The following is a 72,089-nucleotide window of genomic DNA, read 5'->3' as shown; positions in this document are numbered from 1 at the left end:
TTCATACTGATTCTCTATTACACATGTAAATATTTCTACGATAATTCATTGCACTTCAATACATTTCATGATTTTGTTTACTGTGTTTAACGCATTCGGCTTCAGAGTGTCAGTACTAGTGTTAATTCGGATACACCTTAATAATTAATAGTTTTTCTGTCGGAGTTACGGCGATGAAATGAATTCAGTATCAGTTTACATATCCAACTCAGACCCTTAACTTCTTGTTGTGAATAAAAATATCAATTTCTGTTATTTTCCTTTGCAAATCAAACTATACATGCCCTTCCTTGTGCACCCGTACTATCCTAAAATTGTCTGCACATCTGAAATCTACCAAATCACGAGTCAAGCTCTTTCATTCCCTTGAATTGTCGCTTGAGTGCAGAGAAACTAAATTTGCATTTATTAAGAACTGACATACCCCTTAAAATCAAAATGCTAACAATTACAATAAAATGATAGAGAATAATCATACACTGTAGGTATGAAGCGCCTTTTGGTGAAAATAAAATCGCAAAACATTATGCCCCCCCCCCCTTAATTTCATAATTTGCTAAAGGACAAGTTTCTTTGAGTAAATATACAGTCATTAATATATTCTGCCATTATCCTGTTTCAAGATGTCCAACAATTCAGATTTCTAGAATTAGGCAGTAATTGATTTTTCTCGTGTAAATTTCGACCTGTATACTGTACTCATGGTCATTAAGCGTGGGATCATTTTCGTGCACATTTCGACCCTGCACTCTGCACTCATGGCCATTGAGCAGTGATGGATCTTTCTCGTGAATCCTCTCTTACATTTAATAAAGTTAAACTCTATACTCCACAGATAAGAGGTCTTCCCACATTTATTTCAAAGTTTGTGAAAAGGGGGGGGGGGGGTTATTATGGCGTCTACGTAATATATTCGAAGTTGTTTTTCCGCTAGTCGGAAAGGCCCGAGAAGTTGCGATTGATCCATTTCATGTTGTAATAGCTTGAATAAAATTGTTATGTTTAAAACACAGTGGAATTACTTAAAAGAAACTCTGAAACACTGAGGAAAACAACATCGATCGCTTAAGTTAAGATTGAGTAATGTACAACAGTAATAAGTGAACTTCGGTGTTCATTTCAACGATTTTTTTTTTATATACCCCATGCAACTAGTTGAGGGGGGTATAATGTTTCTGACCCTTCCGTCAGTCAGTCAATCAGTCAGTCCTGTTTTTTTGTCAGCGCAACTCCTCCTAAACCGCTGCACAGAATTTCGTCAAACTTTGCAGATATTTAAGACACAATGTGTAGATGTGCATATTACCAGGAAATTCCGATTCCTTCATTTTTCTGGGAATTTCGGCACTTTTCAATTTAGATTTTTGGCCATATCTGGAATATAGAGATGAACAGTTTGTCAGCGCAACTCCTCCTAAACCGCCGAACAGAATTTCGTCAAACTTTGCAGATATTTAGGACACAATGTGTAGATGTGCATATTACCAGGAAATTCCGATTCCTTCATTTTTCTGGGAATTTTGGCACTTTTCAACTTAGATTTTTGGCCATATCTGGAATATAGAGATGAATAGTTTGTCAGCGCAACTCCTTTTAAACCGCTGCACAGAATTTCGTCAACTTTTGCAGATAGTTAGGACACAATGTGTAGATGTGCATATTACCAGGAAATTCTGATTCCTTTATTTTTCTGGGAATTTCGGGACTTTTCAACTTAGATTTTTGGCCATATCTTCAATACAGAGATGAACAATTTGTCAGCACAAATCCTTTTAAACCGCTGCACAGAATTTCGTCAAACTTTGCCGATATTTAGGACACAGTGTGTAGATGTGCATATTACCAGGGAATTCCAATTCCATTATTTTTGCCCTATGAGTTTTGCCTATTATTGAAGAAATTTTCCAGCTAGGTAATAAGGAAATCCACACTGGAATCAGCCTTTGTAATGACATTTTATGTGAAATATTTTATGACTTTAAAAGACCCCTATTGATTTTGAGATCAAAATATTAATGATTTAACACACACACACAAAATCTTGAATCTTGGATAGTTCTCAACCCCCCCCCCTCCCCCCTTCCCTCAAATTGGTGCTTTGCCTTAAATAATTTCATAAGTACAGGAAATAAACAAATTCATATGACTACATCATAATTTTGTTTCCATCAATTATTTAAATGTGTAAGTTATCATGTGTTGGACATGGACTTAATTAACAGTTTGTCAGCATAACTCCTGCACTGAATTTCCTGAAACTTTGTAGGTATTTCAGACATAATGTATAGATTTGTATATTACCAAGAAATTTTTATTCCATTATTTATCTAGAAACTTCAGCCCAATTAAATTTGTAACATACAACGATTTGAATGTCCTTATATGCAAGAAGTTTTGATGTGATGATTTCTTGCAAGTAATGCCCCTTTTTGAATTATACCGTGTATTTAAAATGCACTGTGCTATTCAGTACATGTTGCATTGTCGAGTTTTGGGGCAGCGTGGGGTATGTGAGTTTGCTCACTTTTTCTTTCATTTTTGTTGAATTCGGCAATCAACAAGATTTATGATATATTAAATTTAATTGATAGAGAATTTGTGAAACTACCATTAACTCAGTTTTGCTCTGAGCATGCAGAGTGGTCAGTCAGTTTGTATATTTATTTTACTCCTTACACCAGTGGTCAAGCTAAGACATAGAACAATAGGCAATGAGGGCCTATTGTTAAACTGACCACTGCAAAGAACGAATCTTGGTCCTGCCTCACCGCTTTAGCATGTGTAAGGAAAACGAATAAAAAAGAAGGCGCCGGATGAATCAGCGATTTTCATTATTTCATAAGATAATTTTGGAAAATATGGTTTCATTGCGTAAATTAAAAGCAGTTTAAGAATCCTCTGAAATATGAGATCGACACAATATAGTTTGCCTTTGTTTCAAAACACTGGAAAAGAAAGAAAACAAGCGTTGCATTGACACGATTCCTTGAACGTCTTAAAATTACGAGGAGAGAGAAATAATTAATATGCGTGCTGCCTATCACTGTATTTAACTCATTACATGAATAAATTATACTGTTCAATATTATTTGAATACGACTTAAATAAATATATAATAATAATTTAAATTAATTGAATACGACTGAGAATTCAAATTTTATCGAACATCTATTCACGTTTTTTATACCATCAGTCTTTCTGCACTCTAGTTCATTAGCCACCGCAATTTCCATCATAGACATAATTTTTAACAATTTCTATCGGCAATTGTTACCTTCCTTGAAGAGGAACTCCTTTTTTTCAACAAGTTCAAAAAAAGTCTGAAAATATACTTGCCTGTTTCTTGATTTAAAAAAATTACAAACATGTATTTCCGATCGATGTAAACTGGGAATCAATACGTTAAAATTCATTAAAAAAGGGCATATTTAGCATCCGCCTGCGATGGTATGAATTATCGAAAACCAATTCGTTCATTAATCAATTTATTTATTTTAGATTTAACATGGATAAAAATAAAGTACAATTATTCCACACAATAATTATTTAAACTTGATTGACGCATAATTAGTTGTGCATCGTATTCGTAATGAATTGTTTTACAGATATCAATTAAAAAAATTGTTAGTTTAAACATTTTAACTGTCTTGGAACTCGCACTTTATTTCAGAATATTATTGAGATTAAATTAAGACTGTTTCTAAATTGAAAATATAATACACACAAACATTTCCACACCACTGCAGCCTCCCCGAGAGCGAGAACAATAGGGACAGTAATTATCAGTAAATGTCAGCACTTGTCTAAGTTTTTCAGCAGGGACAGTAAACGGGTCAGTTATTGTCTAAGTTTATCAGCACCGACTAAGATTGTCAGCACTTTTCTAAGTTTATGAGCACCAGCAGTAAAAAGGTCAGTAATTGTCTAAGTTTTGCAGTAAAGACAGCACATGGTCAGTAATTTTCTAAGTTTATCAGTAAAAAATGGGAATGTCAGTACGTTTCTGATTTAGTAGTGGTACCTTTCAGTGGACCTACTCCGAGGACTCATGACGCATCAACTGACAAATTTTATTCATTCTAAACTTATAAGTTCCAGAAAATATTTAAATATAGTCATAAAATATCAAAAGTAGGTCAAGATGAAATACTTTTCAGTTGACGATATCCGAGGACCCAAGATACATCAACTGCCAAAGTTTGATGAATCTAAGCCAGTTAGTACCTGAAATATTTAAATATAGCCATAAAATATCAAAAATAGGTCAAGGTGACCTACCTTTCAGTTCATGTTCTCTGAGGACCTAAAATGCATCAACTGATATAGTTTGATGACTTTTTGCCAATTAGTACCTGAAATATTTAAATATAGCCATAAAATATCAAAAGAAGGTCAAGGTAACCTACTTTTCAGTTCATGTTCTCCAAGGACTCAAGATGCATCAACTGAATAGGTTTTGCCAATTAGTACCTGAAATATAAAGCCATAAGATTTCAAAAGTACGTCACGGTACATACTTTTCAGTTGATGTTCTTCGAGGACCCCCGGTGTGGCGCAGTAGTTAGAGCGTTCGCTCTAGAGTCGTGGGGTAAGGAGTTGATCCTTACGTCGCGGGTTCGAATCCCACTGTGCGACGTGATGACAGGTCCTTCGGATGAGACCGTATAAACCGAGGTCCCATGTCGCAGTAGGTGCTGTCACGAAAAAGATTCCTCATTGCTCAATGGCCATGAGTGCCAAGCATAGGTCAAAATTTGCAGCTGTCCACCGGCAAGTGTTGGCGTCTCCATATGAGTGAAAAATTCTCGAGAGGGACGTTAAACAATATACAAAAAAAAAATCTTCCAGTACCCAAGATGTATCAACTGACAAAGTATGATTCTAATTAAAGGAAGTTACAGTACTTGTACCTGAATATCTAAATATTGCCATAAAATATCAAAAGGTAGGTCACGGTGACCTACTTTTCAGTTTACGTTCTCTGAGAACCCAAGATGCATCAACTAACAAAGTGTGATGATTCTAACCCAATTAGGTACTGAAATATTTAAATATAGCCATAAAATTTCAAAAGTAGGTCACAACCTTCCTTTTTTATGACTTCTTTTCAGTTTACGTTCTCCGAGGACATATAATGCATCAACTGAAAAAGTTTGATGATCATAGGCCCTTATTAAGGCCCCTAGATGCATCAACTTACAAGGTTTGATGATTCTAAATTTCACTGTATCTAAAATAATGACCTTAATTGTTTTGGAAAACATTAGCCATTAAATTCAAAAAGTAGGTCATGGTGACGTACTTTTCAACTGACGTACTTCGAGGAACCCAAGATGTATCAACTGACAAAGTTTGATGATCATAGGTCTTAAGGTTCAATGATACTCTGATAAGAAAGATAACTCTTAATGACATAGATGTCTTTTATTCCTTTATAAATTTGTCAAGTTGAAACGTTTTTTTGGGGGGGCCAATTTTGCCCCGCAAGCTATGCTTTAATTGTTTGTATCTTACTTCTAAAATACATTTCTTTTGGAAAATCATTAGAGTTTAAGCATCATTTTATTCGAGTGAGCAGAAGGTTTATGAACCTTAAAGTGTCCAAAGTGGCTCTTTATCAATTTTCCAACAAAAGCCTGCAAAATTCAAAAAGGTGGGTCACCGTGACCAACATTTAAGTCAACATATGAGGTCCTAAGATGCATCAACTGACAAAATCTGATTATCTAAGTCCTTATAGTGAGCAAAAATCAAAGTTTTAACAAAACATAATTTTTGGTAAGCTTTAAAGTGACCTCGAGACCACGCCCTTTGTCCTAGACGGATGCCTTGAACAATTTCAATTTACAACATATCTTCATCCTTGTGTGTAAGTTTGGTGTTAATGTGCGCAGTGGTTGTTGGGAAGATTTAGTAACCAGTACTTTTGTTTTTATTTTCCTATTATCTCCCCTGGTTTAAGGGTCACGTCCATTGTTTTAGTGTAAATGAGAGACCTTGGGCCAAGGATACTCTGACAAATTTGACAAAAATTGGCAAAGGGGTTCTTGAGATATGGCCCATATTCTAAAAAGTTTATGCACACTTCACAAATGGCCATAGCATTAGCTCTTTGAGCCTTTGGCTCAGAAGAGCTTAAAACTTGGTAAAGGTCACAAATAATTCATCTTGAACTCTATCACTTGAAAAGGCGAATTCTACTTCACTGGTCATTCGACGATGAGTTATCTCCCTTCTCACTTTTTTCTTGTGTGCAAGTATTTGTACGGTTCATAGGAAAAACAGTAAGATTAAACAAAAATTGGTATCTTTTTTCAGGGTTTTTTTCCGAACAAATGTGTATGTATTTGGTGCCGAAACTTTCACTTTTTTACCTGTATCCACAGAACTACCTATTCCAGTTGTTCGAGTTTTGGTTGAAGGCGATTTAAAAAGCATCGAAGAGATTGTAGAGTCTGTGAAAAATAATATACCTGTGGTAATTGTGAAGGGATCTGGAAAGGCCGCAAATCTTCTCCTTCATTATATGGAGAGGTATGTTAGATATTTTTGTAACTTTAATACAAAAATTCAAAATACTTAATGATATAAGCTCCTCACCCAGGAAGTATTACTCTTAATTTTATAATTAAATTTAAAAAAAGTTTTTGAATGAAGCCTGAAATTGATTTTTTTTTTGTGCGACAATTTTCATGTCATACATCTCAATGTGATTCAAATTTCTTTGATGTCTTAGAAACGATCTTTTCAAAAGTTTACATTTGTACTTCATAAAAGAAAAAATAAATTCATTTTGGCTCATCCGAGTTCAAGTGATATTTTCTGTTTACCCAAAGACCGTAGTCCGTCTATCTGTCTGTCCGTCTGTAAACGTTTTACATTTTCAACTTTTTCTAAAGAACCACTAGGCCATTTTAATCAAAATTGGTACAAAGGATCCTAGGGTAAAGGAGATTCAATTTTTTTTAAATTTAGGGTCAAGCCCCCATCTAAGGGGAGATGATCAAGAAAAGGCAAAAATAGGGTGGGGTCATTTAAAAATCTTCTCAAGAACCACTGGACAAAAAAGATGAAACCTATGTGAAAGCTTCATGGGGTAAGGTAGATTCAAAATTGTTAAAATCATGGTCCATGGGGGAAGGGTCAGGCCAGAATAAGGGATCAAATTTTTACATGGGGATATGTAGGAAAGGTCTTTTTTAAATTTCTACAAATATTGCCCCAAGAAGTAGGGCAATGCCACAATAACTAGGTCTCCTGCCCCCCTCCCCCCGCCCGAATTATTTTTGTCTGTGGTGCTATGATTGTTCAATTTTTTTCTATTTTAGTATGAGATTTTACATATTTATTTATTAGTTTATAAAATTTTATTGAATAAACCCTTTATGTTCTTTTTACACGAGTATGTTAATTTTTTTCGGAATTCTGATCAGATCTTTTCAAGATCGGGCTATGTATTCCAAATCTGAAAACGAGGGTATTTTTTCCGTTACAGCCATTTTGGACGACAGTTAATAGAATTCCAGTCGGAGAAGAAAAAGTTCTTTCAAAGATCTTTTTTTTTTATATTCCTAGTTTTTTGAATGTGAAAAGGTAATTTAAACATGCATAAATCATCGATGATATAATTTTAACATGCATTAAACATCGATGATATCAAATGAAGGAAACACGAAATTTGGTGTATACATGTAAACTTTTCTTTTTGCTTGAAATTCATTATTCGATCACTCGTAAATAGTCATTTCGTTCGTTACATTTTCCGAATCTTGTACAGTCTCTACATTTAGCCACGTAGCTTGGATTACCTTTATTTGGTGTAGCTTTATTTGGCTGCTTAATTATACTTTTTTTCTTAAACGAGCCAGGGATGTATTTACCAATGGGATAGGCAAGTCCTCCATAAATAAAGTACTTAATGGATTAGTGAAAGACGTATAATTAGTGATCTTGACAAATTGACCGACTTGTGATAACAAGTGGGCGATGCTGACTTCTTAGAGTTTACTTGCACCATCTAATCAGTAAGTCCAGTGATGTACATCTGGTAGGGCTTTGGTTGACTTTGTCATCTTTTAAGTTCAAAACTAGGTAATACAGATTTAATCAAATATTCTTTGAAATTGTAAGTTTATTTTATATACCATTTATCACCTGCAGATTAAAGGGAAGAGCATATTAAGTGTACTTCCATCCCTACTAAACTGAAGCAGGGTACTCGCAAATAAGTTAATATAAGTGTATTACAATTTCAGATCTTGTTAAGGGCAGACAACACGTTCCTCAATAATATATATATATTTTTTTTCCAAGATTGTATCATTAAAGTATTGCTACTTTAACATGTTTACTCACAAAAAAATTGAGGTACCTTACAAGTATCTGTTCAAGATACCAGAGAGTAGTTTTTCTTATATATGTTTGTTTGTATGTTGTTTAACGTCCCTCTCGAGAATTTTTCACTCATATGGAGACGCCTTTTTTTTCTTATATAATCCTTTGGGGAAAAAAATCTGATTTTTACCAATATCAATTTTTGTCGTTTTTGGACTATTTAAAGACATTTAAAAAGTGGTTTAGAAATCAAAATGTAGTTAAAATTTTGAATATTTTTTATAAATTACAAAGATATACAAAACAGATATTTGAGGAACGTATCGTGTGACCTTTATCGCATCATTAATCCGAATAACTCCTCCTACAGTTTTCAAGATGGGAAGTTTTTATTTTGCAGATCACCTATACCTATTATTATATGAGAGATGTGCAGAAGACCTGGAGTTTGATTTTTGATAAATAATGAGAAAAATACTAACTTTTTGGGGGATGTCACCTCCTATAGTTTTCAGAATAGAAAGTTGTCATAATGTATGTGAGAAATACCAGTGACTTTCATACAATGGAACACCTGGTTTGCTTTCACAACAGCTTTGGTCTTGTTTTACATGTTTATTGTGAAGGGCATACTTCCTTAACATCACCATTCATATTTAGAGTTGTCTTCTTTAGATGCCTAGAAGGAGTAATTTGCGGATGAGTGGTGCCAGGAAAGTTACAGACTGACATGACTTAGGAGACTGGCTTTTCTAAAAACAGTAAAACAATTTCTGACCTGGACTTGACCGAGGAGACTAGCCTCTCTAAAAATAGTCTAACAATTTCGGACAGTAGAATGATTGAGGAGTCTTCTCCTCGTTAAAAACAGTAAAAGTAATGTTGACCCTGAGGAGCCTGTCCTCATTTAAAAAAAAAAAAAACAGGAAAACAAAGAAGTTTATGAAACAAAATTCCTTAATGTAATTATGAAATAAATCTGCGTTACATATCTGATGAAATTAAGGTGCAAATTGCGAAACAAAGAATGTTTCGCTGAAACTTTGCTACAAAATGGTGGTGTTAGAGTGAAAAAAAATACTCAGATATGAAGACAACCACGTATGCAATTCTTAATTAGTTTTGTAATCTGTACTAGTGCTGAACAGGAGTATTAATGATTTGGTGTCTTATTTGTAGTATGTACAGCAGCATGCATATTGATTTTGCAATGCAGTTTGAAATTTTAACAATTTCAATTAGAACTTTGCATCATAATTTTCCAGAAAAAGACCCTTTGCAGAAAAGATTTTACGAAATGAACGAACACTTGTCATCAATAGCAAATTCATAAGATGAAAGCCAATGCAGAAAATACATGAGAAAAAGAGAGAATATACAATTCAAGGAAGCTGAAATACACAAAGATACATATGCTTAAATGTGCAAAAGATAAAATAACGACACCAGAACCAAAGAAACTCAAATGGCAACAATTGCTAGAAAGTTAAAAGGATAAAATGCCGAAATAAAAGAGAGAAAATGAAAGAGAAACAACTGCAGGAAAAGTAAAAAGACAAGATGTTTAAATTAAAGAGAAGGAAAGGGAAATGGATAAATGTGTGAAAAAGGTATACGTCAAAATTACGATAGTGGGAAAAAAAAATAAAATTCGATGTCTGCAAGAACGTTTAAACGCCAAAATGTTTAAATTAAAGAGAAAAAAAGGAAATGAATACATCTGCAAGAAAGGTAAAACGACAAAATGTTGAAAATAAAGAGAAAGAGAGGGAAAGGGATACATGTAAATGTGCCAGAAAGTTATCAAAGGATATCAAAGGAAAACACTGGGAAATGAACAAGTCTGCAAGAAAGTTAAAACGGCAAAATGTTGAAATTAAATCGAAAGAAAAAGAGTTGGATAAAAATGCAAGAAAATTAAAACGACTAAAAGGTTGAAGTGCAAGAAAAAGAAAGAAGTAGAATTACAAAAAGAAAATTCAGAGAAAACCCGATTGCTCCTGAAAAAGAACGTTTAAAATACAAGTAAGACGAACTGACATTTTGAGAGATTGCTGAATAGGGAACAGAAACAAAAGAGGATGAACAGAGAATATTGTAAAGTAAATGAGCAACATAGACGGCGAAGGTTTAGAGCCCATGTAGAAGACTGCATCCTATATTTTCATGAACAGATAAGACATAGTCCGGTTTTTGTATGTTCATGTTGTCAACAAACCTGGTTCAAAGAAGTGTTTCTAAAGTGAAATCACAAAAATAGAGAATAAATGTAAATGCAAGTTTATCACTAGTACCGTGTCTTATGAAAATACAAATTGGATTTCAATACTTATTATGCACCAATAAGAGAAAACAAATTCCTAAATTGTCTGTCTTGAATGGTATGATGTGGCCACTTAACCCAATGAAATTAGATGTGTTTCCTTTAGAAGAAAGGCTTTTATCTCTAAGAATACCTTTTATGCAAATTTTCTTTAAACAGTTAAGAAATTTGCCTGCATATCTCGAGACTCGAAAAGAGGATACATTTGCTATGATCAGACAGCTTGGTTTACCAACATGGTTTATGTCTTTGTCAGCTTCAGATACAAGATGGACTGATCTCAACAGAACACTTGTGGTTTTTAATGATGGAAAATAGTACACAGATGAACAAATTGACGATGCGACATGGTTTCAAAAATCAAAATTGGTACAGAGGGATCCAATTACACGCACAAGGTACTTTGACCAAAGACTTCGAATGTTTATGAATTTAGTGTTGAAGAGTGACAATCATCCAAATGGCATTGTCAATGACTCTTTATAGAATTGAATTTCAACAGAGAGGGACACCCCATGTTCATATCATCATTTGGATTCAAAGTGCACCAAAATACCAAGAAAATGATGAAAAGAAGATAGAAGACTATGTAAATCAATACTTGAGGTGTGAAAAGTATGAAGATGATGATTTTACTGGCTTACAAGTGCACAAAAGACTTTGATTTTGGAGCCTCCAGAGTATGATATTGCCAAATATAAGAAAATGTATGATGATATCCACACACAGTTGATTGAAATGAAAAACAGGTGTGATTTATACCAGGAACTTTTGCAGTCAGTTTTAAAAATATCAGAAGAAGATTACATCAATTCCATTAGAGGTCCAAAGATTTTTTTTTAAAGAAATCCATGTGACTTGAGTGTAAACTCGTACAACAGTGTTGTTCTAAATGCGTGGAAATCTAACATTGAAATTCAGTATATTTTGAATCCATCTGCATTTGCGATGTATATTGTTTCATTTATAATTAAATTTCAAAGAGGCATGAGCTATTTACTGGGCAGAGCTGCAAAGGAAGCCAGAGAAGGAAATCTTGACATAAAAAGACAGGTATGCTACATTGGAAACCATTTTCTCAACAGTGTAGAAGTTGGAGCACAGGAAGCAGCATATTTAGTGTTACAAATACCAATGACAAAAGCATCAAGAGATGTTGTTTTGTCAACACAAGTCCATCAGACGATCGAGTAATTCTCATCAAAACAGATGTTAAATTGGAAAAGTAATAAAGTAAATAAAGGTACTTACCCCAAAATTTCAGTACTTAGTAATGCATCAGTTGACTGCCAGAACAGTTCGGACTTACTTTGGTAAGGATTGATACAAAGATTATATGTACGTTGGAGTTAGAAAAGTCCATACTTCTAAAACATTGTCAATTAGGTCCTGTATAGTTTTTATTTGAGAAATCCGTTTTTGAAGTTTTATTTTCACAGTTCTCCAAACATTTTCGATAATGTTAATATATGGAGATTGTGGGGGCCAATTCGTGGAGTTGATACCATTTTCAGTTTCTCTCTAGATTTATGGACTGTGTATTATCTTCCTGAAAGATGTACGGTCTGTTCTGTTCATATTTGGCAATAACTGGCCAAAGATTTGCATCAAGAATTTCAATGTACTTCCAATAGTTAATATTCCCCTCTATAGGTTTTAATGTGCCAACAGCACCATAGGTGAGGCACCCCCAAAACATAACACTTAGCTGTAGAGTCTGTTGGTCACTGTAAATTCCAAGACAGCGTGGTTTCCATTTTTCCTCATTTTTATCCAAACAAAAACTTTTCTTTTTATACCCCCGCTCCGAAGGAGAGGGGGGTATACTGTTTTACCCTTGTGTGTCTGTCTGTCTGTCTGTCTGTCCGTAACAAACTTTGGTCGCAGTTTTCTCAGCAACTACTCATCACAGGTGCTTGAAATTTTAACACACTCTTTGTTTAGGCATGCCATATGGTGGGATTCATTTTTGTACGAATTCGATGTCAACTTCCTGTTTATCCGTGCGTTTGTCCGTACCATACATAAAAAAATTTGGTCGTAGTTTTCTCAGCAACTACTCATCGCAGATGCTTGAATTTTTAGCACAATCTTTGTTTAGGCATGCCATATGGTGGGATTCATTTTTGTATGAATCCGATGTCAACTTCCTGTTTATCCGTGCGTCTGTCCGTATCACACATAACAAACTTTGGTCGCAGTTTTCTCAGCAACTACTCATTGCAGATGCTTGAAATTTTAGCACAATCTTTGTTTAGGCATGCCATATAATAGGATTCATTTTTGGAACAAATCCGATGTCAACTTCCTGTTTATCCGTGAATCTGTCCGTACCATACATAATAAATTTTGGTCGTAGTTTTCTCAGCAACTACTCATCGCAGATGCTTGAAATTTTTTCTTTGTTTAGGCATGCCATATGTTGGGATTCAGTTTTTACAAATCCGATGTCAATTTCCTGATTATCACTGTGTTTGTCCATAACTGAACTTGTGTATTAACATCAGAGCGGGGGTATTATTAGTGAGCATTGGCTCACAGACTTCTTGTTTTACCAAAACAATTCGAGTTTCATCAGAGAATATAACTCGGGCCCAATCACGATTTACAATCCAGTGTAAATGAGATCTGCAAAAGATTCTTACAGTCTATTCTGTTTGGAAATGGTGGTGGTCTTCTCTGCAACCCTCCTGTGATACCCATTTTCATGTAATCTCCTTTGCACTGTGCATTTGGATAGCTTCTGTGGTCTATTTTCATTATACAGATTAGAAATATCCTTTTCCGGTTAACTTTTACAATATTTAAATCTTTCACTACTCTGCCTTTTTTGCCACATTTTGACTTTCTTGCACTTCCTTCTGATAAACTGATAATTTCCTGGTTTCATTTCAAAAATGACCCACTGTAAATCTATTAATTCCCAATATTTTCCCACCACTGTAACTTCACTTTTGAGTTTTAGGATCAACTTTTTTCTCATCTTTTAAATCCTTTCCCCTGGCACCCATTGCTTGTATTCTGCAGACGGCAATTTTATTTGTAAATAAAGACTTACCTCCCTTTGATCAGGCAGTAGGTGACAACTGGATATATGCTTGGGTAAGAAAGTTCTGGGTCAAAGCATCTTACGATTAGTAAAACATGGAAATGATTGATTGATTGTTGTTTTACGTCCCATTCGAGAATATTTCACTCATATAGAGACGTCACCATATATCGGTGAGGGGCTTCAAATTTTGACCTTTACTCGGCACTCAGGGCCATTGAGCAGTGAGGGATCTTTATCGTGCCAACGCCTGCCGTGACACGGGGCCTCGGTTTTTATGGTCTCATCCGAAGGACCCGCAACTTTCACTTCAAAGTGCCGAGCGCATGGCGAAGGAACAGTTACCCATTTTTTATCGACTTAGGTGAGTCGCGGCCGAGATTCGAACTCACGACCTCCCGATCACGGAGCGAATGTGGAAATGAAAATGTATGACTGTGATACTTGACACGTGAATCAGCCATATTGTGACTTTTAATTTGGCACATGAGTGTAGCAATGTAATTAAACGGTATTCAGAACGCCCAAAGCAGCTTGAAAAGTGGTGTTTAATCGATTATGTATCACAGCTTGATACAGTCCCTGAAACGTTCTACTTTCCCACTTGAACGGTGAGCGAACGCTGAACGAACGCAGAGCGAACGGTGAGTGAACGATGTGTGAACGCTGAACGGTGAGCGAACGCAGAACGCGAACGGAGCGGGAACGCGAGCGCAAAAAGAAAAATGAACGAACGGTGAACGCAAGATGAACGATTTATATATTCGGAATGCCGTTGATCTTTTCCATGCACTGTATCTAATCAATTGTATTATAATTTCAGATGCTAAATAAATAAATAAATAGATAGATAAATAAATAAATAAATACTCAAAAAATGTCCTAAGAAAGATGAAACATGCACATTAAGTAAAACTATTAAGTTTCTTAAAATATTTTCTGCACACATGTATAATATTTAAATTCAGTTGTTTAATCACACGATTTTTTATCACTGTAAAACATTGTCATTGTTACCGAACGCTTTAGTTTAAAAGATAAAATCATTCTAGTTGTAAAATAAATATGTTTATTCTTATTTGATATATAAAACCATTACAAATAATGATTTTCGAAAGAGGACATTACTGACTTATAGAATGAATTACAACGGTTGTAACAACCATACATGTATCCGTGTAAAATAATGAGAAAAAAATTTATAATATTTTGCCACGGTCTGTGGCCGTATTGAATGTATACACTCGTATTTAAAAATTTTAATGCAATAATTTATTTATGTGTTTCTTCATTTTTTATGATGATATATAAAGCAGACTTCTACACGTATCTGTAGACAATTCCCCGTGATTATACTCGGACAAGATGATAGAAAGAAGCATTCATATTATTTGTTATAGATTAAAATTTCAGAACTTGATGTTTAAGTAATACGTGTCATAGTTTTGATTAAACGGACAAATGAGAAAGAGTGAGAAATTCCGTTTTACCCCCTCCCCCCTTTCCACAAATGCATGTAAATGTACATGTATCTGCATAAAAAAAAAATCTTAATTTTTATCTTAATATATCAGGCAGTGAAAGTAACTTTTGTTATCAACAAATTCATTTTTGTTTGACAGTCATAATCGGTTTTTATTTTCCTGCTTCAAGTTCACACGAAGTCCACGTGTTTGTCCTGTCAATCAAACTCATTCGACACTATGCAGGTGTGAAAGTCTCGTCACATCAAAGGCGAAGTGATACACTGTTGTATTCCCAAGAAGTTTTAACATTTTTTATCATTTCTAGATCTGATTCCAATCTTTCCAAAAAATAATAAATGGATAAAATACATTAGGCATAAACACTTGGAATGAATTTGAAACATACTCCCTGGCCAATTTAAAATACCATCGTCAGCACGTGTATATTTTGAACTATTATTGTTTAATAACTTTTTTAGATGCATGTTTGTTTTGAGACTGAAATTTTTATGCTACAAAACGCATTAACTTCTTTTTAAACATTAATTTAAAATATACTAGAAATGCTGACTAAGTAAACGATTTAGGTGGGAAAAAAAAGGGGGGGGGGGGTCTTAATCATATCGAAAGAATATAAAGTTATTGTGAATAAAGGATTTGTTCTCTCTCTAACGTTAGACTTTATTTATGAATTGTAGTGTATTACAATATTTTTTAACCACACTATCAATTTAATTCGCTCCAAAGATATTTAATTAACTGGATATCCGCAGGACTATTCATAATTCTCAGAACTAGTTCTAATAAAGTATTTCTATAGTAATTGAAAAAAAACGTGTTAGTAATAAATACTTTCGTAATTTTGCAGTTGGTTAATTAATTGACATGGATTATTATCTCTCCATTAACGAATTGTCGTCTTTATTTAAACATAACAACAAAATGTTGCAGTGCTTGAAGTACCCGTATATTGCCCGTATTTAAATTTAATTTATCAGCATCGTTCTACATACAATGTAGGTACATACTTAAAACAACATTTATTTTCCTGTTTAATTTAATAAATAGCCTAACAGCAAAGTTAGAACAATAATAAAACATATTGTAGGTATTTTTTCCCATGAAATAATGATATTTTAAACACGATATGTTAATTTATTTATTAAATTTCAAAATCCTGTAAATCCTTACTTACAAAAAAGGTAAGTCCTTTCACTTGGAACTTCCGAATGACAGTCAAGACTGAACGATAAGTGAACGCTGAACGCAAGGTAAACATAAAGTGAACGGAGAGCGAACGGTGAACGCTTTGTAAATGGTGAACGCGAGCGCATGGTGAACGCAGAACGGAAAACTGTGAACGGAGAGCGAACGGTGAACGCACGGTGAGCGAACGCAAAAATGGGTAAGTAGAACGTTTAAGGGACTGTAAGGAAAATAGTTTTTTTGAAAATGAAGTGAATGATGATGATCAGGACAAAATTTGACCTATACTCGGCACTTACGGCCATTGAGCAGTGAGGGATCTTTTTCGTGCCAGCACCCACTGCGTCACGGGACCTCAGTTTATACGGTCTCATCCGAAGGACCGGTCTCCACGTCCCACAGTGCGATTCGAACCCGCGACGTAAGGATCAACTCCTTACTCCGCGACTCTAGCGCAAAATCCTCTATTAAACCATTGCCAAATCATTCATTGATTTGTAACTGTTCTTAAATACATTAATTTACAAAAAAAAAAGAAGATCTTAGAGAAATTAAAATTCAAACGCATCGTTGAATGGTATGCATATCAATATAAATTTCACTGCATTTCATTCGTTTCGATTTAATAAGCAGTTCTTGTTGATCCTTTTTTTACTATATAGGACCATTGGAGTTGTAAACATGTCTTTGTATAATTATTTTATCTTGATAAATATAATTCAGATGTCGTTTCTTCATTCCTTTTATTTATAGGGTAAACTTCGTGACTATAATATTAGATATATGAAACTTTAATCATTTTAGATATGGTTTGGTTAGATTAAATATTGTTTATACATATACACTCTTTCCAAATTGTGTCGAAATCTTTAAAATCGACTACCGAGAGCCTTAGAAAATACAGTGTATTGTTCTTTAGTTAGGCCCTTGAAAAGAGGTTATTTCTTTCAATTATACTTTTAAAATTGTTGGGGCGACAACATTTTAACACCTGCCTGGTGGAGGGCTCCTAAGCATCAGTAAGGGATCTATTTCGTGCCAACATCTACATGTATACTGCGACACTGGACCTACGTTTTTTTACGGTCTCATTCGACTGACCAGTCTCCACGTCCACGTTGGGACCTGTGACTTAGAATAAACTCCTGAATTACGTCGTGACTCCAAAACGAAACACTGGAATCACTGAACCACGCGAGGCCCTTGACATTTTGTCTGTGTAAGAATTCGAAGATGATAGTAGGTTTGAAAATGAACAAGCATTCTGAGAATATTGTCTGTCAGTCTGTCCCACTTGGTTTTCCGCAATTTTTTCCTAAACGCTTGCAGATACTGAGCTGATTTTTGGTATGTGAGTGTATGTTGATGAGTTACAGATCAAGTTTGCATTTCGTTCCGCTTCATTGAATATTGACGGAATTACGGCCTTTTCAATTTTTAGGGGTTTTCCGCAATTTTCTTCTTAACGCTTTCAGATATTGAGCTGATTTTTGGTATGAGACTTAACTTTGATTACTTTGATAACGGGAACCAGATTACACTTGCCGGTAGGGGACTAGTATTGCTAATGCAATACTCTCAGAATGCTTGTTAATAAAAATATTATTGAATTTTTCAGAATGTATTTTCAAAACTGCTGTCAGAAAAAAAACAAACAATTTACCTACCTACCTACCCAACTTGAGATTTTAGGGTCGGGTTAGGGGAAACAAAGATATTTTTAATGATGGCCCAATACAGATAACGCAGCATCTGTTTCATATTTGGAAATTTTACTTGAAAAAGACGTTAATGGTAATCTAACAACCAAGCTTTATGATAAACGTGATGACTTTAACTTTTCAATCGTCAACTTCCCTTACTTATGCAGCAATATACCTTCATCACCTGCATACGGGGTATGTATCTCTCAGTTGATTCGATACGCAAGAGCATGCTCTACGTATGTACAATTTCTAAAACGAGGTAAATTATTGATAAATAAGTTGATGAAACAAGAATATCAGCTGTCTCGTTTAAAGTCATCATTTCGTAAGTTCTACGGTCGATACAATGACCTTGTCAGCAAATACAATTTATCATTGAGTCAAATGCTGACTGACGTTTTTCATACTAATTGTTAGGCCATTATTTACACACTGAATTGTCGACGGATTTTTTCCGTTATTTCCCGATCATGACAAGGAGCACACGGCGGGTGTGACCGGTCGGCAGGGGATGCTCACTCCTCCATGGCACCTGATCCCACCTCTGATGTTTGGAGGTCTGTGTTTGCTCTGCTCCTATTTTGTATTGTATAATGGACTTTTGAGCTTGAATACTGTTCGTTATCTCCATATATTTCATTTGACTGTGTGTTTCATCCACAGCTTGAAGATTTATATAATAAAAAGAAAAAATGCATTAAATCAATTTGTCTTAGATATACAAATCACATCAGGGATTCAGAGCTACCGTTGAATATTGTAAAACCTACTTCTCGTTCTGAAATAACAGAATTCATAAAGTCAGAAACAAATCCCGTTGTTTTCAAACGAAAATTAGCAGAACTTAAACAATCCAAACATTTCACAATCGAGATTTATACAGATGGTTCAAAAGACAATAATAAAGTTGCTGCCGCTGCAGTGGTTTAAAATAATGTGTTTTCTACCCGACTACCAAATGAAGCAACAATTTTTACAGCCGAAGCGAAGGCAATACAACTTGCGTTTGTTTATATACAATCATCTAGTGATGAGTTGTTTACAATTTTTTCATACTCGCTCTCCTGTTTACAATCAACAGTATGAACATTTATCACCCATACATTTTAGATATCTTTATAGATATCTATAGTCCAATACTATAATTTCATTAATCAAGGTAAAATTGTTGAATTTTGTTGGATTCCAAGTCATCTTGGTATCTCTGGAAACACTAAGGCTGATAGTGCTGCGAAAAATTGTTTGTTTTGTTTGTTTGTATGTTGTTTAACGTCCCTCTCGAGAATTTTTCACTCATATGGAGACGCCACCACTTGCCGGTGGAGAGCTGCAAATTTTTGTCCTATGCTCGGCACTTACGGCCATTGAGCAGTGAGGGGTCTTTTTCATGCCAGCACCTACTGCGACACGGGACCTCGGTTTATACGGTCTCATCCGAAGGACCGGTCTCCACGTCCCACAGTAGGATGCTGCGAAAAATATACTTCAGTATGAAATTGTTCACTTTAAAATCCCTTATACTGATTTAAAAATATTTAGTTAAAAATTATGTAAATTCTCTTTGGCAAATATTTCGGGATTTTTGCGATGGAAATAAACTCTATACAATACAGAACAGTCAATCAATCATCTGATTTCGGCCTGAAACGTCAGGACGAAGTCATTATATCAAGATTACGTATCGGACATTAAAGGTTTACTCATTCATGTTTACTAAACAGGGAACATCAACCTGAATGTATCTCGTGTGACTGTGCAATAACTATACAACATATACTATTGGAATGTTCCGATTTTTCGTCCATACGTAGTAGACTCTTTAATAATGTGCATACAATGCCTGATCTTTTCAAAAAACACTAATCCTTTTACAATTTTAAAGTACTTACAGTTACAAGAAACTGGTTTTTACAGTAAGATTTAAATGAATACATTTTAATTAACAATTGTTTGTGATTAATAATTTATCTGCTTGTATAAATTTTTTAATTTTAAAGTCCGTCGGATGGGACGTTAAAAGGATTACAACCCCCTTGGCACGTAAAAGATCGTTTTTCTGGTTTTCGAAAAAAAAGTAGGCTCACTGGGGTTGGCCAGAGAAACCCAACACTTTCAAAACTGGCCGCATGATATAACTTTTTATCTCCGATATATGGCTGAAATAGTGTCGATTCGGCGTAAACCATTAATCAACCAATCAGAACTGGACACCAATTGTTGAAGCTCTGCGGTCTTTTGTATTGAATTGCAATACTTTTCAAAGAATTTAATTTCCTTTACGACCAGCTGCAGGGAAAACAGTTCATGAAGCCGTATGTTGCACTGTTGTTGAAATTGTAACTGATTTATCTAAGACTAAAGTGAGGTAAAATCCTCATGTTCACTATGTAGCACGAATTTGAGTACGATCAGTTGATCAACTGCACATCCTAAACTTCAGTGAGCAAGCATTGGCTACGGATGAACAAGTGGAAGAGGGAATGGAAAGAATGAAAAAAAAAGATGTACCCACTGCAACTTTGTTATGTCCCATTATACCAGGTTGATCACTTCATAAATACTTCCCAAAATTTAAAAATGAGCCAAATATTGTTCCATCAGATGTAGTTGGATTCTCAGATACAAGATTAACTAGTGCAGATGTTGCTGAAAATTATTAACTACAGGGATACACGGCAGTATTTAACCATGAGGGTACAGCTGCTCTGGATAAACGTCCACATCATGGACCAGCTGTATAATATGTGTAAAATGTTTAAAAAACAACCTGCATCTCAAAATTGAACAGTGGTTTTATGGAATTCAGCATCGTAAATGTACAATTAAACCAAAGCAGAGATGTCCAAATTGTAGTTATTTGCAAATATCCATCTTGATCTTGGGGATCTCAAACAACATGGGGAGATGCACATAAAGCTTGTTGTTTAACGTCCCATTCGAGAATTTTTCACTCATATAGAGACGTCATCATATACCGGTGAAGGGCTTCAAATTTAGACCTTTACTCGGCACTCAGGGCCATTGAGCATTGAGGGATCTTTATCGTGCTAACGCTTGCCGTGACACGGGGCCTCGGTTTTTAAGGTCTCATCCGAAGGACCCGCAACTTTCACTTCAAAGTGCCGAGCGCTTGGCGAAGGAACAGTTGCTACCTTTTTTTATCGACTTAAGTCAGTTGCGGCCGAGATTCATACTTACGACCTTCCAATCACGGAGCGAGTGCTCTACCGACCGAGCTACCGTGACGGTCGAGATAGTTACGAAGATAAAAACAAATGTACTGGTTGCTAAAAAATCTTCTCAAGAACTACCATGCAGATTATCACCAAACTTACATACAGGGATGAGGATATGTTGTAGATAAAAAAATTGTTCAAGGCATCACCCCGGGGAAAAGAGCATAGCCTCAAGGTCACTTCAAAGTTGACCAAAAATTAATTTTTGTTAAAACTTTGATATTTTGCCTATTATAAGGACTAGGATAATCAAAAATAAAAAAAAAAATAATCATTTTTTCAGATATTGTGAGGATTAGAATCATCAAACCTTGTAGGTTGATGCATCTTGGAACCTTAAAACATATTTACAAAATCTTAGGTCACAGTGACCTACTCTTTTTAATTTTGCAGGCATTTGTTTTCAAATTATTTCAGAGTCATATCATGGACACTTTAGAACTTATGATCATCAAACTATGTCAGTCGATGCATCATGGGGCCATTGAGAATGTCAACTGGAAAGTAGGTCACCGTGACCTACTTTTGATATTTAATGGCTATATTTAAATATTTCAGGTACTAATTGGCTTAGAGTCATCGAACTTTGCCAGTTGATGCATCTTGAGTCCTCAAAGTATATCAACTGAAAAGGTGGTAACTATGACATAGTTTTCAAATATTATGGCTATATTTAAATATTCCGGGTACACATTGGCATGAAATCATCAAACTTTGTCAGTTGATGCATCTTGGGTTCTCGGAGAATGTCAACTGAAAAGTAGGTCACCGTGACCTACTTTTAAAATATGGTTATCATTAAATATTTTAGGTACTGATTAGCTTAGAATCATCAACCACTGTCAGTTCATGCATCTTGGGTTGTTACCTGATTAATAGGCCACGATGACCTACTTCTAAAATGTTATGGCTATTTTTCAATATTTTGAGGAACTAACTAGCTTGGAATCATCAAAATTTGTCAGTTGTTACATCTGGAGTCCTCTGAGTAGGTCAACTGAAAAGTAGATCTACCGTTTAGCTTTTTATGATGATAATTTTATAGTTCACATGCTCATTGTCTTAGAATCATCAATTTTTGTCAGTTGATTCATCTTGGGTTCTTATAGTGTTTTAACCAAAATGTAGGTCATGATGACGTACTTTTTGAATTTCAAGGCTTGATCTATATTTAGAGGATACTTAGAGGCTTCAAATATAAGTGATAGTTTGTACATTTTATCAGAAGCCCTTGGGCCTCTTGATATTTGTAAGACACCCACTGTTTGAATTCGCAGGACTCTTAAGGCGTACTACGAAGAAATCCACGGAATAGAATCGTGCATAAATACATACTTTTTAAAATGAATTTATTTTTTGTAAAGCTACTATATTATCACATGACTTTAATTTTAATTGAAATAACATTGAATACCCCGCTCTGTACGGAATTTGGTTTGGTCACGTTATTTGACAGTCGTGATAAATGCATGTAAAGTGTACTGTATGTAGGTCACAAACAAATTTCAATATCGCAAGGGCATACCCTAGTTAGAATTAAAAATTTAAGTCACAAATTGTATCTATATAACTTGTAATTTATGAAAAGTGCTGCTGCTTTAAATAAAATTCGCATCTTATTAGTTTAAATTTCAAGTTATTTGGCTCTAGTCGAAATATGTGTGACCTTTTCCATGTATTTTATTTATTTATTTAGTAATGCTCTCGATTTCAGGAAAGCAGCAGCACTTTTCAAGTTAAAGAATGTTTCCGTTATGCATATTCAAAAATTGGTCAAGATCTATAAAGTGTATGCCCTTGCGAAAAGGCGATTTAATGAGGCACCTCGGCGTGAAACATGCACACTCTGTACACAAAAACACGGTAGAATTAATTCGATACATTCTCTCGATAGTTTTTAAATTATGGCACTAAACAAAGGTTTCAGATTTGTTTTAATGGTCTACCTAAGATTTGCAAATAATATTCTGTTTAATAATAAAATGCGTTTTTCACTGTGGAAAAATTACTTATGCGCCTCTCACTGCACATAAAATGCTTCGTATTTTAACATGATGACGTCATGTCGACAAGTGCATTGCGATCAGTGACTTGTTTACATCTTGCTGTGCGGGATTTAACAAGCGACAAAAATGAATGCAGTGGTAAGTTTTGATGTAGTTCATCACTATGCAGTTTATTATTTCATTTTCTGTTGGTGTGAGGAATTACAATATTTGTGTGATGTCACAGTAGACATTTCCCGTATAAATTAGGCCCCGCACCCTTTATGCAGCCTTAACAGAGCTGCGTTTTGTGCTTGATATTTGTTTGTATTACAACACTTATTTTTGATATCAGTTTTAGACCTGATTGTCCTTACTTTGCATATTTAATTCTTATTGTATTTATGTATATTTATTTACACACTTAGGATTTACTTTGTAAAAATTAAGTAGTTCTATATTTTTGTGCTATTACTACAATTTGAACTGAATTTTTAATGCATATTTAAATCAAAATGAGGACATATTCATACAATTATTGCATTTTCACTAATTACCAGTATATCAACCGCAAAGTCTATTTCTGAAGATTTGTAAAATTATCGTTTGAATATATACTTTGTAGATTTTTTGAGAGTTTTTTCTACTTTCATTACTGTTACATGTAATTATGTATATTCATTTTGTAGGTAATTGTATTGGATATATATTTTCCATTCTAGGTACACGTATTACTGTTTAGAGTTTTACTGTCTTACAGACAGTACTGATCAATTATCACACTCCATCTTTCCCTCTATGACATTTGGATTTAAATTTATACCGATAACTGAATTTTTATGTTGGGAGCTTTTGATCCTGATATATTGTGATATTGATACCACAGATTCTGACACATCTGTTTCATATTTAGATATTTTACTTTAAAAAGACGTTAATGGTAACCTAACAACCAAGCTTTATGATAAACGTGATGACTTCAACTTTTCAATCGTCAACTTCACTTACTTATGTAGCTATATACCCTTATCACCTGCATATGGGGTTTATGTTTCTCAGTTGATTCGATACGCAAGAGCATGTTCTAAGTATCATGTATGAACAATTTCTAAAACGAGGCAAGCTATTGATAGACAAGTTGACTAAACAAGGATATCAACAGTCTCGTTTGAATTCATCTTTTCGCAAGTTTTTCGGTCGATACAGTGACCTTGTCAGCACATACGACCTATCACTGAGTCAAATGCTTACTGACGTTTTTCATACTTATTAGTTAGGCCATTATTTATACACTGAAGTGTCAACGGATTTTTCCGGTTTTTGTTTCCCGATCATGACAAGGAGCACAAGGCGGATGTGACCGGTCGGCAGGGGATGCTCACTCCTCCAAAGCACCTGATCCCACCTCCCAATTTTGAGGTCCGTGTTTGCTCTTCTCCAAATTTGTATCGTTTCATTGGACTTTCGAGATTGGATACTGTTCGTTATCTTCATATTTCATTCAAGAATACTCTCTATTAACTGTAGTGACTGTGACTCTTAGACCATGCAATTAGCCCTGAATATGACTTTTTCAGCTATTTTTTGTGATTTTGAACTTTTCGGCATAAATGCCAGATATATCACTGTATAAATTGAATATGTCATCTTAAAGAATGTGGAAACCACTGCGCAGCTACATTGACTCCCATACTTGCATCAGCCTATGCAGAGGTTCGTAAATACTATTATGACATCACGTTAAAACTATGCAAATGGATCTTGGCGAATAAATAATAATGGTCTTTTTCATACGCACTCAAATACAGTCTTTTCTCATAAATGATATAAACATAAATCGATGTGAAACTAACCTTTCCAAAATAACACTATTTGAATGTAGAATTAAGGCCACCTTGATCTCGCTGCACTGACGGAAATCATGTCATTGACTAGTTTGACACACAGTTTCTCTGTATTTGTTAATTTTTCCCATGCTGTATACATTTCATTTATTTTATTGTCATTTGCAATCTTTATTTTTCAAATTTAATTGTTCTAAATACATGCTTTGTCTTACTACCTCAAGTGTATGTACATGACAGTAGTTTCAAAACGAATAATTGAGTAGTATCTTTTAAATTATATACATGTATGTATATAAATGTGTCAACATAATTTTGTTTCATCTTGTTTAACATTTTGTCTCTTAGAAAGTGCATAGTGTTACCTACAGATAATCACTAAGGACTTTCCCAACTTTCTTGTAACTGAATAAAGTTTTTAAGCACTATCATACATTTTTCTTATTCACTGAAGGGGTGTTAACTGATTGCACTTGTTAATGCTAAATGAATCTTTATTAGCCTTGATGTCATGAAAGAATTTACTGTATGTGCATGTCCAAAGCCTTCATACTTCTTTGTATAAAGTACACATTTAGTAAAATTGGAATTTAGGCATTCCGAAGTTTCGATGAGGCCAGAGTATGAAGTCATTAAATATTTTATGTTGGTAAAAACGATATTAAGAGGTGGACCAAGATGACTCGGGTGAGCGATGTGGGCCATGGGCCTCTTGTAAGAAAAATTGAATTTCCTTTAATCTAGCATTAAATACCAATATGATACGAAATAAAGTTTGATATCTGATGTCTACCAATGATTCTTTTTACACTATGTATTATGTAACAGCAAAATCAAAACAACAAAAGCAAACAGAAAAATCCAAATACTGTACAAGCATAAAAAGATGCATTTTCTCAGAATGCCTGGTTGCTTATATTTCTTTATCGTGAAATATATTTGTTGACATTTCAAATAGGCATTGCATACATGGTTCTTTTATTCGCGTTTCCTGAAAATATATTTGAGATCTGATAATTTTTCCCTATAGAATATGATTAATTATAATGATGAACTTTGAAGTTACTCTGTGAAATCAGAGACATTTTTTGTAAGCATTTCAAACTTAAAAGGTGATTTTCAAAACCCGATGATCGGACTTCTTTAAACATTTATACTTAAAAAAAAATCTACCATAGGTATTATAACATTTGCTACAATACATAAATCACCAAAACTGTTGTGATGTAACTTGATTTCCTTAAAAACCTTCACTTTTTTGTAGATCGAGCTCACTTAAAAGCAATGCGGCACTTTTATTTGGAATCCGATTTCGAAGCACAACCTTCGATGAACTTGAAAAAGGGCTGAGACAACTGAGCAACTGTGAACATCTTGTAATATTCATTGTTTTGAGAAAAAAAATTGCTCACATAACCATGGAAATTGAATCTTGGATAAGACATTATATAAATTATATTAATATATATCAATATAGTAATATATATAATATACAAATTATATAATAGTAAATCCATTTTATTTCCAAAATTATTTCATAAGAATAAATGACTAATGTAAAATGAAAAATGTTTCTCACATCAGTATATTGCTATTATTAAGATATAGAAAAATTATTTTTAATTTAAGATAAACATCTTCGATGTAGAAAATGATAAAGCAGAATATTTTCTTCAAGTCACTGGCGAAGCAATCGTGCGTGCCTGGGCGTATGCTTACTTCGATAACAAAGGTAACAACTTAATACTTAATGAAGTTTAGTGTGTACAAATTAAGCCTCTTTAATCAAGATAACACCCAAAACGGTGACCGCTTAAGATAACGTTCCTTCCCTTTCAAACTAAGATGGCAGCCCTACCGACCAACACTTGTTTACACCTCTGCTTAAGGTTAATTAATTTTCGTATTGCCCTTTTTGCGACAAAATAAACGTAATCTTTCACCAGGACCCAAGACCATTAGCTGAGAACAGACTTTAGTCAATTTTTTTTAAAAATATCTTGAGCAATATTCTTTTGCGGGTTTGCATAATACATTAATTCATACATATACGTACACTATATGTTGAAAATTGTGTTCCATTTTCAACATTATTACAAAAGTTGTATTGAATTGCAATTTTTACTATCCTCTGTTCTCAGTTGATACAAGTCGTCTTCGACTTTGATTTTTTTTTCTTTTAGAGGGTGGTTAGATAATGTCCAGTCTTGACACAAACTTTTTTAATTGCCTCTATCCAGCTCCTATTAAACTTTTTTTTGTAAAACAGAAGGTTGAAAATCACAAAACAAGAGTCCCATAGGCCACATCGCTCAACTGAGCACAAATTAATTTAGTATTGAAAAGGTTTAATGCATAAGTGGTCCCGACCTACCTCTAAAAGGAGGGAGGTATGATTTGAACAAAACTGAATCTACATTAACTAAAGATCCTAAAATATTTCTATGACTAACTGTGATTCCTTTCCTACAGGTATGAACTTTCATTATGGTCCCACCCTACCCCGGGGGTCATGATTTGAACATGATTTGAACAAATCTGAATCTTCACCATCTGAGTATTCTTCCATATAAATATGACCAATCATAAATTTGCTGTTCTAGAGAAAATCTGTGTATTCCTAAGCATAACTTTAATTATCCATTGTGGCTCCACCCTATCCCAAAGGGGTCATGATTTTTATCAAACGTTAGTTAATATCCAATCATGGCTTCGCTGTTTTTGGAAGATTTTTCATATTTATTCAAATGTAAAACTTAGATCGTCCATTGTGGCCCCACCTTACCCTTGGGGGTCATGGTTTGAACAGATTTAAATTTACACCACCTGAGGATGCTTCTATATAAATATGACCAATAATGGCTTTCCTGTTCTGGAGAAGAAGATTTTGATTTTTTTTTCTTGTATACTCCTATGTAAAACTTTGCTCGTACACTGTGGCCCGACCCTACTCCAGGGGGTCATGATTTGAACAAAATTGAATCTTCACTACCTGAGGATGCTTCCATATAAATATGACCGTTCATAGCTTTGCTGTTCTAGAGAAGATCTTTCCTATATATTCCTATGTAAAAAATTTGATCGTTTGTGGCCCCACCCTACCCCCGGGGTTTATGTTTTTAACAAACTTGAATCTACACTAATTGGCGATGATTCCACATGAGTTTCATCTTTCCTGGCCCAGTGGTTTTTGAGAGGAAGATTTTTAAAAGATGCAATTAATTTTCACTAGTTTATAATTATCTCCCTTGGAAGAGGGCTTGGCCCTTCATTTGAATAAACTTGAATCCCCTTCACCCAGGGATACTCTGTGCCACGTTTGGTTGAAATTGGCCTAGTAGTTCTGGAGAAGAAGATGAAATTGTGAAAAGTTTACAACGACGGCGACAGACAACGGACAAATTTCGATCAGAAAAGCTCACTTGAGCCTTCTGCTCAGGTGAGCTAAAACGAATCTTATAACGTTTCCTAGCTTTTCAGAAATGATATTTCATTCATATACTTTACTTAAAACAACATTCCACATAACTTTCCTCTCACGCTGCTATACTGCAGAAAATGCACAACTACACAGACAGAGCCATTATATTATGATGTACAAATAATCGGTGAATTACTAAAAGTGCAAATAATTGCCAAATGTAGTTTTTACATTTCCAAAGAATGACTTCTATGTCATACATTATTGCAATTAGTGGCATCATGTATTTTTCAAAACGTAAACATGAAAGAAAAAACAACATAGCAAGTAAATCTTCGAAACACACACAAATATTTGAGAGAAATTCTTAATGTGAAAACTTGCATTTAAAAACCTTCATCTGTCAGATCCAATTTTTATGCCCCCGTATTTAAAGATTTGTCCTGTCCGTCTGTCTATGTCTGTTTGTCCGCAAAAACTTTTATCTTGCCCATATTGTTTGTTGGTTGGAGCTATAGATTTCATTTTCAGACCTGCCTACCCTTCCGCTTTTGGCGTAATTCTTCCGCTTTTTAGCACGAAATTACGCTGTTACGCCATGAAATTTAATTTTACGCTTTTAATTATTTTTCCTAGACAACTTAATGTAAGGCTAACTTGGGAGTTAAAGTAAAGGCTTTCCTAAATAAAAACGAGAAGGCAAGTAATACTAATTAATAGAGGGTTTCGATTCTTCACGATATGATTTTTTACGATACAAACAACATTCATAATATACTTTGTAGTTATGCCTTTTTAACGGGTGGCATGCAAAAATTAAGGAAAAAAACTTTTGAATGAAATGTGCAATATTTACAGTAAAGTCAGTTTAATTTTCAATTCCGTTTATTCTTACATTGCTTAGAACAACATAGAGACAAGTTAATATAAGGAAAACGAAATAGCGCAATAATGTAGAATTTGTATTAACATGCAAATGAAACTTTGAATTATGTGATTTTCTATAAATTTTCCAAAAGTTCATAGGCATGTTAGTTAAATAAATTTGATACGACTGCATTTAGGATACCAGTTTTACAACACATGGACTTTTTGTCAATAAATGATTTGAAAACGGAACATTCATGCTTGCTTTGTTCAATGATGTACAATTACAGGTTTATTTAGACAATATAGTATCATTGCAAAACATCAAACTAGGGAAACATAAAGGATTACGCCTTAATCTCTGAAATTCCGCCAAAATGAGTATTGAAATTACACCTCGCAATGAAAAGGGTAGGCAGGTCTGCATTTTTCCCATGTGTATTCCTCATGAATAGAACTTTCTTTGGGTATCAACGTAATTGACCTCTTGACATTGATCTTAGAGTTTGATCTACTTTTTATCTCTTAACCTTGGAGATTCATGTATTCGAGAAACCTGCCATATGAAGGCATCACAAATTCATCTTCTTTTTAACGGAACTACTTGATAAAAAGGACAGGTTTTTTTTCTTTAACGACGACACAACATATGAAAAAAAGTCTTTTATTCCCCCGTATCGAGGATTCGGGGGTATATAGTTTTTGCCCTGTCTGTCTGTCTGTCTGCAAAAACTTTAACATTGCCCATAACTTTTGATTGGTGGAGCTATGGCTTTCATATGTATTCCTTGTGACAAGACCTTTCTTTGGGTACCACCATATTTGACCTTGGAGACCTTGGAGTTTGACCCAGTTTTGTAAAATTTTACCCGACTTTAACCTTGGCCATAACTTTTGAACAATTGGTGCTAGAGCTTTCATACTATACACATGTAATCCTTGTGACAAGACATTCCTTTGGATACCAACAACTTTGACCTTGACCTTGGAGTTTGACCTACTTTTGAAAAACTTTGACATTGGCAATAACTTTAGAACGATTGGTGCTAAGGCTTTCATACTTCACATATGTAATCCTTGTGAAAAGACCTTCCTTTGGATACCAACAATTTTGACCTTGACCTTGGAGTTTGACCTACTCTTGAAAAACTTTAACCTTGGCCATAACTATTACACAGTTTGTGCTAAGGCTTTCATACTTTACATATGTAATCCTTGTGACAAGACCTTCCTTTGAATACCAACAACTTTGACCTTGGAGATTGACCTACTTTTGGAAAACTTTTACCTTGGCCATAACTTTTGAACCGTTAATGCTAGGGCTTTCACACTTTACATATGTAATCCTTGTGACAAGACCTTTCTTCGGATACAAACAATTTTAATCCATTGACCTTGACCTTGGAGTTTGACCTCTTTTGAAAAACTTAATTCTTGGTCATAACTTTTGAACGATTGATGCTTCAGCTTTCATATTTCTCTAGTATTGTGAGAAGGCCTTTCCTTAGGCACCATCAAATTTGACCATTTGACCTTGATGTTTAACTTACTTTTGAAAAAAAAATTAACCTTTTCCATATCTATTAAATGGTTGCTGCTAGGGCTTTCATATTTCACAGGTATATTCCTCGAGACAAGACCTTACTTTGGGTACCAACATATTTGATTTGCATTTGAGAAAGTTTAACCTTTCCTGTAAGTTGCCATACTGGGGCATCAGTGTTTCACAAACACATCTTGTTCCTCATGAATTTTCACACGTGAATAACATTACGCCATTTAACACTGAAGCTATAATCTAGTGTCAATATCCATGCTTAAAAGCCCCTATTGTATTCGTTGATCTTTAATAATTCTTTGGTTATAACAGATGCATTATACAAAACAGGCCTTGAAAAGGCGGTGACATCCCTTTTTGGGGTATAGTATTTTACTATAGTCAATTTTTATTTAGATGCTAATTGAGACACACTCCCCCATTTCAGTTGTTGCGAGGTTGGGAATTAAAACAACGTACTAAAAAGCAGTAAAACGCCCTCACCCCACAAAATATCATTTTTCGAGTTTGAAATGATTTTTTATCCTGTCAGATTTGTTTGGAAGCCTCCCCCTGTCCAATCCTTTGCTACGTGAAGTACACGAATTACATACATGTATGTGGGGCAATACAGAAGGTTATGTACTGATGCGTTAAAACTTAATTCTTTATAGACTCTGATTTACAAATGAAATAGGAACATAGAACATAAGGTTTAGAGGAGTTGAAAATTTTAGCTTAAAACGTTGACGATTGGTTTATGAAACATAAAATGTGAAATACTTAACATCATTACCTGGCTCTGTCGCCGTTTTGTTTTATGACGTTTGACAAAGTCATAGCTTCCTCGGTACACGTTTCGTGGTGAAATACGCTAGTGTTAAATAATATTAACCCATTTTGTTAATATGACTTTAAACGTGTATGAACGTTGTTCTCAATACACAATACTAAAAAAGGACATTTACTTATGATTAATTATTATTTTTATTATTTTGTAAAATTTATATAGAGGAAATATAATATAAAAATATTCTAAAGCGCTGTACATGAAATAATCAAAGACTTTAAAACATTGAAATAATAACACTATTGCATAGAAATAACACTTCAAGGATATACACGTAATTTAAAAAGGACGTAGGAAATGCTGTATTGTCACCTCAATAAAATAAATAATAAAAAAAATTTGCAATATTAAAACAAGAATCTGGGTACGCAATGGCAAATGAAAAACTTTTTAAAAGGAAAAAAAAATCTTGCAAATCTAAGGTTATGAGGTAGACCGTTCCACAATGTAGCGCTAGATAGACACGTCAAACCGCCTATGTCCATATGTTTTAATCCATGCACGCGGCTGAACAAGGGACACAAAATTTTCCGAGCATAGGGAGTTACTAGATGCGTCAACTTGGACCAGTGTTTGTATATACAATGATGATTTTCATTAAAAGCTTTATAGGTCTGTAAAATCAGTTTGTACTGAATTCGCTGTTCTATGGGTAACCAATGTAAGGTGACCAGCACGGGTGTTTATGTGGTCATGTTTTTTTTTTAAACGTGTAATAATCCTGGCAGCTGTGTTCCGAATCCTTTTAAGTCTTGTCAGGGAACTGGTACATACACTGTACAGCAATTCATTGTCATTGTTTAATCTAGGAGGGTCTTACAAGCACATCAGAATATTATAAGGGGCCTAGAAACAATTGCATTGTTTATATTTTTAATTTCTTTGGTTATTCAAAAAAGAAAAAAAGTTAAATGAATTGGACTTACATGAATATTCTTAGAAATCAATAATAATGAAATTCTCCTTTACATCACGTCATACATTTGTTTTTTGTAAACAGGGCACGAGCTTTGTTATTATACCCCACACAACAAGTTGCGTGAGGTATAATGTTTTTGACCCGTCCGTCAGTCAGTCCGTCAGTCCTGTTTTTTGTCAGCGCAACTCCTCATAAACTGCTGCACAGAATTTCGTCAAACTTTGCAGATATTTAGGAAACAATGTGTAGATGTGCATATTACCAGGAAATTCCGATTCTTTTATTTTTTTCTGGTAATTTAGGCACTTTTAAATTTAGATTTTTGGCCATAACTTTGCAGATATTTAGTAAACAGTGTGTAGATGTGCATATTACCAGAAAATTCCGATTCCATAATTTTTCTTGGAATTTCGGCACTTTTCAACTTAGATTTTTGACCATATCTTGAATATAGAGATGAACAGTTTGTCAGCGCAACTCCTCTTAAACCGCTGCACAGAATTTGGTCAAACTTTGCAGATATTTAGTACACATTATGTAGATGCGCATATTACCAGGAAATTCCGATTCCATTCTTTTTGCCTTAAGAGTTTTGCCTATTATTGAAGAACCTTTGCACTGGAATCAGCTTTTGTAATGAAATTTTATGTGAAATATTTTATGACCTTAAAAGACCCCTATTGATTTTAAGATCAAAATATTAACGATTTAACACACACACACACACACACGCAATCTTGGATAGTTCTCTTCCCCCCCCCCCTTAAATTGGTACTTACACTCATTAACAAATCGAAATTTAAATAATTTGTCAGCATAACTCCTGCATTGAGTTTCCTGAAACTTTGTAAGTATTTCAGACGTAATGTATAGATTTGTATATTACCAAGAAATTTTTGATTCCTTTATTTATCTAGAAACTTCAGCCCAATTTAATTTGTAACATGCAAAGATTTGAATGTCCTTATATGCAAGAAGTTTTGATGTGATAAATTTTTGCAAGTAATGCCCCTTTTTGAATTATACTGTGTATTTAAAATGCACTGTGCCATTCATTACGTGTTGCATTGTCGAGTTTTGGAGGAGCGTGGGGTATATGTGAGCTTGCTCACATTTTCTTTCATTGTTAATGTTTACGTTTTACCGTGTTTGTTCCACTGCTTGAAAAAAAAAACACCTTTACAAAACTCTACTTGCAAAGTAAATCTCATTCAAGGTGTTCCAAAAAACAAGGTCATCTTTTCATTAACTTTACAAAAAGTAAAGGTGAAAAGGTAAACTTTACTTACAGAAAAAGTTAATTAAATTTAACTTATTTAACTTTTCACCTTTAATGCTGTATTAAAGTTGAATATATATATATATATATATATATATATATATATATATATATATATATATATATATATATATGTGTGTGTGTGTGTGTGTGTGTGTCTGTGTGTGTGTGAGGGTGTGTTTGTAAGACCCCGATACTCACTACACGCACTAGGTAACACACCAGCAAGTCACTACATTTTGAAGAGTCACCACTTACACTCATGTAGTGAGTTTTCTAAAGTGTTGAAAACGGAATTTCGCACCGTATATTACCCAGAAAATACAAAATTGTTCATAGTGTGAGTTTCCGGTCTGAACGTGATTTTTTCCACACACATTTTCATGCTGCATCATGGCGTTTACACACTTTCCCCTGATGGATTTTTTGCGCATGCGCAGAGTAACTTCCGTGAAAATGGACATCAACAGTAAAAGTAAGTTATTAACAACATATTTTGACAATTTTTACATAGTACAAAATCCGAATTAACTGTTTTTGATATGTTTTATTATTATTTAGTCGCTTAAAGACCGAGTACTGATAAAAAAAAAAATTATAACATGATTTTAACAGATTATTTTGTTAGAAATGACATTCAGTTAAGGATGTGAATAAAGTTGCACTTCTTCTAAGGATATTTTTTTCTATTAATTGAAATAATTAACTTTAAAATAACGTACCGTGTTTAATGTAATTATTATTTTAAACTTTAAAATCAGTTTTATATGTTACATAACATTTTTTAATATTGACTGAATTTCCTCGAAACTCCGACATTTTAAAGTAGTTTGTCAAAGGCAATGCGATTGCAAACAAATAAATTAATAAATTATAGGCCCTAAGTTTGTCTTTTGTGCACTTAACATTAGGATATTGAAAAAAGTCATTGTGAGTTACTGGTTGTAAAAGTAGAATGAGGGATAATCCGAATTTCCTGATCAAGAATGATAAAAGTGGACTTACCATTTCTTAAAAAAAATGTTTAGTAAATAAACATATGTAAATATTTTACTTAAAACAAGTGAATTTGTTTTAGTGTTCTTTTATCTGTTTGTTTGGGGGGTTTTTTTAGTGTTTTTTATCTGTTTTAAACAATTCATTTTAAATAATGTTGCCTTATCTAATGAGATTATTTCATCATCTCTAATGAAATTATTTCATCATATAATCTCACATTTTATATACCAGTAATTTGACTTTACCAGAACTTCCCGAAAGTTAAGTTTATTTGAAAGAAAGAGTTTGACGAAATATATGGAGATAACGAACAGTATTCAAGCTCTGATACAATTGCAAAATATTCAAGAGAAAAAATAAAATTCCTTCATATTTGCTTAATATTAAAGAACAAGTAATTAAAATAATTGTTTGCTTGTTTACCATCCCTTTGAAAATTTTTCTCTCATACTGAGATGAGAACCACTTGCCGGTGGAGGGCCAAAAATTTAGACCTGTGCACCCATAAGCAATTATGGATCTTTTTCATGCCAGCGCATACTATAAAACAGAAGCTCGGTATATACTGTCATCCAAAGGACCTGTCCCCATGTCCTGCAATGAGATTCAAATCTGCAATGTAAGCTGCGACTCCAGAGCAAATGCTATAACCACTGCGCATACTATTAGAAATTAAAAAAGATAAATGTGAGTTAAATGGAAAGAATTTTCAAGCTTTCTTTATGCAAAAGGATGGGAGCAAAATAAATCAACATTTTTAGACTAACATTTTGGTTGGCTTTCAGTTTTCAGATTATTCTGCTGCTATATAGTTGAATCTGATTCGCCGAGAAACATTTGTTAAAAAACACTATTACCCACCGAATGATGAAGTCATGCCCTCCGGCATAGCAACAGTCAACAATGCTTCATGACGGGTGATATTCCAAAAATAGTGACTGCGCAGAATTTATGCATGCAAGGTTAACTTTTATATGTATTCGCAAAAACATTCAGCATAATATAATAAATACTGCATGAAGTTGAGTGTAACATTGAAAATTTTCACCCCAAGAAAACCATTGTCAACCGAGGCTCGATATCCTGAATCCTTGGATATCTTGAAGTTCTTTCTCAGTAATATAAAGTTTGAGATTGTATTATATAAATACTGCATGTAGTTGAGTGTAACCATGGCAACATTGAAAATTTTCATTCTTAGAAAACCATTGTCAACCGATGCACAGCCGAGGTTGACAATGGTTTTCTTGGGGTGAAAATTTTCAATGTTACCCTCAATTGCAACTACATGAAGTATTTTTCATATCATACTGAATGTTTTATACAAATACACAGTACAGTGAGTCGCCCGCGTGGCGCAGTGGTTAGAGCGCCTGCTCTAGATTCGCTAAGTAAGGAGTTGATCCTTACGTCGCGGATTTGAATCCCACTGTGGGACGTGGAGACCGGTCCTTTGGATGAGACCGTATAAATCGAGGTCCCGTGTCGCAGTAGGTGCTGGCACAAAAAAGATCCCTCACTGCTCAATGGCCGTAAGTGCAGAGTATAGGACAAAATTTGCAGCTCTCCACCGGCAAGTGGTGGCGTCTCCATATGAGTGAAAAATTCTCGAGAGGGACATTAAACAACATACAAACAAACAAACAATCACATTACAGTGAACCTTGCGCGCATAAATTCTGCAGAGTCAATATTTTTTTGGAATATCACCTGTAGTCAAGCAATGTCGACTGTTGCTATCCTGGAGGGTGTGGCTTCACTATTCAGCGGGTAATAGTGTTTTTAACAAATGTTTCTTGATGAATCAGATTCAACTAATTTACATGAAAGTATAATATTAAAAATTATGACTCAGTCGGCCTTTAATCTATCTAAGAGTACTACAATAAGTAAATGTTTGGGTTTTTTAATACATATAATACAATACAGAACAATGTGTTTGGATATAGCAAAGAGACAATCGCATTTATGCAATATGTTGTAAAAATGACAATTTAAAAAAAATATCTTGGAGTGGGGGGGGGGGTCCTGAATCTGCCACTTTTAATGTACCCGAAAGTGGTCAATAAGTCACAACTTACTTAGGGAAGTCATTGATTACTAGTCTGATAATTAGTATTGGTTAGGAATTAACAAGACATATAGTATAGATTGAAATAGTAATACCTGCTTAACTGGGTTAGCAGAATAACAATGAAACTCCAAAAATTTTAAATACAGTCAAACCTTTATATCTAAGGATTCAAGATATCCAGGGCAAAATACCCAAAGAATATGGGTTTGGAACTTCAAAATCCCTTTCAACATATCCATGATATTCAATATATCAGTGTCATGGATACTGAAGTTCAACTTAATTAATTATTGCTTGAAAACTTGATATGTTTATATGCATATACACTATGCATATATGCATATGCACTATATGTTTGCACTATATATATACACAAACTAATTCTCATTAATTAGGAAACAGCAATATGTTGTTATACAGATATCATGATTTATCGAGTTTGGTGATGCACTGAATTCGCACATTTTAGGGTAAATACAATGTACAGAGCTACAGTTTATTAGACTTTTTAATAAGATTTCTTGTCGCCTGCATGACGCAGTGGTTAGGGTGTCTGCTCTAGAGTCGTGGAGTAAGGAGTTGATCCTTACGTCGCAGGTTCGAATCCCACTGCGGGTCGTGGAGACCGGTCCTTTGGATGAGACTGTATAAACCAAGGTCCCTTGTCACAGTAAGTGCTGGCTCGAATAATATCCCTCACTGGCCCTGAGTGCCGAGTATAGGTCAACATTTGTAGCCCTACACCAGCAAGTGGTAGCATCTCTATATGAATGAAAAATTCTCAAGAGGGACATTAAACAACAAACAATCAATCGATCAACAAGATTTATTAACTGGAATGAAATCTATAAGACATCAGGCCTAAGGAAAAAAACATGCTTGTATACATGTACCATTACTTGCTAATAAAAAATAGGGTTGATAGGTAAAATTTTGTTTTTATTTTGTTTAAATTTTTTTTATAAAGGCATAAACATTGCAATTCATTTTTTTTTAATAACAATTTGAAATTTTCGCAGAAAGATTGGAAATGACAAGGGTTAAAAACATGAAGAATGCTGAAAAAAATATTTTAGGGAGTGCCAACTCACTTCGACATACATGTATCCCTGTATTTGAGATATCAGTGTTCTAGATAACAACCTTCATTAAAAGAAATTAAAATCTATAACAGGACATGAATGCCTTACCCAGGATAAGTTTTGATGAAACAAGGAAAAAAGCATCAGGCTTCTATGGTTCAAAATCAGAGTAAAGGAGGAATGATGAGGTCAAGGTCAAAGGAAACTTTATAAAGGTTTGAAGTATTATGACACAGTTGAATAACTCTCACCAATTTTGTGTTATTGTACGTTTGATAGAAATATTATGAATACTTTCTTTAAAAAAAAAGAGCTGTAACTAAAATAAATAGTAAGATTAATGATTAACAAAAGGAACAGGTCATAATTTGGACACAGTTGAAATGTTATCACCAATATGTGTCAGTGCAAGTGCATAGATAAAAATAAATTAAAAGATTTTTTTAAGACTAAGCTACATGCAAAATAAGGAATAGCGAGGTCAAGGTCAAAGGGAAGATCAAGATAAAAAAAATTGACATAGTTTATCTCAGATATGTGTATAGATAAAAACATCTTGAATAATTTCTTTGAAATTGAGCTAAATGCAGATTGAAATAGTTGGGTCAATATCATAGGGGTCACAATAAAAAATTCAGGACACATTTGAATACTTCTTACCAACATGTGATAGTACACTGTATGTGTATTTGGATAAAAAAAAAAGTTCCTTTAAAACTGAACAAAATGCAAAATGAAAAAGCTAAGTCAAGGTAAAAAAAAAATGGACACATTTGAATAGTTCTCACAATATATCATTGTGTGAATTTAGATAAAGATATCTTGAATACTAAGTATTTCCTTTGAAAATCAGCTGAATGTTAAATTCAAGTGTAGTAAAGTCAATATCATAGGGATAGTCAGACTTTCAGAGGATTGTTGGAAACATGCATTAAATTATAATTATTTCTGATTTAATTGTAATATTATTTTGTTTTGTTTTGAGGATAGGGGAATCATATTCAACATTTTCTATTATATTGTCAATTTCTATCAGAGCCTTCCTATTTGTGGATTTTTTTATGCACTGTACAGCAAATACCTGACCATCCTTAGATTTATTTGCAACTTTTATGAGCCTATATAGCAGGCAACATATGTTTTTTCTTGGAACACTCTAGATAAACATACGTATGTACAAGTAAATATTTTTTGGAAAGAATTTTCAGCATAATGTCATGAATCACAGAAAGCATACAAAATGCAACATCCGCTTAATAAGTATATTTGGCTTCGTATTCTTAATAACTAGGATATAAATTTGAATTGCAATATCAATTACATTCAAGTTTCCACAAATTTATAGTCCATGAATAAGAGACTAGGCAATATTATTCACCAGAGTGGGACCAGTGCATAAACATAGATTTATAAAGTCTTAAATAAATTGGTTTCATACCTTCCACTGCAGTGAAAGAATATATTTCCCGTCTTCATTTTGTATGAAAATTAAATCAAAGTAAATTAAAATTCATAAATACCCCTGTACATATATACAATATAATATGACCTTTAAATTTCTCCTTCATCAGCCATGTTGAGGCTGTGATCTAGATGGCTACTACTTGAAGGGTACAGACTCCATTCAGTTGCAAAATATTTGGTGATTTCCTTTTCTAAATGAAATAATTTTGGGAATTTTAAACGTGCATGATTTTGGATATCATGCAACCTGAAAATGTTTGAAAGTTGTATAAAATCTTACTTGACCATGACATTTTTTATTTCTAAGGAAATATGACATGCATTGGATTGTTTTTCTTGTAATTCTAGCAGGGATATATCCACTGCAATTCAATCAAGGATGTAAAGAGATTTTCCTCTGGTAAATTGTATTCTATTCTATTCTATTCTATTCTATACATCCTCAGAGGCTGAAGCAGCAAGCTAACTTGTAATACAAGATTTGTTTGTATAGCAAGCCAGCTGGTGTAGTTTAGTATACATGTACTATGTACAGCTTGAGCTGAAGGTAAAATATTGTGATGTCACAAGGCATAGTTAAAAAGCACTGGGGCCTTCTGCACACATGTATGGAATACAACACAGAGTAAATCCCCTACACCCTTGATTCAGCCTCAAGGTGTATGGAATACAATCCAGGGTAAATCCCCGTACACTCTTGACTAAAAGTATATTATATGCTTCTAACATACTGTCTAAATCTTAAATGTAGCATACTTTCTAAATCTAAATTGATTAATTAATTTCCTGATAATTTGATTATATTGATTAATTTGACAGTTTTGCACTGAAGGCCAGGTCTAAATTGTCCAAAAACAAGGAGGAACCTGTGATTTGAGGGTTTATTTCATGGATTTGAATAACTACATGTATTCATGAGTCTTTTCTCAATTCATAATAAAATCAGGGACCTTTATTAGGAGGGGGTTCGGAGGGGGGGGGGGCAACTCCCCTGTTATAACCAAAATTATTCGTATAAAGATTAAGAAATTTTTATTTTGTTGTTGCTAAATATTGCATTTATAATTTGTGTCCCAGGCCCTTAATCTTTAGACACCCTTCTGGATCCGCCACTGCCCTACAGTTACTGAGTTATATAGATTATGTATGTAGGGTCTTTTGTTGTTAAAATGACTTGTCCCACCCTAAAATGGCCAAAATAAGTACCTTTGCCATCATACTTTGCAACTGTCCCACTCTAAAAGTCATAAATATTGCCTGCATATTACAAGATTTTCACTTTTCAGAAATGTACTGGTTACCGGAAGTTCACAAGAACCAGTTAAGCGAAGGTAACACCCTACAACATGAACATGAACTGATCACTGACACTGAGACTGCATTGCGTATGAAAGACAGTTTTGTAAGTATTTGTAAGCTTTAAAGTATAAAAATCTTCTCTTGTTACTTTTGAAGATGGAAATTTAGAAGATGCTTGAAGTTCATCGTATGTACTGTGAACTTTGGAAAGTTGTCACTTAGTTGAGAAAATTCGAACTAGGTCAGTTGTATGTGTCAATTTTTCGGAACGATAATCTTTATAGTGCCCGTTTTATTCATTTTTTATACACGTACAATGAACACAGTTGGGCCTGCATTACAGTCTATCCTTGTTTGGGATTGGGAAACACAGAAAAGTTACAGTGTCTGTTTAAGGGTTTTTGGTCAACTCGTAACCAGCCTCGTATGATCGTATCTAGGTCAGATCTCCTCCTACAAGTAAGAGCCTCGGTTAAACGTCCCTACGCTCCTTATATACCTCGGAGCGCCAAGTCAAAAGTATATCGCCGTGAACCTCTAGCATGTTGAGTAGATCAGATCAAACCCAATAGGTCAACTCATATTAATGAAACGACAAAATTCAACTCGTAACCAGGAGAATTGTTACAAGCTGACTCCCCTATATAAATTGATGACAACTCATAACTTAACAATATTAACAATTTATTACCTCTTCTGAGGTCAACATGGTGAAATACGGACCCAAGACTTGGTCTACGAGGTGAACTGACCTGACCATAGATAGAATGTTCTATCATTAAAATGATAAATGTCCTACGGACCCTGTTTAACGATAGAATGCATTCCGTGTATTGTCCATGTAGCAAAGAAAATACGGGAGATAACTCTAACTTTGTGCATTTACTATGAAATATCCCGAGAGTTCTGAATGTCAACATCTTGTGTAAATTTGAAACGAGTAAAAAATGTTGGTGAAGAAGTGTTGAATTCTTCCATTATATGGATTAAATTTTTAGATGAAAGGTATTTACAGTCTCAAAAGGTTTTTTATGATTAATTTGACTGTTATTTTCAATGCAACTTCATTAATTTTCTCCAAAATCATTTCGGAGCCCCGCGATTCTGCAATTTTCTGCTATATTATTGGTATATGGGAGGGATTCTAACTGTAGTGAGGGCCTGTCCCAAGACACGGTTAGATTATTCTAATTAACCTGACCAAGGCCACATCTGGTTAGCAAGTCGGTCATGTCAAGGGTCCTTCTTTTCACCATGTGGAACTCATATGGGGTATCAATTGTTTTACAATACCGATAAGAAAATTATATATTATACACTTGAGTGCATGATATTGCATTACATTACCAATGTTTTTTGAATGGGATCTTGATTCGTTAGTGAAGTTGTTTATGCTGACTTCTGCAAGTTATGTTAGTTTTTGCATCATGATTTACTGATTAAAACAATTTTTGATTGACAGTAACATGCATTAAATTGTTATGCCCTGTTCACACGGAGAGTTTAATTCGCAGTAAATTAATGCGAAGTAAATAATGTGAATTAAAATAATGCAAATTAAATTGTGTTCACACTACAGCTAATGCGAAGTAAACTAATGGGAATTAAAATTTTATTTGTAAGTAAGGCTATTCAGTAAGGCTATAATGAGGTCATTTTCAAATCACGTCGCCTTATGCGCAGCAAACCCATATTACATTCTGTCATAGTCTCTATGCACATTTCAGTGATTAACATAATTTTTCTTTGTTTTCCATTAAAAAATAGCATAAGTATCCATATCTGTCCACAGACATGTGGCATGTGACTTAATTGTGCCTTTACGCATGCGTCAAAATTTAATTCGAATTAGCTTCGCTTAGCGTTCACACGGAGCTAATGCGAAGTAATTAAATGTGCAGTTAATTAATTTGAATTAAACTAATTCGCATTAAATTCCCTGTGCGAATGCGATTCAAATTTAATTCGCAGTAACTTATGTTTAATTCGAATTAAACTCTCCGTGTGAACAGGGCATTATAATTGAAGTGAACTTTTATGGAGCAAAATGAAAATCTGGCGCAGAATTTCACTATAAAGAAGAGCCATGTCTGCATTTCCTGGAATTGTAACAAAATTTTCAAATGAATAAACAAATAAATTTTTTGACTTATAGGCCCTAGATCTGTTGTATTCCGTATCATAAACAGACAATGCAAATTTTATAACACACTTTTTTAACGTATAATCATTATTCTATGCATTAAGTCAGGGATCTATATACTAACGGGATAGGCATCTCCTTCAGTACCATGTTTACTCGCCCAAAACACTACAAGTTTTTCAAACTATGTTTATTCTCAGTAAAAAATTTGTTTTCCGATAAATGTAGTCTGTTCTTTTTGTTTATTGGAATGGATATTTAATAAATTTTAAAGTATACGTTGTAAAATAATATAAATGTAAAGCAGATTACCACCAAATTTTACAATTCTCGGCCGATCAGGGGCATGTGTTGATTTAACATGCTTAAGTGATTCAAATTAAGAGATAATTATGGGATATTCCAAATTATTGACTCAACGAAATTGAGCCTATGATATTTTCTGAAAGAAGAACAGAGGCCAGTATATATATATAATTATAATAGTAACTTGATCCGAAGAGCCGTATCATGTCAAGTTGACATGCACGGATCATCAGATCAAATGAGTTTGATCTGATGATCCGCGCCTGTCAACGAGACGTAATACGGGTCTCAGGATCAAGTTACTGTTATAATGATAAATTTATTATATACCCCTTTACAACTAGCAAAATATAATAAAAGGAAACTTTTAGGATCAATTACATAACTCATATCCGTTAAGCAAACCATTTTATCAAGGAACTTTTTGATCCGTGAGAATAAAAACAGCATTTATCTGTGTCAACTCAAAACCATATATGTTTATATGTTAACATGTTAAGATTTGAATTGCCTTGGGTACGACTTGACTATGGCCATATGACATTGGGTGGCAGGGGATAGTTTCATACTATAGATTAGTATGTGCTGTCAAATTTCTTTAAAAACTGAGATATCCCCTGATTGATGTGATATTTTATGTAGAAAAATGAATAGAATAATTATGGGATACATGTACATGTGCAGTGTAGCAGAGCTTGCTGAGAAAAATGATGTGCATCATGTAGGTGTCACTCTGATGCTTAGCATATATAGAGTTGTAAATGCGAAACTAAGACATTTGGTCAGTCGCAGAGGAAATTCAGCTGAAAAGCAGTTGTGTGCATCTCAGAGGGAAGGTGAATGGCCCCAGATTAATTAGTGAATTTTCATTAGAGCATGCATTGTTCTACAGAATACTGGGTGTTTTATCCTGCTCGCTCGGGAATGGGATGGGCTGTATAGGTGCGACAGCAGCCCAAATCTTGGAAAAACAAGCCAAAATCTTTGGAGACCTCCAAGTGCATTTTCGGTACATGTTCACTTTAATATGTAGGTTACATGTTATACGTTGACACATTTTTTGAGCTATAGATATATGAAGTGCAATTAATTAGCACCCAAGAAACTGCCCCAAACTATGATCTGTTTTTATTGACCTCATGCATATGCCTACCCCCTCGGCACATGTTTGGCATTGAAAAGAAAAATTATCCCCTGCCACCTTGATAACAGATATGTGGAAATAAATTTTCTGTTTTTAGAACTTCATGGAGATTTGTCATCTATTACAGCAAGTATTTAGAATAAAATATATTTAAACCAAAATCATTTTTTAATGCCAACTTTTAGAGATCAAAGAGCGAGCCTAGATAATTAATTAGAATTTGTTAGTATGGTATTTCATTGTACATTTAAGGCCATTCCAAGTTTTTTCAATGTTTAGCGTCCGCGTGTGCCTTGGATTTTTTGACATCCCTTAACAAAAAAAAAAACCCAAACAAACAAAATCAGGAGTCCTGAAATTGTTTATTCAGGTCGATTCACTGAATTCTGTCAATTTCTCTAAGTATTTGCCTACAATATGCCATATATGGAATATTTTAAGCATTTAATACCTTGATTTTGCTGAAGAATAAATATTTCTACGAGAAAAATAGATTAATGGAATCATATTCTTTGATTGACATCATTTTTATGGCTATAATGACTTGTGTTTTACTTTTTGGTTTGTGTGTTTTTTGCGAATAGGTAGGGAAGTATTTGAAAGATGGGTGGATGCTAAACATAGAAAAAACTTGGAATGGCCTAAGGTAATATTTTCCATATGCATCAATTTCATAAATCTGTGGTGCAGCCATGCAAAATGACTTGATATTTTGGAGTTAGGAACCACATCAGAGGAAAAGTTTGTTGCTTAGCCAGTGGATGTCAATATGTTGATTGGTGGCTCTGATTTTATTAGGTCACCTGAGTCACTCAGGTGACCTATTGCTACATGTATCTGTTTTCATCCGTTGTCGTGCGGGTGTGCGTCTTGCGTAAACTTTTTACATTTTCAACTTCTTCTCAAGAACCACCGGGCCAATTTCAACCAAACTTGCAACAAAGTATCCTTGGGTAAAGGTAATTCAAGTTTGTTCAAATGAAGCGCCACACCGTCTTCCAAGGGGAGATAACTAAGAATTAGTGAAAAATTAATGGCATCTTTTAAAAATCTTCTTCTCAAGAACCACTGGACCAGGTAAGATGAAACTTATGTGGAAACATCCTCAGGTAGTGTAGACTCAAGTTTGTTAAAATCATAACTCCCAGGGGTAGGGTGGGGCCACAATGGACGATCAAAGTTTTACATTATAGGAATACATAGGAAAAATCTTTAAAAAATCTTCTTCTCCAGAACCACTGGGCCAAGAAAGATAAAACTTACTTGGAAACATCCCCAGGTAGTGTAGATTCAAGTTTGTTCAAATCATGACCCCTGGGCAGGGGTGTGCAATTACAAAAATTAGTTACTAGCCTGGGCTAGTGGAAGTAACAAAGTTACTAGCTCGAGGTTGACAATCATCACTAGCCCATTAACTACCGAAAACAATACATGTATAAGTATAACAAAAAGGTAAAAAAAAAAAATTAAGTTGAAATAAATAAAACAAATAATGGTTTCCACTATGTTATTGTCAGGTACTTCTCCCTATTTTTATTGAATATAATTGTGACAGTCACTGAAACGACTGGCGATAGCAACACACAATACATAAATGTTGAAAAGAATTAAAGATTATGATTTTACAACAAAGTTAATTCGTACATCAATTCAGTCGATGTAAATATACATATACTTTCGTTTCAGATTTACTAGCCCGACAGGCTAATGCAGTATAGATTTATGATAGCCCAACCTCTAAAATTGGTAGCCCTGAGCGTTGGGCAATGGTAATTGCACACCCCTGCCGGGGGCAGGGCGGGTCACAATGGGAGATCAAAGTTTTACATGGGAATACATTGGAAAAATCTTCTCCAGAACCACTGGGCCAAGAAAGATGAAACTGATGTAGAAACATCTTCAGGTAGTGTAGATTCAAATTTCTTAAAATCATGATCCCAGGGGAGGGTGGGGCCATAATGAACAATGAAATTTTTACATTGGAATACGTAGGAAAAATCTTGAAAAAATTATTTTCTCAAGAACAGCAAAGCCATGATTGGTTATATTTACATGGAAGCATCCTCAGGTAATATAGAGTGGGGCCACAATTTATGATCAAAGATTTACATATGAATACATAGGAAAAATCTTTAACAATCTTCTTCTCAAGAATAGCAAAGCCATGATTTGTCTTATTTATATGGAAGCATCCTTGGGTAATGTAAATTCAAATTTGTTCAAATCATGACCCCCTGGGGTAGGGAGGGGACACAACAGGTGATCAAATTTTAGTTAGGAATATATATGAAAGATCATTTAAAAATTTTCTTCTCAAGAACAACAAAGCCATGATTAGTCATTTTAATACAGAAACATCTTCAGGTGCTGTAGATCACTAAATTTTCGGGACACTTCATTTTCGCGAGATAGTCACTGACTCCTTATTAGCGAGACAGAATATTCACGAAATGTGTTTGCTGTATATAATCTGTAGGAATACTAAGATAAGTGAGAATGAAATTTTCACGAGCACACTGTCTCACGTAATTACGCAAAAATAAAGTTCTTGTGAATAAAAAGTGTTTTACAGTAGTGTAGATTCAAGATTATTCAAATTATGACCCTCGGGGGTAGGGTGGGGGCATATTAGAAAAAACTTCTAGGAAAAAAATCTAAATTGGGGACAGATTAGAACTTAATTTATGAGTTGTTACTGAATATTAGAGTAATTATTTCGAAGATCATGATCATCCTATTTTTCTTGCTTTTGGGCAACAAATTAAGGTTCTATCAGTTTATTTTATACTCTATGGATCCTCTATGGATTATTGTTTTATACTCACGTGACCGTTAAGGCCCTTGGGCCTCTTGTTATATGATACATCATGGATATCATTTAATTTCGATGACGAATACCAAGAGTGCAGACTGCAGTGAACTTACAAACTAGAAAATCAGGCTTTCTTGCATTTTGTGGGGTCAGCCAAATGGCACAGTGCACATTTTACACTAATACAGTGGCTATACAAGCTATAATTTGGGTCCATTAAAAATGAATTTGTAATTTTTTTTATTTGTTTACCGAATAAAATTATGAAAATGTTGTAAATCACACTTGTCGGCATCCCGGTTAAAGTTTTAGGAGCAAGTCCATTCCCAAGTAACTATAAGCCGTACCTGGACCCAACTTACATGGATGATGCATCTAGGGATGGACAATACTAGACTTGCTTCAGATACTGGATCTGACCTAAATTTTTCTAGATGAGTGACCAGGTTAAAGTTTTTGGAGCAAGTCCATGCATTTCCAAGTAACTAAGCCCTACCTGAACCAAAGTTGCATGAAGGATGCACCTAGGGATGGACACTACCAGACTTGCTTTGGATGCTGGATCTAACCTTTATTTTCCAGATGAGTAATTATTAGCCTTACCAGAACCAAACTAGCATGGAATGATGTATCTAAAGATGGACACAAGAAGACTTGCTTTTGATGCTGAATCTGACCTACATTTTTCAGATATGTGACCAGAGTAATGTCTTTGGAGTAGCTCTATCACTATATGACATGTTATGACTAAACTTGCATGGATGACGAAACTAGGGATGGACACTACCAGGCATGCTATGGATGCTGGAACTGACCTACATTTTCTTTATGAGTAAACAGTTTAAGTTTAAAGTTTTTGGAGCAGGTCTATTCCCATGCAACTATAAGTCCTACTTTAACCAAACTTGCATTGATAATTGATCTCGCACAAAATTGGTACAAGATTTACCTTACTTATAGATACACATGTACCATTCATTGAGCTTTGTAATCTTTGATTACCTATGTTTATATGTTTTAAAAAAAACTCAATAAACAGTTAACTTTTTTGTAAAAAGTATCACTAGTCAACCAAGAAACTTGTTTTCCCTTAAATCCAACACAAGTTTTGGTGGTCATTTGATTACAGGCAAAGAATTGATTAAAATTTAAAAAAAATCTTCTAATATTTGGTCGATAAAATATTTCAGGAGGGATCATTTCAATGACAAAACAAAAGGTTAACAATGGTTTTCAAAAGGGTGTCAATTTCATTTGTTACCCTCCAAAACAGGCACCATTTATATAGTATGTTATGAATTAAAGCTTATGTATTCCCTGATCACATCTATTTTCAGAGAAGACGAATGTCACCTTCGTCAGAAGCAGATTTTTACTGCCAGGCTGGCTTTGACCAAAAAGGTTTTGAGATCAAATTTATATCAAACTATAAAAGTAAGTTTATATTATTAATTTACTCTCAACATCTGTGGTTTTGTTTTGTAAAGTGGATGGATGTAGAAAGAATGATAATATTGCTTGAATTTCATATTTTTTCATTACATGATTATAATTTTATATGCTCTTAATTTATAGTTTTGTGCAAAAAAGTTAAAATCCAGATTGATCTGTATTTAAATTTAAGTTTGTATATTTTTTCCAAAAAATATTTTTTGTATAATTTTTAACATAAATGATGCTTAAACAAATTGGAAATACTGGGGCAGATTTTAGAGCAATCCCCTAGTTACAATATGATGTCACACAAAGACACATTTAGAAGAAGACTTATACCTGGAAAATAAGATCTCAGAATAGGAATTGATAAATTTTTTTGTAATATTTTGTGTCTATAAGTAAGTCTTTTATTGAACCTATTTGACCAAAGTGAGCATCGTGGCCCATGGGCCTCTTGTTTGAAGACAGTTTTAATTTTTAAAAGGTGATGTTGAATCTAAATGTTTTGATGTTTTAGACTCCAAATGGCTAGCTCAGATGTGGAAGTGGAATCGGACCCTTTTAGTTGGGAATTCAATGGAAATTCATTTGACAGTGAAGATGATGATGAGATTAATTCAGGTAATATATATAAATATAATTATACAAGTTGCACTACCCAGTCTGCTGTTAAGCTAATTTCATGATATCATAATGTCATAAAGAGGGATTTAATATTTATCATGTTTATTCACATGTTTTTGGACACAAACTATTTTTTGAGGCGCATCCCTAACAGCGATGTGGCCTCATCGCAGTCGACCCCATTTCTTTCTTTTCAATTACTGCGGCGACAAAGGACTCCACAATATTGATTCTAAATACGCCATTGAAAATAGAGCAAATGTATATTGACAAGTTGGTGATATTCATTGTCTATTTTAAATACCAAATAACATAAAATCTCACATATATATGTTGTTTATACTTTGAAAGCAACAAAGATAACAAAAAAGAAACAATTACAAAACAAAACAGAAATAGAGAAAGAGAGAAAACAACAACAAACAAACATGTGCTACGCGGAGTAAGATCTATTTACATCGCAACAGCTCTTGCCATAAATTAGTAGGCCTTGTAATACGACATTGCTTGTACGAATATCTGAGAAAAATATACAATAATTTTATTTTATAAAACATCACTAACAGTAGGAACAAGATGGTTGTTTTTATAGAAATAGAAGGGATATCATTATTTTTTCACTTGATGAAAAGAATAGTAAGATGTTCAACTGAATAAATTTTGCAACAAGGGCCACCTTTCGCAGTCAAGACGAACTCTAAAAATGGCGTGAACTCCGAAAACGAAGTCTTTGGCTCCATCATGCATTGCGGCAAAATGGCGTCCGATGTAAACAAACGATGGATTGTCGTTCGCTTTCTTCAAATATACGGCTGCATAATGGCTGTATTTAGTGCATTGTGACTTTACTTTAATTTTGTTGAATGGATAATTATATTTATGAAATTATTTTGTGGATATTGACTAATTTATTGCTTCAAACTCTTGCATAGTAGTAAATTGGATTATACGACATCGAATTCAATACTGCCGGTAAGAATTATTTTCTTATTTGATTTATTGTCTCCTTGATTTAAATTTTATGTTGTTCCTACGATATCTAGGTGCTTTTACTTGTTTTTGAAGACACCCAGCTTGTATGTATTTTAATTAGAAAATGTGCATTTTTCACTACGGAGCAGAGATATTCACAGGTTTATATTTAGAAGACATGTTGTGACCTTAATTTCTAGAAGAGTGGTTTTTAAAGATTTCATTTTGATAGCTAATAGTTTTAAAAATGTTTTCATAATAATATCTGTTCGTATGTGATAAAAAAAAATCGGTAAATAACCATGGTAAGAACTTACGCGTTCAATTCAGATGTCGTACACAAATAAAAATACCGGAATGCTAATATATGTGTAAAATTCAGTCAAGTTTTTAACAGTTACAATATGTATTGTCCCATTTTGCATATATATCCCTTTTATTATGCATATTTACTTCTCAAATGTATCATTTTCTCTGTAATTGACCTGACTTCAAACGTCAACTTTGAAAGTAAATATCTCCTTTTTTGCAAATAAAATCAAAAATCTGACAAATACGATCTCTTCTGAAGTCTTTTATTTAGCATTTCTGAGTACTGGCATAATTGCCATACTTTCCAAAACTTTGCACAGACAGTTTTTGTAGACCCATCATTTTTGCCGAAAAATCGCTATTTTTTTGTGCGTGTGCGCATGCGCGGACTCTATTTTCGGAGTCTTTTTCAGTCTCAATTTCTTACTTCCGGAAAAGCAAAGCTGTTTTTGGAGTTCGTCTAGACTGTTTTGGGAAAAAAATTCCACGAGGAAGGGTAACACGAAACGGTGAAATGATCGGTTTTTGGTAAAGTGTCAGTTGAGTATGATAAAATATCTGATAAAAAATTGCAATGACAGTGGATTTCAATTTATAGGTTTACTAATACCATATAAACATAGACTTTTTGAGTTAATTTTATCGAAAATATCGGAGGAAACGTGTTTCATAGTATACCGTATACCACTCCCGATTGTTTTTTTTTTCAGTCCGAATTATATGAACATTTCATGTATCCCACTATGGTTTACGTATTATGTCATTTTGATTGATAAAACTAGTCTAAGACAAAGTATTGATATTTAAAAAAAAATGCTCATAATGAAAGAAACGGAAAAAATTCAGATATGAAATTATATAGAATTATTCAATAATCATTCATTTCTAAATTCTCGTTCATTATTTCATCTTTCTACTATGTTTATAATGAAAGAATAAAAAAAATAAAAGTATAATTAAAATCAATTATATATTAATTTAAATATCAATGAATTATAATTAATATATCAGACTATCTTTAAAAAAATGTTTGTTTGCCCTCTTCCGACCGACTAAAAAAATGCCACAACTCAAAATCTTTTTTTAACCTCAAAGAAATGATATTTTTAATTTTTATTTTTATTCCTGATTTTTTTTCGTTCCCTCAAGATGTATGTCGAATTTTTCTGAGTAAAAAAATTTGAGTTTTCTACCTTCAGTGCGATGCGTCTCTCAGGCCTTCAGGCCTTTGATTTTATGTAATGCCACCATCAGTATCATTCAATACTTCATAAAGATAGGCTTCACCCAGTCTGACTATTAAGCTAGATTTATAATAAGGTTACGAACAAGGATATATTTTCATCAAGGAGCAGTGGTCTAGCTTCCATTTGTTGCAGTGTCTCTTAAATTGTGCACATCATTGAAGAACCATTTATAAAATTTTCAAATCAATCAGCCAGAACATTGTTATAGCAAACATGCTTAAAATGAATTTATATGCTTTAATACATTGAAGTGATTTCCTTCCCCATAGATTTAAAAGTGTTGTAAATGGAAAGTTTATGTTTATAAAGAATTAAATATTTTGGTCCCTGGCTCTTTGCTATTGTAAGCATGTTTTACTGTATTACTCCCTGTTGTTTGAATAATTAATTTATCTTTATTTTGTGTGATGCCATTTTAACCATTTCTACTAGTGTTGTCAACGAGTACCTGGTTAACCGGTTAATCGGCAAACAATGCGAGTATCAGATAGTAAAACTGCTACTCAGTTACTCGGATATATAGACAAAAGTAGAAAAGAAATGTTATTTTGTTCAGAAATGAATGTACACCTCTACCATTTTATTTACCGTTATTTAACGTTAGACTTGATCTAGCATTTCACAAACATGACCGATTTGTTTTGATAACACTTAGTTTTCACAGTTTATCTAATCGATGGCTTTGATTGCCAAGCAGTATACAATGTAGAAAACCTGGGTTAATTATAATTACCTCACTTATACTGTGCTAGTCCGCAGTACAGGATTAATTTTAAATAAGATGCCTCCACAGCCATCAAAAGCATAGATTCCGAAATGTTTTAAAAGAATTTAAATCCGAAAGGTGTAAAATATGTAAAATGAAATTAACATACACAGAAACGAAACTAAAGTAAGTTTATATTTAGGACATCCGCAAAAATTGCCAACTATTACAGGATATTCAAGAACAAATTCATTTAGAAGCTTTAATTTGTCTTTGTGTAATTAAAAATAAATAAATGAAATGCATCTACAGTGCATTTGCGTTTGATATTGGCCAGTGTGTAAGTGTTAAACATGGAAATTGTAATGACGTTACATATATTACAGTTATTATTGAATACATACCATGAGCAAGGATGTTTAAAGGTCTAAAAAAAAATCCATCCGTGTAACCGTTTACTTGATCGGAAAAGTAAGCGAGTAACCGGTTACTAAAAATTGTCTGATTTGACAACACTTATAAGTATCAACACATAATTATAAGATTGGATGCTGCTCGGTTCGGATGGCCAGAGTCATTTTTATGACATAATTGAAGACATATTACTGGCATTTTGTTTTTCACACATTACTTGAATTCTTGGTTGCCTACAACAAAAATATTTAAATTGATATTTGTAACAGAGATTTAATTTGCAAATTTAAAAATAATGTTACAGTAGTTAAGAACTGGAATTAGTATAAAAGTAAGAAGAACTGGTATACATTGCTAACACAATGAAGCATCGGCAAAGTATTGAAATTATGAAGAATAAGAATCAGAGTGAAATGTATTGAGCATGGATATGAATGAAGTGACATACTGTTATGAATGAGATTGAGTGGCCTCTTGCTTTTACTTAAGGATTTTCCAAAACACTGATTGATTTGTATTTGAGAATAAATTGTAGGATTCTTATGAGATGCAAATCCAATTTAAAAGCTTCATCAAATTAAAGACAGACTGAATTATATGTCAAAAGAATGTGAAATGGCATTTCATTTTGAAATAAAAACATGATTTCAACTCAGAAAAACCAATGGGGTACAAAGTAAACAAACTGGAGTGACATACCTAGATTCTCTCTAATGGTTAATACATGTATGTTTAATTTGGGATGATTATTTTGATTCCATATTTCTTCTATGATATGCATTATAGATAAGTCTACTAAACATGTTTTATAGAGTTCACTACCCCAGGAGGTTAAATATTATGATTAGATATTATATCGTGTTTTTTGTTTTGTTTGTTTGTTTGTTTGGCGGGGGGGGGGGGGGGTTGCTGTTTACCAATCTCCTATGCAGAGTAGTCGTTCGTTCCTCTCTCACACCTCTGCAATGGGCTCGCGTCAAGATTTTTGACATAACGTAAAAAACATAATATTTCAAGGATTATTTCTTTATTATTACTTTCATTTTGAATGAAATATATTCATGTTACAGACATACATTTTTAGGGAAAAAAATATAAATTTTGCTATTTTCTATTCAGGGATATACTTTCATTGTTTATAATACTAGTTGAGCCATATATAATTTATCCATAGTAGGAACAAGTTGATGATGAATTTACTGCAAAGGAAATGTAGTTTGTTTTAACATTGCCAAATCACTCATTGTGTTCATAGTTAAGTGCTAGGTATTGCAAATTAAAAATCCTATTACAATTACTTGGATACATTGCAATATTAAATTTTGTATTGAAATATATTACAATATAACATTATTTCTATCTTTTTTATTTTTTCTTTTCTTTTTTCATCAAAGACAAAACATGTAGTATATTTTTTTCCTTCATTCCATAGCAACATTGATGTGAAGCCAGCAATTTTTTTCATGCTACGTACAGTATCTAATAATCTCTGCATTAGTCACATACCTCAGTATTTGTGTCGACGTTTTGAGTTTCTATCTTTAACTTTAAAATTTATCACGCAGATGTAGTGAATTTCCGTGTCAGAGGACAATAATTGCACATGTAGTGATTTTCCTTCCCAGAGTATATTATTTACACACACATGTAGTGAGTTTCCTTGCCAGAGTACATTATTTACACATATGTAGTGAGTTTCCTTGCCAGAGTATATTATTTACACAGATGTAGTGAGTTTCCTTGTCTGTTTAAAATTATCACACACATGTAGTGAGTTTCCTTGCCAGAGTACATTATTTACACAGATGTAGTGAGTTTCCTTGCCAAAGTACATTATTTGCACACATGTAGTGAGTTTCCTTGCCAGGGTAAATTATTTACACTCATGTAGTGAGTTTCCTTGCCAGAGTACATTATTTACACATATGTAGTGAGTTTCCTTGCCAGGGTATATTATTTACACACACGTAGTGAGTTTCCTTGTCTGTTTAAAATTATCATACACATGTAGTGAGTTTCCTTGCCAGAGTACATTATTTGCACACATGTAGTTAGTTTCCTTGCCAGAGTACATTATTTACACACATGTAGTGAGTTTCCATGCCAGAGTACATTATTAACACACATGTAGTGAGTTTCCATGCCAGAGTACATTATTAACACACATGTAGTGAGTTTCCTTGCCAGAGTGCATTATTTACCAACATGTAGTGAGTTTCCCTGTCTGTATACATTTATCACACAGATGTTGTGAGTTTCCTTGCATTGGTTTATTTTCATTTTCGATCAATGTTTGGAATCAGCTTCTAGTGTTTCAATGTTATCGATTATAATCAGACACCAGATTTCTACTTTACAAAGCATAATTTTGAAATTTTAAATTCAAAAGTAATGAGAATCTTTTATCAAGTATATTTTTAGAATCTACACACCTAGCTTAATTAAAAATCAAAACAAAAAATAGGGGTTAATGTGCTTCTCTTGGCGCTATTGAGCATTTAGTTTGACTTTTTTGCACTGTAAATACGTCTTACACATAAATCAATTTTTAAAGTTTTTCCTCCAATATTTTTTTCAAATAAATTATGGGAACAAACACAGTCTTATTTCACCTTGAATATATAGGTGTATTAAAATTTGTGACAACAAAAAATTTTCAAATTACTTTGCAAGTTCAATTATTTGACCTTTTTGCACTCAGAAAATATTTTTCTGGCATTAAAAAATTTATCAAGCAATCAAATATCTTGAAAGTAATGACATTTTACTGAATTTAAGAATGGTTAAAAGTATTTTATATATTCAGAAAAGAAAATAAAAAGTGGGGGTCTGTGATGTTAATTTTTAGATATTACCAAAATAGTGCTAATTTTAAGCTTAATTTAAATTACGGCTATTTTTTCTGGATTTTCACAATATATTTGCTATACTTATCAAATATAATGATAGAATTCATGATATTTTATTTGATATATAATTTAGGACCAGCATAAAACAATTCATGGCTCAGAATAACTCTGTGTGTAGGCTGCATGGAAAAATAGGAATCCAAACTTAGCATACTTTAAATACTTTGAAAGAGAAAGAAATGATCATTTTCTTCTAAAAAAAACCTTCCGCCACAAAATATACTGTATGTGTCCATAAAATAGTGTATTCAAAATTTAGCGAAATCACTGGGTTTTGAGGTGTTGGCGACATCATGAATTAGCGCTATAAATGTCTGTACCATATATTGTATTTATAAATGATTTCTTAGTGGTATTCATGAATTAGGGCATTGTTGTCTGCGCCAAGGGCCCCCTAAAATATGAAGCCTGCTTTTTTAAGTACACATACAGTAGTTCCTCACTTAATGCTTTTGGTATGGAATTTAATCATGGAGTTTTAACTGAATATATTTTAATTGGTATTGTAGAATCCAAATTTATTGTAAGAACTAAAACATTATGCAAAAGTGGAAATATAGGTTAAGACAAAAATCTACTCAAAAGCTCTGGAGCATTTTACTTCTTCTGGAGAACCACTTAGCAATTTTAATTTGTTTAAATGAATGGTGACCAACTTTTCAAGGAGAAGTAGCTATGAAACAGTGAAAATTTGATTCATATAAAAATCTCCATTTTATAAACCATTGAAACTTATGTGGAAGTGTCCTGACATGGTATAGATTCAAGTTTGCATGTTCAAATCTGACTTAATGGGGTAGGTGGAACCAGTATGGAATCAATATTTTTTTTACATCAACATATAAAAAAAATGTCATAATAAGATGCGGTCATAACATGGTAGTTTGTTCAATTGTCTTTTTGTAATTAAAAATAAATAAATGAAGTGCATCTACAGTGGGGTAGGATAGGGCTACAATGAAGGATTGAAGTTTTTCATTGGAATGTATGTCACAAGAGGACATTGATTAGTGATATTAATGTCCTAGCTGTTATCCTCAGAAAGTGCTGTACAATTTTTTTCCCAATCATGGTTCCTAGAGGTACCCGTAGAGTGGCACAACAATAGTGGATTAAAGTTTTTTGTGGGAATATAAAGGAAAAAATGTTTAAAATAAAAAAGAAATGGAATTTTTTTTTTTTAAATACAATGTATTTTGTGATAAAGAACAAACAGCAGCATTTTTTTTCTTCCATAACTGGTACCATTGAACAGAGCCATTCCACCAAAAATGTTAATTATTCCTAGTTTGAGAGCATTAATATTTTTCATCAAATTTTGAATTCGTCTATTTTTATGAGGAAAAAATTGTAAAATGCTAAGTTCAAGATCTTTGGGATTGGTATTTTGACTACTTTGTATGGACATTCTTTAAATAGTGCACTGTGCACAAATTTGGTTGAGAATGCACATTTAGTTAAGTATTTTAGTATATCCCTATTCGTTCAAGCTATATATACTGTCCTGTCTGTCCACTTTATTTTGCAAGTCATCTAAATATTTAAGTGGTAGCCAAAGAAATTCATTTTCAGGTGATTGATTAGTTTTTGTAGATGTGTATGAATTTTGATCTCTCCCCTGAAGCTAAGCTGAAGTGAAGTGATAATTCTGTTGAACATGAATTGTTAGATATCAAATGAATTCCAAACTTTAAGACTTCGTTTCAATATGAAGGGATATGTTAAGATTCGAGCATTGATTGGTGTATACAATTAAAAGAATGTCTTTGTGTTTGCATGATGAACTGGGTTGAAAAATTTTGAAAATATTAAATGTTTCCCTCAGCTTGTTGTGATCCTCCTGGACATCCAAGTGTTTTCGACATTGATGAAGATTTTGTCAATCTCTCTCTTGGACCAAACCAAGAAATGATGGTTTTAAGAAGATTATAGGATATGTCATAGAATACGAAGACCCCACCACTGGAGGCAGGCTAATGACTACCCAGTAGATGAGTGTGTTTATGAGGGTGAGTAACTGATTACTTGTTGACACATGTATCTTTCTTATGAACTAGTAAGTGGATTTACATGTCCTTTTGTTGCATGTAATTAGTATATTATGGCTGAAAACTGTGAAAAGATGTTTTACAAAAGTGATTCTTGAAATTTGTTTTGTTTACAAAACTTGAATTTGAGAGTTTTTTCATCAGTGAAGGGATTAAAAAAGGACAAGGAATACAACTTCCACATACAGGCCAAGAATCTTGAAGGTTTTTAAATCAGTGAGTCTAGTGATGTGATTGGTCCCATAACTCACAAGCCCAAATACAGTAAGTATATTTGAAAAAAATTATAACATTTTAAAAAACAATTACCATATTGTACTTTATTTTCAATTATTTTTTCTTTCACGTTTTTAAACTTTTATTTTAGCCAAGGTTTTGCCACCTGGTGTACCAGAGGCTGTCAACAATTCTATAACTTATCTGTAATGGGAACAACCTAAACATAATGGTGGCTGTAAAATTACAGGTACTAATTTAAAAGTAGAATAAAAAAAGGGAAATGTTGATCTCTGTTCAAAACCACATAAACACTGTAGCAGTTGATAATATTGATTATCTTTGTAGACTACCTTGTAGAAGAGAGGTTTAAGGGAACAGAGAAATGAGTACCCCTGCACTGACCCCTCTTTACTGTCACCGATCTTCCTCAGGACTCAGAGTGGGAGTTTAGAGTTACAGCTAATAACTTTGCTGGAAACTGTGAGCCCAGTCTGTGCTCACCAGCATACAAAATCCAGGAGAAGATTGGTATGTTGTCAAGTTAATAAATGTATCGTACACTATTATGGTACTAGAAAAAAGATTTGGAGGTCAAATTAAACAATAATGTGTATTTTCTTCTCAAAGCCCATAATACTCTCACTTTACTGGTCAGGAGCTGAAATTTATGTGAAAGCTTCCTGATGTAATAAAGATTTTTAATTGTTCAAAAAATGGCCTTTGAGGTAGATGGGGCCACAATAGGGGATCAAAGATTTACCTTGAAATATATACATACATTTATGTACTAGTTAAAATCTTTACAAATCCTCTTAAGAACAACTGGACCACAAATTGTATTTTTAAACCTTCTTGTAGCTTCCTTTTTGTTCAAATCATGGCCAAAGGGAGGAAGGAAGCGGGGGGGGGGGGGGGGGGGTAGTGGATTCAGAGACCCTTTAGAGTTAGGATAGGGTCATAATATGAGTTCACAATTTTGCATGAGAAAATTAAGGAGAAAAACTCTTTATAAACATTAAGAAAAGCTTCTTTTACATGGGAAATGTTGTAGCCCATGGGACTCTTCTTTGCATGCATAGTAAAGGCAAAAAGAAAAAAAAATAGATAACCCCTATTGTATTCATAAATTTGAATCTTACTTTTTAAGAAAAGTGTTATTTTCCAATTTAATATCTAATTTGAATGTTTTGACAGAGTCTTTTGCAATTGAGCAGGATGAGGAATCACACCAATCATTTGTAAATGAAAGCAGCAGTCATGATGTTGTCAATGAGAATGGTAATCTATATTTATGATGTTGTTTGGATGTTACAAATTAAAAGTTAACCCCATAAAAATGAACAGTCTTAAAATGATAATTTCTTTTTTAGAATTTTAAATAGGACATGATACAGGGCCACTTTTAAGTGATGAAGCAGACGAGTATGATGATGGTAATGATGATGAATCATACCATCCTTCAAGCGATGAAAAAAGCTGTGATGAAGACACCATTAATGATCTTGGTAATAAAGCTGAAAACAGAACTTTCTTAAGCTCAAGTAAGCTTTTCTGATCAAAGTTTGTCCATTGTCCATCTCCAGCGTCACTGTTGTTTCAAATTTTCAGCTCCTTCTCAAGAAACACTGCGTCAATTTCAACCAAACTTGCCACAAAGTATTCTTCGGTGGGGGATTCAAGTTTGTTCACATGAAAGGCATTACCCTATTTTAAGGGGATATAATCAAAAATTAGTGCAAATTTGATGCATCTTTAAAAAAATCTTCTCCAGAAACAATGGGCAGAGTTGTTTACTTGTACAGCTTTTTAGTATTTTCCATGAATCTTCGAGTAAAAAAGTGCTCTACAGATTCACGTTGAAAATATACAGATTTTCCCTAAAGACGGAAAAAATCAGAGTCGTTCCCGAAATTTGCCAATCAGTTTGATAAAGAAGCTTGTTGATTGAAGTGGTCTTATCAAAAATGATCTAAAAACAATATAATTACGGCAAATGTAAAATATGTAAGCAACAGTAGACAGCATATGGTGACTTGCGTAGTTAGTGCTTAGTATTTGTATAACAAGGGGTTCTTCATATAAAAATGTCTAATAAGCTGAGTTGCATTTTTACTGACAAACTGCTCAAAATACTGACAACTTCTAGAATACTGACATCAGTTAGAAAAGTTAAACAGGTCTGAGTGGGCCAGAAAAATTATTCTCCAGAACAGCAAAGCCATGACAAGTCATATTAATACAGAAGCATACTCAGGTAATGTAGCTTGAAGTTTTATCAACTAATGACCCCTGGCAGAAGGGTGGGGACACAATGGGGCATAAGACTTTTACATGGAATTATACAGAAAATGTCTTTAAAGGCCTTCTTCTCAAGAACAGCAAAGCCATGATTTGTTATATTAATACAGGAGTATTTTTCAGGTAGTGTACATTCAAATTTCTTCAAATCGTAACATCAAGGGGTAGGATGGGAAAAGTAGTTTCAGGTTTGTTCAAATCATCACCCACAGGGCATAGGGTGGCACCAATTGTATAATTACTCTAACTTTCCAATACTGAACTGATTTCTGCTTTTCTCTTGCAAAAGGGCTCAGGTGTCATGGACCATGGGCCTCTTGTATAAGGTGTTATGTATTACATTGTACAATATGTAGATTGTTTAAAGTGAATTAAAATTCTGGCAGAATTTCTGTCTTGAATTTTAAGTATGACTGTTTCTTTATTACAGTTAAGGATTAATTCCATAAGTTGTTTTTTTCTCCAGACATGATCACAGTCTGATAAATTGACAAAATTCATTTTAAATAAATTACTTTCCTTTGCATCACATGAACATGATGTTCATTAGCCAGCATTATAAATTATAAATATCTCCATAAGGAGCTTACATAGAGTGTTTCAATCATGCCTAACAGATTGAAGTATGGAAAAACAACTTTCATACCTCTTCATTAGGTTTGAATGGGTAAGATGAGGCCATAATAGGCAATCAAAGCTTTACATAGGGATATATAGGAGGGGGGGGGGGGAATGTGCAGGGCCATTGTGACTTGGGTGAGCCATGTGGCCCATTGGCCTCTTCTATAAAAATAAAGATGAATCCCTTTTGTCAATACATGTACATATATAATAATTTCAGATATGCCCAGTAAGCCTTTCAAATCTGAAATGCAGCAGAAACAAGCTGCACTTGCAAGTGACAGTGAAAAGGACAGTGAATGTGAAGATGATCATGATGATGTCGGCAAAGTTTTACCACAGTCAGAGAAGCGAAAGACCACGTTTTTAGAGGCCAAAAACATCGTCTGGGAACTATGATAATAAAAAACATTCATGTCTCTTTTGTGAGAAGTTTTGCCAGCAGGCAGTTGATGGTATGCATATCATATAAGCCCATAGCTCTTTAAGTACAAAAAATTGTGAGATTCATTTTTGCATATAGGTTCAGGATGGAGCTGAATATTGAAAAAATATATCCTATAAATTTTTTCCATGGACATGTAGCAGACAGCTGTTTGCATAATTTAAGCAAGTAATTATTTTTTAACCAGAATTTGTGAAATTTATCGCTCATGACCCATTGTTCATGCAAGGTTTACCTATTTATATTGACACTGCAACAGGCCCATAGAACCCCCCCCCCCCCCCACTTTTTCTGAGTATAGTATTTTGCTATAGTAAAGTATCCTTTATATCCTGGTTGCCCCTCCCCCCCCCCCTTTTTGTTGCAATAAGGTCGGTTCAGTAAATAGTGTTTTTTTTTGCTTGTCAGATATTTTTTGAAGTCCCCCGTACTTTTGAAACCCTTGCTATGGGCTGTAAATTGAAGTTTTAAAAAATCCTTTACTGGTGAACATCTAGCAGGCAAACTAGCAGGCATAAAATTAAATATGAAGATTATGAATAGTAATCAAACTCAAAAGTCCATTAGAATAATCCATATTCGTAGCAGAGCAAACATGGACCTCTAAAATTAATCTTAATTAATGCTTAGCCCTCTAATTGAAAGCTTCTTCATGTTTCAGGCCCATGAAAAGGCAGAGTTAGTCATAAATTAGAATGTTTTATACAGTATTAGCCAGTATACCTTATCCTCTTTACTTTTGAACTTCTAGGAGTTCAGCTGCATCAATATGATAATAAATATAGAATTCTTGTGAAAATTTACGATTTTTGTTGCATGGGTCTAGATTTCTAGATCCAGGCGGTTTTGAAATGACCACAGCCTGAGAAATTCATAATACTCAGGTAATAGTCAAAGCCTAGGGCCTTTTGTTGCATTTTAAACACAGGAAGTTATTAACTGCATGATATTTATATTTCTTGCTTGGTTGTCAGCTTTAAGCTTAAAGAGTTTTTTTTTTATTTCGAAACTTGTATGTTGTTTAATGCACTAAGAAAATGTCACTATATTTTGCACAAATACTGACTGATTGTCCTTGGTTGTTCTGTGAAAATAAACTTATTTTGGATACCTTAAAAATTAACAGCAAGAATTATCTATTAACACTTGGCTTATGCATGTGTATCTTATTTCATGTCAGCATTCTTTTTATGTACTTTTTTGTATAGTTGATGCAATTAAATTGTTTCATGCAAACAAACCGTCTTTTTTGTTTGATCTTTCAAAATGTTGTAAAACATTTGAGCAAAGGGATAAGAAAACTAAAGGGTGCTGTATGAACTGCATTTCGTAAAAAATCATGGTTTTAGAGACCAACATATTTGAGCAATGGGATTTTTAAATGCTGAATTGGAAAATGAAATGATGAATATGAAATGATAGAATGTTATGCATAAAAAAACAATGAAGTGGACTTTCCCCACCAAAGTAATTTCAGTTTTTTGAAGTCATTTAATTGCAAGAATAAATAAGAGGGATCATTATTTTCCCCCTGATTTCAGGTCCGTAGAACGCGGAGGCTACCCCCCCCCCCTTTTCTGAATATACTATATTACTATTGTAAATTTTCCTTTGAATGCTGGTTGTGGTGTCATCCACATAAAAAAGAACGAGATGTTATTACATGAACAGTAGTTAAGTAATTTGTAATCCTATAAAATTCTTGTTAAGAAAAAAATAAACTCTTTAAGATCATAAAAAACATAATGATTGCATTTAAAATTGGGGAACGATTTTCAATTTCTACTTGTCTTACTCAATGCAACAGAAAAAAAAAACCCAAAACGAATATTCTTGACGAAGCAATTTTTGAATCAACGCACACTCGGCAATTCATTGCCGTCAGCGACGTAAAAGCAGAGGGGAGGGGTAGCTTGGCCCCTCCTTTTTTCAAACTTAAAAGTTTTATTTTTAATTTACTGTGAAAGTGTTCATTAACACCCCCCCCCCATACACACACTGTTTTGTTATGTATTTAAATGCGGTCATTTTATTGTAAAGAAATTTTTTGGAGGGTTCACAAAAGTTCAACCCACCAATAGGATTTTCAACTTTTTGAAGTTAACCTATTTCTCTTGCTTGCCAAAGATTTTCGGGTATTAAGTTGTATTTTCTGCCCCCCCCCCCCCCCCGACTTTCAAAAACGATGTTACGTGCCTGGCCGTTAATACTTTTAAATCTTTGTCATGACTGTTAATTTATTCTTCTCATTTCATTTGCATTATTTTAATCTATATACAGATGTTGAAAGCCAATTTTTTATCTTTTAACTTTATCGGATATCCTTTGACAATTTTTTTTTTCTATAGCATACAGATTTCATGCAGACATTGTCATGTATTTTCGACAATTTTTTGGAAAAATTGGTGTTTTTACAGGAAACGCATTCAAAATTTACTGAATGTAGTGATTTTCTTGTATAATATCTTACAAGAGTGTTTATGTACTGAGTTTCCTGTGTGTGTCCTGGTAAAGCCATGTAGTGACTTGTCAACTTCCGGTGTGTGATTGAGCAAAATCACGTGACCAAATGTAGTGACTTTTAGGTGAAAAATCATTTTTTCATTATTTGAATTTTCATCTTTCTGAACCTCATTTGCATATACAAAGACCCATAGAATCACAGTTATGGTCTGTTTATCTTGTTAGCATTGCTGGAACATAGTGTAGTGACTTTCAGGTGTAAAACCTCGTGTAGTGAGAATTGCGGTTGTACACGTAAGGGTGTGTGTGTTTGTGTGTGTGTGTAACTTTTTTAAATACTAATTAAATACTGGCTTCTGTTTTATACACTCGTACTTGAGATTTCAACAAATAGTTTTTCACTTTTAATAAATAGGTATCTGATGTGTCTATTGTGTTACCCCCAGCCCTTTTTTGTTAAACTCGATCTTACTAAAAATACACAAATTTCCAAGTGTTATATCAATTTCCAGTTGTATTTAGTATTAGGAATTGTCATCTACAAAATATAAAAATTTATACTATATTTGTATACTGTAGAGGGACAATCAAAAATCTAAAAATGGTATCAGATAGCAGAATATATATATAATAAACTTTAAAATTTCTCATGACTTAACCTTTAACTTATCTGATTTGCTGATATCTGATAGATGGGGAACTCTTTTTTAATTTGCTTTTAGTGTAGATATACTGAAACCTTTTTCTGTTATAATTTCTGCTTCATAAATATCTACCATAAACAGTTACAAACATTACAAGATTACATCTTTTACTAGAACAGGCAATAAAATGACAAAGAATAAAATTAAAAACGTTAAAATACAATACAACTAGATGAAATCCCGCGCAAGCGCGGGGAATTGAATTTATACCACTACCGAAAGAAAAATTCCAATATATATTGTGGTTTCTACTGACAACCTACAGGTTTATAGCAGGAAGAAATACTTTGTTCAAAATCCCGGATGAAGGAGATATACGCCCCCCCCCCTTTTTTTGGTAAAAACTTGAAAAATAACTATTTCATTAATTGACGTTTATTGTGAAACCTGTTATACTATGTTATAGTTATGGACATTGTACTTCAGATGCTTTTACTTCATTTCCGTCAAGGGAAAAAAGCAGCGAATATGCACATTTATTAATAAATTGATTTTTTTTTTGGGGGGGGGGGGTTAGCTTTTAATGCCCTATGAATAGGCCGAGTATTTGATACAAAATACTGTATTCAGGAAAAAAAAGAACTGAAATGTATTGACTAAAGCACAAAAATTTACAGCTTTAATTGTATTTGAACAATACCTTATTCATTAATTTTCTCTTTTCATGTAAGCAAGTTTATTACGAAGTACAATTGTACTTCGGGTTTCTTGCCACTATGCTCTCAGTGAGGATTTTACCGATAAATTTATTAGGAAAACCTACTACATATATGTAATAGTCTTTCGATATATAAATATATTCAAAACTTATAGTGTTATCAATGATTTACCATTATTTCAATGACCATTCACACAAAAGCTTTTTTTTATGTTCATGCAGCATTATCGCCTGTTGTTGTTTTTTTTAAACATCGGGCTCGATGCTATATGATGTTCTAGAAGCTTCCGTCAATATTAGGGTCGGTGAATGACGAAAGTAATTTGCTCATTTCCCTTTTTAATCGGGTATCACAACTTATTTCTTTTATGTCATTTAAATCAAGTTTTGATTGAATAATTCAGTGATGACGTTTTATGAAATAAATAAACGATTGCTTGTTATCAGTGTCATTAAAAATTGCCAGTAACTTAGATCCGCCAACCGGAAACGCCACTGTACTCATGTTTTTACTATTTCATGGCTGTTTATAGAAAAATGAGGGTAGACTTTTAATTAGGTCACCTGAGTCACTCAGGTGACCTATTGCTATCTGTTTTCGTCCGTCGTCGTGCGTCGTCCGTCGTGTGTTAACATTTGAACATTTTCAGCTCTTCTCTGAAACCGCTGAACCAATTCCAGCCAATTTTAGCATATGGCATATATGTGTGAAGGGGAACAAAATTTGTGAATTTCATAGTCCCTGCCCCCCTGGGGCCTGAGGGGTGGGGCTAAAACCACCAAAATTAACGCAATCTTTAAAAATCTTCTTCTTTACTCCTGGACATCAAGCAGTCAAACTGTTGGCATGATTGTAATAAGCATTGAGCCCTCTACCAAAATTGTGAAATACATGGCCCCAGGGTCAGGGGTTCTGGTGCTAGGGTAGGGCTATATAGATCATATTGTGAAAGTGCATTATTTCTTTGAAAATCTTCTTCTCTACTCCTGGGTACTATTTAAATAAATTAAATACATAGTTATGATAAGCAAGAGTGACTCTACCAAAATTGTGAAATTCATGGCCCCAGGGTCAGGAGTTCTGGTGCTAGGGCGAGGCTATATAGATCATATAGTGAAAGTGCATTATTTCTTTGAAAATCTTCTCTACTCCTGGGTATTATTGAAACAAATTAAATACATAGTTATGATAAGCAAAAGTCACTCTATCAACTTATGAAATTCATGGCCCATGGGTCAGGGGTTCTGGTGCTAGGGCGAGGCTATATTGATCCTATAGTAAAGGTGAATTATTTCTTTGAAAATCTTCTTCTCTGCCCCTGGGTATTATTCAAACAAATTAAGTACATTGTTATGATAGGCAAGGATGCCTCTTCCAATATTGTGAATTTCATGGCCCCATGGTCAAGGGTTCTGGTGAAAAAGGGGGGGGGGGGCGGGGCTCTATTGATTATATAGTGAAAAAGCAAAATTTCTTTGAAAATATTCTTTTCTGCTTCTAGTTAAAAAGCAAAGAAGCTAAGTGTATAGTTATGATGAGCAAGAGTGCTTCTTCAAGAGTAATGAATTGCATGACTCCTGGGTCAGATGTGCTGGTGTAAGGGTGGGACTCTTGATAATATAGTGAACTCTTGATAATATCGTGAAAATGAATTAAATAATCCTGTCTGCTTCTTAGACTCAAGCAGATAAACAGTGATTACTTATGATGAGCAAACTTCTGGTCCCAGGGTGAGGGGCTCTGTTGATAATATAGTGAATCTGTAATCAAAATGCATTATTTCTTTGAAAATCTTCTCTGCACCTGGACACATCAAAGGCAAAAAGAGTAAAAAAAAAAAAAAGAAGAAGAGTAAAAGTTTTAATAAGGAAGGGTATTTTACCAGATTTTTGAATATCTGGACCATTTGGTCAAATGTTCTTGTCCTGGCCAGGGCTCTATTAATTTGTATGATACTGAGAGTAGTTATTCCCTTTTGCCATTTACTTTTGATAATTAATTACTGTAAATAATGTAGTGGAAAGGTTAATAGAATAAGAGAATTATGCAAGAATTTTTATTGTATTGTACAAAAAGTACTTTCATATAGTTTTAATGATCAGGTAGACTTGTAAGTAATAGATAAATAAAAATGAGACAAAAATAACTTGTCTTATTAAATGTTTCTCAAAGACCAAGAGAGGCCAATGTAAGAGATTTCAACAAGGAGTTAAAATAGTACAGAAGCACTAATAGTTTGTTAAATTACTGTATGGTGATAGTGTTAAATGGGGAACAGATTAGAATCTAATTTATGAACTGTTAATGAATACTTGTTGTCCAAGGATGCTCTGTGCCAAGTTTGGTTGAAATTGGCCCAATAGTTCTGGAGAAGATAGAATTGTTAAAAGTTTACAACGACGACAGGCAACAGACAAATTTTGATCAGAAAACCTCACTTGAGCCTTCGGCTCAGGTGAGCTAAAAAGTTAATGCACACCGCAGAAATGGCCATACCATTAGCTCTTTGAGCCTTTGGTTAAAAGTCGCTAGATGATCGAGCAAAGACATTTTACAAATTTAACCATAAACTAGATATCATTGAGATGGTGGCCATCTCAAAGGGCCCCGCTTTCAGTAATGAACATGGAAATGTAAGGTAGCTGAAAAGGGTTTATTTTGAAGAGGAACATTTGTGTACTATTAAGGGATGTGTTGTTTGAGTCTAAAGGGCTTCTATGTTATCCTCCTCATAATAAAAATGCACGAAAATCACGAGTGCTCAACACCTTCCATCAAAAAACGGCACAAAAATCACGAATGCTGCATATCCTCTATGAAAATTTTTGCATATCCTCTATCAGAAATATGGAAGAAAAATCACAAATGATCCGTACCCTAAGTCAACTGGAAAGGTTTGAGGCTGACTGGACTTAAGAGAAAGAAATTATGCACCGAGCAAAGATTTTAAACAGAGAGGCTATTTTTGAAATTGACCCTTGACCTAGAAACTTCATTCAAGGTCACTGCACATCCACTGACAAGTGGTACTCTGTGAGTGAAGTATGAGCCACATTGGACCAAGGGGAGAGAAGTTATGCTCTGGACAAGGACTTTTCATATAAGGTCACTGCACACCCTTTAGCCAAAGACACTCTGTGGGTGAAGTATGAGCCAGATTGGGACAAGGAGAGAGAAGATATGCTCCGGACAAGGATTTTTCATATAATTCTGCTATGACCTTGACCTTAGACCTAGAAACATGGTTCAATGTCACTGCACACCCTTTCCCTAAAGACACTCTGTGGGTGAAGTACGAGCCAGATTGGGCCAAGGAGAGAGAAGATATGTTCCGGACAAGAGATCTCGGACGGACAGACTGATCACTATAGGGCACCCGCAGAGCGGTGCCCTAAAAATAACATTGTTTATATTAAAATTAACAATGACGCCCTTTTTAAAATTGTCAGTTTCGGGATAAGTGCTTGATATGTCAAATTATCAAATATAAAACATTATTCTTTTCAAGACATCGAATAAACAATATGAAAAATTTTGTTTCTTGTTATATCTACCAAAATTTCAAAACTTACTGACATTTTTATGCCCATGGATCGAAAGATCCCGGGGGTATATTGTTGTTGTCCTGTCTGTTGTCAACTTTAACCTAGCCCATAACTATTGCGCTGTCAAGGGTGAGGCTTTAATATTTGACATGAGTGTTCATTATGAGAAGACCTTTCCATTGGTACAGAGATTTCTGATCATGTGACCTCATTTGTGACCTTTGACCTACATTTGAAAAACTTTAACATTCGCCCTTACTATTGCACTGTAGTCTACTTCCCACTCTAGAATTGTGTTACCATCGGGGGCATAGTGTTTCACAAACACATTTTGTTTGCTATATGTTCCAGAATTGTAAAATTTATTACCTTTTTTCTTGCAGATGAGAAAAATGCAGGGAAAACGGAAAAGCCCGTTGCCTTTTTCTCTCAACACGTTAGGAATAAACAGTATCGAAGAACCCTAGTAAGAGATGAAAGAAATATGCAGTTTGATGTGATGCCGGCTTCACTACCTTTATTCTTTTACTTTGGATATCAAGTTCTTCAAGAAAAAGGCAAACTACTGGATTGTGGATATGTAAATATATATCAATAACTTTGACATGTGTAAGGTAACCCGTAAAGCGGAAGTTTTGTTTTACTAGATTAACTTCACAGAATTGGAACAGATAACATAGCTGCAATAATGTAGCCCTCTCCGATTATTTTGTTTTCAGGAGTAGACTACAATTCCATAGGATCTCCCTAATGGTGAAAATATATTTTTAGACACGGGCGACCGAAGGTAAAATAAACTGCTTTTGCAGTCAACTTACTTCCAAGAAGACGGTATTTTTATTCAATATCAACAACATATCTCTTTATAAAAATGAGACGCGCTAAAAAAAATTGAATATCTTGATAATGTAAATATAGGTTTGATAAATGATTTTCATGTTTATTTTTTTCGTAAACAACGATATTTATGGTTTAAAAGAGTGAATTCCGAAATAGATCCCCTCACTAGATCACGAATTCTCATTGGTTGTCCTAAAACATACTTGATCAGGCTCAATATACATCGCGAATAAACTCAAATTGTGATGTCTGTAATGTCTATATCTTAAATAGTTCATTCAGATATAATGTTTCCCACGTACAGGAATGTGCTCTATCAGCAGAATGCTACATGTTTAATATTAAATCAGTAATTGGTGTTGAAAGGCTCAGCCACGCGGTTTATGAAATTGCTTAGTTATGTTGCTTAGAATTCAAGCACTTAAGTTAACAGACGTGTTTCTATTATGAAATTCTAGAGCATGGGCAATACATTGGCGATGGGGATAAAAAAAAAACGGCACAAAGGCATTGCAGTTACTTGCAATTAATCTATTTGATGTTAATGGTAACCATATCAGAGTTTTACAAAGGTAGGACAAATGTAAAATCTTTGGAGTTCTACCAAATAGCGTCCGGTAAAGCCCAAAAAGGCTCTGTTTCTATATTCCTCGGGAAGTGAGGTAAAGGGAATATTCAATACCCTTGCTGAGTCGGGAGACAATTTAGACAGTGCTAAAAAGAAACTGGATGAGTATTTTCAACCAAATCGGAACATAGCATTCGAGCGCCATTCCATTTGTTGAAGAACACGGAACAAGGTCAACAGAAAAAAACCTGCGAGTTTGAAAAGCTAGATGACAACACTGGAGACCAAATCGTTGAAAAGTGTAGATCGTCAAAATTAAGACAAAGGCTCCCAAAAGAAAAGGAATTAACTTTGAAAAATGCAATGGATATAGCCTGAGCTGGCGAGATCGTAGGCGAGTAAGCAGATAAACTTAAGGGCACTGAAACGTTTTTAAACTCTGATTTTAATACTGTTAGACCGTCGGTAAGTCACAAGAAACAGTACGGGAGTAAGAAAAGTTCGCAGAAAGATACCACGTGTTTTCGGTGTGGGCGGAAGGGCCACATTGCAAGGAACTGTATAATCACTAAGGAGAAAAAGTGTAATAAGCGTGGAAAAAAGGGCATTTCGCAAAAGTATGCAAGACGAAATCGGATACCCAGCGCACAAAAGCAGGTAGGGACCGCAGTAAAATGCATGTTCATTTAGTACAGAGCGAGTCTTCAGATGACAAGTTCGCGTTTGCTGTCTACAACGAAGATACACACTGCATTATAGACTGAATGTGGGCGGAGCTACAGAATTGATGCTAATTGACTCTGGCGCGAGCTGCAACATCGAAAACTACAATGTATAGAGTGCCATTAGATCTAACGACGAAACATAATCCTTATCGAAAAGCACAAAATGATGGTTTTCTTACGGATCAAAGGTACCATTACAATTACTAGAAACATACGCAGAATATGCTGTCGATTACATTTCCTTACTGGGAAAGGACAAGGCGGTAGAGCTAGGAAGTTTACGCATATGATTCGATGGGCCTGACCTCTGATCCGTTGTAAGTGAACTTGATAAGATTGCCGCCTTTAGAATCGTGTTTTCGATGGAGAAGGGAAACTGAAAAAAAAATTAGCTGAAAATGCATTTTGAAAAGAACATGACCCCTCTAGCACACAACCTTTAAGACGCTTATCTTTTAATGTGAGGAAGGGCCTGAACAAAAAGCTCGAGGAGCTGGAGAAGATAGACATAATTAACCCCAGGGCTTGGGTGTCACCACTTGTCGATGTTCCAAAACGGGGACATTTGAATCGGTGCCGATATGAAGCAGGCTACATGTAACACTGCTGTTCAACATGAGCGATACCAAATCCCTACGGTGATTAAAATGCTAGAAGACATGAATGACAGCAGAGTGTTCTCAAAACTTGAGTTACGATGGGGATACCACCAGATAGAGCTGGACGAGGAATTAAGAGAGATACATGTAACCTTAGGGCCTATGTCACTGTAAGTTTTTATGTTCGGAATTTTCTCAGCACCTGAGGTCTATTAAAAAGTAATTGGGCAAGTCATTCCAGGAGTATGGAAATTGTCATATGATATCATAGTTTACAGGACAGACCAGGCGGACCATAACAAGAAACTTGCAAAAGTGCTTGACAGATAAGCTGAAAAAGGACTAACCTGTAATAGAGAGAAGTGCTAATTCGGTCTGTCAAAAATTGT

At 34.1% G+C, this 72,089-nt stretch overlaps 1 protein-coding gene and 1 long non-coding RNA gene across 2 annotated transcripts; both read left to right on the top strand.

Annotated features, from left to right (window-relative positions):
* Nucleotides 1-40,929: 40,929 nt before the first annotated feature.
* On the top strand, nt 40,930-58,255 carry LOC133198224 (uncharacterized). The gene is made up of 5 exons (XM_061334349.1): nt 40,930-41,043; nt 48,683-48,779; nt 49,300-49,403; nt 57,792-57,975; nt 58,159-58,255. Exons 1-4 carry the CDS (start codon nt 40,930-40,932, stop codon nt 57,876-57,878), a joined length of 402 nt encoding a protein of 133 aa, XP_061190333.1. The 3' UTR covers nt 57,879-57,975; nt 58,159-58,255.
* Nucleotides 58,256-58,695: 440 nt separating this feature from the next.
* Nucleotides 58,696-59,715, top strand: LOC133199026 (uncharacterized). The gene is made up of 3 exons (XR_009722722.1): nt 58,696-58,761; nt 59,428-59,511; nt 59,604-59,715. It is a non-coding gene; the product is annotated as an uncharacterized LOC133199026 (long non-coding RNA).
* The last annotated feature ends 12,374 nt before the right edge of the window (nt 59,716-72,089 follow it).

Source organism: Saccostrea echinata, unplaced genomic scaffold (assembly GCF_033153115.1).
Source record: "Saccostrea echinata isolate AGI-Se365-2 ecotype Australia unplaced genomic scaffold, CSIRO_AGI_Sech_v1 ptg000033l, whole genome shotgun sequence".
In the NCBI taxonomy this organism is placed as follows: Eukaryota; Metazoa; Mollusca; class Bivalvia; order Ostreida; family Ostreidae; genus Saccostrea; species Saccostrea echinata.
The sequence above is the reverse complement of the archived record's forward strand: the minus strand, read 5'-3'. Positions and strand labels throughout refer to the sequence as shown.

Coding starts and splice junctions, on each gene's coding strand:
- LOC133198224 (XM_061334349.1), top strand. CDS start 40,930: ATGTACTGGTTACCGGAAGTTCACAAGAACCAGTTAAGCGAAGGTAAC. Junction 41,044..48,682: donor TGCGTATGAAAGACAGTTTT/GTAAGTATTTGT, acceptor ATCTATTTTCAG/AGAAGACGAATGTCACCTTC. Junction 48,780..49,299: donor ATTTATATCAAACTATAAAA/GTAAGTTTATAT, acceptor TTGATGTTTTAG/ACTCCAAATGGCTAGCTCAG.